Source organism: Chanodichthys erythropterus, chromosome 11 (genome assembly GCF_024489055.1).
Source record: "Chanodichthys erythropterus isolate Z2021 chromosome 11, ASM2448905v1, whole genome shotgun sequence".
In the NCBI taxonomy this organism is placed as follows: Eukaryota; Metazoa; Chordata; class Actinopteri; order Cypriniformes; family Xenocyprididae; genus Chanodichthys; species Chanodichthys erythropterus.
The window spans coordinates 34,555,706-34,627,794 of record NC_090231.1 but is presented as its reverse complement, the minus strand read 5'-3'; the positions used below and the strand labels follow the sequence as shown (position 1 = coordinate 34,627,794).

The 72,089-nt window shown below is 36.2% G+C and overlaps 3 protein-coding genes across 5 annotated transcripts in view; 2 read left to right on the top strand and 1 right to left on the bottom strand.

Annotated features, from left to right (window-relative positions):
• The first annotated feature begins 3,808 nt into the window (after window positions 1-3,808).
• Window positions 3,809-7,121, top strand: isl2b (ISL LIM homeobox 2b). Its single transcript, XM_067400825.1, has 6 exons — window positions 3,809-3,912; window positions 4,213-4,402; window positions 4,559-4,818; window positions 5,646-5,932; window positions 6,282-6,449; window positions 6,601-7,121. The coding sequence occupies exons 1-6, from the start codon at window positions 3,855-3,857 to the stop codon at window positions 6,715-6,717; spliced, it is 1,080 nt and encodes a 359-aa protein (XP_067256926.1). The 5' UTR covers window positions 3,809-3,854; the 3' UTR covers window positions 6,718-7,121.
• Window positions 7,122-45,823: 38,702 nt separating this feature from the next.
• Window positions 45,824-56,354, top strand: pstpip1b (proline-serine-threonine phosphatase interacting protein 1b). The gene is made up of 16 exons (XM_067400824.1): window positions 45,824-45,936; window positions 46,076-46,303; window positions 46,695-46,795; window positions 46,870-46,944; window positions 47,116-47,150; window positions 47,241-47,347; window positions 47,546-47,608; window positions 48,958-49,062; window positions 49,449-49,494; window positions 50,853-50,932; window positions 51,273-51,371; window positions 51,492-51,588; window positions 52,700-52,769; window positions 52,858-52,892; window positions 53,528-53,622; window positions 54,928-56,354. Exons 2-16 carry the CDS (start codon window positions 46,274-46,276, stop codon window positions 55,111-55,113), a joined length of 1,224 nt encoding a protein of 407 aa, XP_067256925.1. The 5' UTR covers window positions 45,824-45,936; window positions 46,076-46,273; the 3' UTR covers window positions 55,114-56,354.
• Window positions 56,355-67,570: 11,216 nt separating this feature from the next.
• Window positions 67,571-72,089, bottom strand: part of tspan3b (tetraspanin 3b) — a 6,379-nt gene continuing 1,860 nt past the window's right edge. For all 3 annotated transcript variants that reach the window (XM_067400820.1, XM_067400821.1, XM_067400822.1), the window contains 3 exons: window positions 71,913-72,065; window positions 71,750-71,833; window positions 67,571-69,518 (listed from right to left, as the gene is read on the bottom strand). In XM_067400820.1, coding sequence (XP_067256921.1) covers window positions 69,426-69,518; window positions 71,750-71,833; window positions 71,913-72,065 — 330 coding nt within the window. In that variant the 3' untranslated portion in view covers window positions 67,571-69,425. The remainder of the gene's footprint in view (window positions 69,519-71,749; window positions 71,834-71,912; window positions 72,066-72,089) is intronic.

Sequence of the window (72,089 nt, the reverse complement as noted above, 5' to 3'; positions counted from 1 at the left end):
TATAAGAGTATTAACCTTAAAGGGATAGTTCACCCAAAAATGAAAATGTCTGTCATCATTTACTCACCCTCGTATTGTTCCAATCATGTATAACTTTCTTTCTTCTGTAGAACATAAAAAATTAGATTTTGAGAAATATCTGACTGGTTTGTCATCAAGTAACTAAAGGGATCAAATAACATTCTAACAAATAACAATTACAATTGTATTAATTGAAAATACCACATTCCCTAAATATGACTAAAAACAAAAAGCAGTTGCATTTAATTTTGCAATTTTTATACCAATTTTGATTAAAAAAAATTGCTTGAGATGTAGGCTACAAATTATTTTTTCGTTGACAAAATAAATTCATAGATGATTAGCAAAAAAGTCATGTGACTGCCTCAAGTCATGTGACAGAATAAATCTTTTTCTGCATAAATTAAACTCTTAACATGGATGGAAACATTTCAGCTTTCAGGTGAGAAGACTGTCTGGTGGAAAGTCAGAGAAAGAAGTGAGAAAGGAATGGGCCTATATTACTGTAAAACATAGCCTAATTAATTTTCAATTAGATCGCCCAATCCCTTAAAACTGCCGCAAACCGCTGCTGTTTACAACAATACTTTATTAGGCCTACGTTTGATAATCAGCTGTTTTCTGATCGGAATCTCCCGATCGACACCACTCACCCTTCAGTTCGAGCGCTGGGTGTCTGTAGGGGTTTCAGAGATCCAAGAGCTTGTAGAAGTGGAGGAAGATTGCATGAAGTTCGTCTCGACGATCAAAGATGTGCAGTAGCTACATGGCCGGTGTTCATGCATGGCAGAAATCATTTGTTTTCTCCCTGACAATTTGTGGGTGGCGGGAGCCAGGTTTTCATTAAGTAGGCTATTAAAGGGTTAGTTCACCCAAAAAAGAAAATTCTGTCATTTATTACTTACCCTCATGTCGTTTCACACCCGTAAGACCTTCATTAATCTTCGGAACACAAATTAGGATATTTTAGTTCAAATCCGATGGCTCCGTGAGGCCTTCATAGGGAGTAATGTCACTTTCTCTGTCTAGATCCATAAAGGTACTAAAAACACATCTAAATCAGTTCATGTGCGTACAGTCGTTTAATGTTAATATTATAAAGCGACGAGAATATTTTTGGTGCGACAAAAAAAAAATAGTAATAAAAAATAACGACTTATTTAGTGATGGGCGATTTCAAAACACTGCTTCATGAAGCATCGGAGCGTTATGAATCAGTGTATCGAATCTGCAGTTCGGAGCGCCAAAGTCACGTGATTTCAGCCGTTTGGCGGGTTTGAACCGCGATCCGGTTCGATACACTGATTCATAACGCTTTGATGCTTCCTGAAGCAGTGTTTTGAAATCGGTCATCACTTAATAAGTCGTTTTTTTTTTTTTGTTTTTTTTTTTGGCGCACCAAAAATATTCTCGTCGGATTATAATATTGAACAACTGTACTCACATGAACCGATTTAGATGTGTTTTTAGTACCTTTATGGATCTTGACAGAGGAAGTGACATTACTCCCTATGGAGGCCTCACGGAGCCATCGGATTTCAACTAAAATATCTTAATTTGTGTTCCGAAGATTAATGAAGGTCTTACGGGTGTGAAACGACATGAGGGTAAGTAATAAATGACAGAATTTTCATTTTTGGGTGAACTAACCCTTTAAGCAGAGATAGGCTGTTAAAATATATTAGAATGCATATTGGAACTTATTTCTAAATCTCTCTGTAAGCTCACTTAGAGAACTGACATTGTCATTAGTTCCATTATAAATAGCCCAAAAATATTATGTGATTCATCCATATTGAAGGAACTGAAATATGCGTCATTGTGACACGTCGCGTTCACAAGCTCCTGTAATCTGAAAAATGTTTTGAAATTTCAACGGTGCTTTAAACATAAAGGTTATGTTTCAATATAAAATATTTCTTCGTCCAATTAGTTTTGTTTGTACTAACCTGTCTGCACTTGAACTCTTTCATGTGCTCGTTGACAGCAATCTGGTGTCGAAATTACAGTTGGAGACAGATCAGTCAATGTCTGCTGTAACTGTTTTTATTTTCTTTTTCGTGCTTTGTATCTCAAGCCTAAATTTCCCCATATTTAAGTTTATTTGCTTGCTAATGTAGACCTTTCCCCTAAATTGTGTACATTTTCAATTTATTGTGGTAATTAAATAAACAATAATTAGCATATAACAACCATTTCGTTTTAATTTAAATTCGAAAGAGTTTATTTATTTATTTATTTTTTAATTAAAAAATGTTGGCAACTTATAGCCTAATCCTGCTAGAAACACGTTTCAAAAAAATAACGCGGTCTTTCTCGGATTTGGTTTTTCGCAAAGTGGGAAAGAAAACTCTTATATTTGTGCATGTTGGACATTTGCAACGAAAGACAGGCTAAACTGAGGGCTAAGATCTCTATTTGTGAAGAAGTACCTATATTCATCCTGGAGAGTATTACAAGCCTCCTCCTCTCTCTGAGAGATGTGGAGACCTTCAGTTGAGACTGCTATATAGCATTAGTTTATTTTCGAAGTTTAATGAAATGGTCCCTTCTCATGACATTGATTTTATGACACTGTTTTTGAATGTTCAGGACTTGTAATAATTTAAAAAAAAAAATTGGGTTTTTCATATAACATGTCTTTTTTTATTATTGATACCAATATAGAAGTTTGTGGCAACAACAATGCATACTTGCAATTTTTGGCTACATTTTATTTTAAGGTGTTCTTGTTACAGTTATACATTTAAGTACTGAGTAATATTAGGCTAATTAACAGCACATACTTTTGGTTTAGGGCTAATTGCATGCAATTATGCACAATTTACTATAGCCTAGTAAGTGTAACAAGGACACAAAGTATACCCTTTTTTAATCCGCCAAGCTAAACTAGAAACGCAGGATTGGATGTTGACATATCTAGTCTCTTGATAGAATCATTGAGTAGGCCTATAGCCTACCTACATACCATCAATATACTCATAATGTTGCTTTTTCTGAATGGTGTGAGAGAATATATGGAAGTTTAGTTTTTAATGATTTGATTTCTGTTTTTTTAATTTAATAATAGTTTGAAAATGCATTTTGTTTATATTTTAATTCCTAACCTTAATTGTTCTGGATAAAAGGTTTTTTAAAGTTAAAAAAAAAAAGTCTGTGTCTGTGTAAAAATCTGAATAATCATATGGTAAAACGGTCTAAAATGCTTAAACCGAGCTTTATCATTTTACATTCTGGATTCACTCGAATCCAAATGAGCCACCGATTCGACAAAACGTCAAATAGTTACGAATGAAATTGTGTTGGATTGATTTCGGGTTTGTTGTTAAACTTTTCAACCAGTAGATGTCACCATGATATAGCCTACTTCGACATTAATGAGCCACTTAGCAAGATTAATCTCGTTCCCTATAGCCTACTGTAGCTATATATCCTGCAGGAACCCTCCCAAAAAACTCAAAATGCCTACCATTGTTTGTTTGGTTTTTGTATTTTTCCATGTCTTACCTTCCTGCAGCCAAGCTCGCAGAATACAAATGAAGATGTTTTCATATTGTTCTGAAACAACACGCACAGTTATCTGATCATGTCTAGGGAGTGAAATGAATCAATAATGGGTGCAGTGTGACTTGTTGCCCCCTAGTGACGCGACTTAGTTCGGATTTACGCCTGACGTCACGTCTTGTGCATCAGACAGCTCTCTCAGCCCCTGTGTTTACCCCCCTCTCCATCTCCTCACTCTGGACTGAAGTTGCGGGGCAGCCGGGAGCGGGCAGTACCTTTTCTCTCTTCTCTCTTTTCTCTCAAGAAATCTTCTCTTTAAGGCAACCTGTATGGTGGATATAATATTCAGCTCTTCTTTTTTGAATGATATGGGGGATCATTCCAAAAGTAAGTATAGCCTATCCGAAAGAAAAACTGTAAAACTTGATTTTAAATTTTAAATTTGGTTAAATGCTGTTGCAGTTAAAAATTGATTATGAAAATAATTCCAGTTTGTTTTTTGGAGCTACTGATTCTGCAGCATCTGCCCTCATAGCTGTCTTGATTTTTGCATTAGCCGAATGTTAGTAGCCTATTTACAAAGTCGAAGATATGATTTCGATGTTTTTTTAATGAGAAAACACTTGATCGACGCTCATTTCACTCCTGTATAACAGCTTAAAACAATGTCTTTTTTTTCATGTGCAGAGAAGTCCGGACTTGCGATGTGTGTAGGCTGCGGCAGTCAAATCCATGACCAGTACATCCTGCGGGTCTCCCCCGACCTGGAGTGGCACGCAGCCTGTTTGAAGTGTGTGGAGTGCAACCAATACCTGGACGAGACATGCACTTGCTTCGTACGGGACGGGAAAACATATTGCAAGAGAGATTATGTAAGGTAGGTTTTGTTTTGTTTAGTTGTTTTGGAAAACTAATTATTTTATAAATAATACGATATTTTCATTAAATTCCTAATAGTGGATTGATGTAATCTGGTTTTGTCATTAGCCTACACATAATAGGCTAAATTATTTTTCTTTCCTTCATCAAACAGATTGTTCGGTATAAAATGCGCAAAATGCACTTTGGGCTTTAGCAGCAGTGATTTGGTCATGAGAGCTCGGGACAGTGTGTATCACATCGAATGTTTCCGCTGCTCCGTGTGTAGCCGGCAGCTTTTGCCTGGGGATGAGTTCTCTGTCCGGGACGAGGAGCTGCTGTGTCGAGCAGATCATGGTTTGGCTCTGGAGCGCGGGTCAGGCGGCAGCCCTCTTAGTCCGGGAAACATCCACAGCAGAGGATTACATATGGCAGGTCTGTAGGCCTATGCAATCATCTGACTACCGCAATATTGGACAATTAAAAACGAACAAGTATTATTTGGAACGGTTCGAGCTTCTTTGAGGTCAGTTTTGGACCTGATGGCCCTCTGCACAAAGCCAAAGGCTAAACTGAAATGTAATTATATAGGCTACTGTGGGAGGAATCGTGTAATGTTGTTACACAATAGCTAATTACAGGCTGATCTACTTGATAACTTTGTTTAGTCAACCACTGATAAGCATGAGCGGCAGGGCCTTTAAACACCGAGCTGTAGCCGAAAGACTCAGCATGGTCTTTAATGCATTATTTGCAAAATAAATAATTTTTAATACAGTATATTATAAGTTAAATTAAACGTAGGCTAATATTCGTATTAATTATTGATATATTTCAGAAAGCCACTTGCAGATTTCAAGTTCTATTGAAAAATGTAATGTTGCTGTATGGTATTCAAAATAGATAGATAGATAGAAAGAAAACTATCTATCTATCTATCTATCTATCTATCTATCTATCTATCTATCTATCTATCTATCTATCTATCTATCTATCTATCTATCTATCTATCTATCTATCTATCTATCTATCTATCTATCTATCTATTCAGCTTTATTAAAACAGCCTAATTATTTTGTTTAACAATATTCAAAATCCAAATAGGCTATAACGTGTGAAATGTAGCTAAATTATCTTTCAACGTTATTCCTATTACTGACATTTAAATTTGCTATAGCCTGTTTTACTTATTCTTAATAATTTAACATTTAAAAATTCGTTTATTTTTATTTGTTTGTTTCATTTTTATTTTTTTTCTTCAGCTGACCCGGTGTCGGTCCGACAAACTCCTCATCGGAACCACATGCACAAACAATCGGAGAAGACCACTCGGGTGAGGACGGTGTTAAACGAGAAGCAGCTACACACTTTACGGACGTGCTACAACGCAAACCCGCGACCAGATGCGCTCATGAAGGAGCAGCTGGTGGAGATGACAGGCCTGAGCCCGCGGGTCATTCGAGTTTGGTTCCAAAACAAGCGCTGCAAGGATAAGAAGAGATCTATACTCATGAAACAGTTACAACAACAGCAACACGGCGATAAGACGGTAAGTGTCTCGCTAAGGCACTTTCAATGTGAGAAATGTACCATGTGCGAAAAAACAGAGTTTGACCAGTGCGGCTCTGAGTGATCCCTGACACTTGATATGATCCGAGATGATTTTAATTGAGTCTGTAATTCGACTGCAGTGTTGGCTGGAAGCAAATCACAGACTCCTCCTACTGTGTGTAGTTTTGGGGAATGTTTTAAACTCTCGAACTGCATGAATAGTTTTCTTTTATTCGTCAAAAAGTTGGGGGGAAATTTATTTAACCCCTTTTTATGATACATTATCTCTCTTTGTAATGCGAATATGGTCTGTAGCTGTGCTCCTAATCGCAGACTTTTTGGTCCAGAATCTGCAGGGTATGACGGGCACTGCGCTGGTTGCAGGCAGCCCAATAAGACACAATCCTTCAGTGCCAGGACACCCGGTGGAAGTGCAGACTTACCAACCACCCTGGAAAGCTCTCAGCGAATTTGCACTTCAGAGTGACTTAGATCAACCTGCATTTCAACAGCTGGTGAGTGAGAATTTTTTTTTATTTGCGTTTTGCTTTTTTTGGTTTTCATACTTTATAGCCTAAAGGCACTATCAGACCGAGATTTTATTAGCTATAATCAACAGTTAGTAGTATTTATTTATTTAGAGTTAACTTTGCCTCTCTCTTTCAGGTGTCTTTCTCGGAATCCGGATCTTTAGGAAATTCATCGGGCAGCGACGTGACCTCTCTTTCTTCACAGTTACCGGACACACCGAACAGCATGGTACCGAGCCCGGTGGAGACGTGAGGGCGACTGCTCGTCTGTTCCCCGGCTAATCAGGAGAACAGCTCATGTCACGGACGCGGAAACTCCATTAGCATCACCGGACAGCGCTATCAGACGTATTGCAACAACCTGCACTTGGAACAGAGGAGCCTTTTTCCCAAAATACGTCACTAAATCCGTTGTGGGCCTGGGAGTGAAATGATGGAAAGTGAAACTCTGCATAGTAGACCTACACTAAAAGAATGGACCATGTTCACTCGAAATGGATATTCGTTATTCGTTATGATGATCGATTCGTTATCTGTGGTTTCTGGACATTTTTTTTTTCTTTTTTTCTTTTTTTAAAAGACTCAATTTCAGAAGTTGGGAATTTTGTTTTTCGTTGTGAAATTTAATGCAGACCATTTGTGTCTTTGAACATTTTGAAATTAAGTTATTGTTATTTATTGTCACATCAATTCGCAAAAAAATAAATAAATCAGCACAGACAATTATTTTATTTATATTTGCAGTTACATGCCTGTAGCTGCTCCAATGAATGTTTAATTTGTACAGAAAAATAGAGAATTAAACAGACATTGCTAATAATAAGAGTAATAATAATAATAATGATATTTTTATGCAATAATTTTAGATTGTAATTATTAGGCGACAAAAAATATACGGATAAAACGCCGTTTCTTAACGTTGCACTGTTACTTTTATAAAACGTAATTTGCTTTAGCAGAAAAATACATAAAACGGCTACACGTATTTGTTCAAATCAACTAATATATAGCAGACATGGCTGTTATGATAAATTGCATAAGCTTTGCCGAATAGTGCATCTTGGAGGTGCCAAACTTATAAAAGTAAATCTTGAATTTTATTCTTTTATATCTTAAAACTACATTGATGGCTAGATTGATGGGCTATGGTTGAGAGCGATGTATAGCCTAATATTATGTTGATTTTTCGTGGTCAGATCGCTAAAATGATTAGTTCTAGTTTTTATTTTATTTATCATATATTTTTTTGGCAAATTCTCGTGTCAATACAAATATTCCGTAGTCTATCAGTTGAGCTTTCATATGCTTGTGCCATCACAATAACAAATAATATATTCACAGACGCGGCGCGTAAATTGCGCAAATTCTCCAAACCACTACGAAAAGTTCGCACAGGAAATTGAACTAAATGAAACTGCTAATTATTAATGCCAATTAAATTATTTTGTTATTCGTTAACAATCCCTATTTTAAAAGCCATTCACGTGAATTAGGCTAAAAGCTGAACCCTTTTAGCTTAGTGGAAACACGGTGATTTTATTGATTCACTAATTGTGAGTGCTTACCAGTTTTCAAATATGTCCGCAAAAACAAGACTTTTTCCTAAAATAAGAGCTATGATAAGTGTTATCACGAAAGAAATAGCCTACAACCAATTAAAATGTCCTAAAAAGACGGACTTGAACAGTTAGCTACTTGCGTAATAGCCTAGGCTACCTGACAGATGTGGGTTTGTTTTTAGCTACTTCTGTACAGTCCAGCCCTTTCTTATTAAATTAAATGTTGCACACAATCTAAAAGATGGCAAAACAAAAAGCTACTGAATAATAATATGTTTTTTATAGCTTCAGGTGCTATTGATACGCAAATGATAATGCAGATAGACAAGATAGACAAATATACACAAACCCATGCACACAAAGCTCCCTAGCACTTCTTTTGCTTGTTCTGGTGAGCTAATCAATCAGCCAGAGACAGAAAGGAAGCAATAAGGCATTCAAAGATGATCCTGTGTAATATTTTAAGACACTCTGAATGTGGTTCTCAGCTCTCAGAAGGTTTTCCGACCCATTTGAAAATACATTTAGTGCTGACCATTTGATCATCCGAGCCAGAAATGAGAAATGGTATATCGGGTTTCACTAATTTCACAGATTCGGTTTACCCACTGAAATAGTTTTCTGACGTTTCTTTTAATAACTGTGTGTGTGTGTGTTTATGTGTGTGTGTTCACACGGACCTTACAGCAACATTTTTAACCTATTTCTTGCAATAGAACTATAAATCAAGCAACCCCACCCATCTGAAGACATACTAAAATCATGAATTCCCATTAGAAGAATAAACACACACAAAGACACCACTAGCAGGCCAATATGGACATGCATACACACACACACACACATACACACACACACATATCCCATTAAAGGCATGGAAGGAGGTCAAAGCCACCCACTCTACAATAACAGACTATAAAACAGAGTTCACGGTGGCTACAGAATTCAAGCAGACTCTGCCATTCAGTCTTAAAGAAATACAAGCATCTGGCATCTGAGGGAAAGAGACGTCTAGAATTCTATGAAGTGGCTCTGCAGAATGATATAATGCCATTGCATAAGATGCAGAAATAGCTACAGTCACCACAAGTTTGGAAGCTTCCTTCGTATAGGCCGGATCAGATCAGACAATGGGATTTTGGTCACACAGGTACGGGTGCAGAGCTTGGGCTAAATTAAAGTAGATGGTGGGGGTGAAGCGCTGTGACCATTGCTCCATAAATAACTAGGATTTATTAGATCTTAAAAACACTTTTAACAATACCGACCCTAATGCATTCTATGTTTGATAATGCACTCAGGGCTTTAAGAGTGGGATAAACAGACCTATAACTCATGTTTTATCATTCCAGCATGAGGAGAACACAGAATGTGTTCTACAGCAGTGTTCAAAGGGTCAGCGCAATATTGCTTTCAAATTAATGGCTACCATGCAGCAAACAAACTGGAGTCAGTCTCTTCAAATTTGCCAGAAATTGTTCAACGTTTTATGTAAATGTTTGTGCTAGATATTTGCTTTGTGAAGTCATATGACAGTATAACTGTGTGTGTAAATATGTACCCTCCAAAAACAAATGTTTTAGCTAAACAACACCAAAATAACGGAACAGTTTGCACCAACTTTTTCGAGATGTGACAACTTCTAATGAAATTATGTTCAACCAAAAAACATTGAGTTACAGGAACTTAAACATTTGTAGCATAGACACAAGTTGATTACTCCAAAAATAAGAAGAAAGAAATGAAACTGTTCCAGCTAATTTCAACATACTTTAATGGTGGCCCAAGAACCAATTAATCTTATAATTTCAGTTCAAATTAACAGCTAGCATAAAACAAATGCCTAATGTATGTCATTTAACATGAGCGGTTTAACCATGAGCGGTAAAACACAAAAAAATTAAACATATAACATAAATTTCTTTTAAATGTCAGGTCTTTCCCATTACTGAACCGCATTAAATGACATTTAATTTCAACAATTATTATCCTTATCCAGTCAAGCAAAGCATGTTGGGAACTAGAAATTCATTGCCCAATTTCAGTTATCAATACTACAACTTATTACAATTAAGCAGAAATTTCAGTTCAAATTACACACAATATTAAGTTGATGATCAACATTATTACATCAACAGAACTCATCAAAATAATGTTTGCAACTAAAAAGGTTTAATTAAATCAATAAATTAGACTATTTATTTATTTATTTATTTATTTATTGCAACCATACATTTATTTAGGTTTTGGTAACAGGTCCTCTGAATTTCTTTTTATAGTGATGTACAGCAGTGAAATCTGCCAAAGATTTTTTTAGCTGACATACAAACCTAAACATAAAAGGAAATTAAATGTCATTTAAATTTGGATGAACAATATTCCTTTGACCAATCACTCCTTAAGAGGCACAGTTTATCAAACAGTTTTTTAATGAACAGCAATATATTATTCTACAGCTGTCACTGGGTGTAGCCTGAGTGACTGAGCATTTCATGTGAGTGTTAAAAGAGCAGCCTATGTGGGTAAATCATCTGAATCTGATGACGCTCCTGGCTGTGTTTAATTCGTATATTTATTCATTTTTTTGGGGAATGAATCAAGGGTTCTGTTCTGTGCCAAAGTGCTCTCAAAGGATAATGTGAGGTGGAATAAATCATAAATACTGCATGGAAATCAGGAAATTAATGTCTTTTCAGAATATTAAAAACTAACATTGATGATGTACAAGGTAATGATTCTCCTTAGGGTATTTTGAGGACTTCATAATTATAGAGCTAAAATACATTAGATCAAAGAGGGGGTTACTCTGTGGAATAGAAAAGACGACATTCTGAAGAACCGCTTGTCGATATAATGAAAATCAGAAGGTTTCAAAACAACACTTAAAAAACAGACATTTTGTGAGTCATCCAGGTTTGAAACTGAGAGGTTTGTAAATGTTTACAAGATTTTTAGGATACAGGATGTTCCTTGCTACAGATCACATGTGGTACATCATCATTGTCCCATGGTCTGGACATTATACCACACACACACACACACACACACACACACACACACACACACACACACACACACACACACACACACACACACACACACACACACACACACACACACACACACACACACACACACACACACACACACACACACACACAGAGAGAGACTGAATGAATGGGTTGTGTCAGAGGCTGGCCTTGGGGTCAGTGTTGCTTTCTTGTGCCAAAACTGTTTATGTTATCCTAGGGGAGAAGAAAGAGGCCGAACATGTTCCCTGCCAAACATTTATCCTGTCTCAAGCCTGCACCCAACACATACCAGGAGCCACTGACTGAAGCTGCCCTTAACATCAAACATCAGAGATGGGCACTCGTAAAATCCTCTGTGCTGAATTTCTCCCAAAAGAAAACAGAATACTAGCAGTGCAATGAGTCAATGCTTTGAAATGAAAATGGCACAATAAATAAGAGACTCTGCATCTTTGTTCAAGAATAATTTGTTAAAAGCACCCTCTCTTCTACAGTTGCTGACAGGTAAACTTTCCATGTGGCTGACGTGATGACGGACATGTTTTAGATGCTCAGATTAATTTGCAAAAGTGAAAGAATAGTATTTAACTACACTTAAGTTATGACAACTTTGAGTGAATTTACATTCAACCAAAAAAGCTACATTATGTTAGAGAAACTTAATAATTTGTAGAATAAACACAATTTTTTAAGCTGATTACTCAAAAACCATAGTTGTAGCCCTGGAACCAATTAATCTTATCTCAGTTCAAATCCACAGCATTCATAGCCAACGCTATCTCACGACCAATTCGTACTTATTCTACGAGGTGGCTATTTCGTATAAATTTATACGACCTCACTCGTGCGAATTCGTACGATTTGTCTAAACCCCAGTGACGGTTAGGTTTAGGGGCGGGGTTTGGGGTAGGTCATTCGTATGAATTCATACGAATTTGTCAACTCGTAAAATACATACGATTTAGCAAAAAACGTATGAATTAGTACGAGTGAGGTCGTATGAATTCATACGATTTAGCCACCTCGTAAAATACGTACGAATTGCCGTGAGATCGGGTTGTCATAGCACATGCTAACACAATTTTTTAACATGTATATTTAATGAACAAGTAAGATATTACTGGCATTAGCGCAGTCATTGCTTATAGAGTAAATGTAGTGTTACCTTCATATGTCTACTCTTCTACACTGTGTTAACCACAAAAACTTACAGAAACTCTTTTAAAATGTCATGACAGCATTAAACACTAACAGGTCTTTCCCTTCACTAAAAACAAATAAATGAACACTTAAAGGGATAGTTCACCCAAAAAATGAAAATTATCCCATGATACCTTCAAGCCATCCTAGGTGTATATGACTATATTAAATATATGACTAGATATATTTAAAAATATCCTTAGTCCTGCAAGGTTTATAATGGTTGTGAATAGGGGCCTGCGTTTTGAAGACAAAAATAATGCATCCATCCATAAAAAAGTAATCCATATGGCTCCAGGGGGTTAATAAAAGCCTTCTGAAGTGAAGTGATGCATTTTATTAAGAAAAATATCCATATTTAAAACTTTATAAATTCAAATAACTAGCTTCCGGCGGACGACCGTACCGGAATGTGCGCAAGTCGATTTGCGGAGGAAGAGTATCCTTTGATCTGACGCACAACGTAATGATGAATGCGGAGAGCAAAACAAATCACCGGTCAAGGATTATAAGTCTAAAATTTTAATTTTTAAAGATAAATGTCAGAGGATTTCGACAAAAGAGAAGGGGAGCTTGAGTTGAGTAATGTTGTAAATATGGATATTTTCACTTCAGGAGGCCTTTATTAGCCCCCTGGAGTTGTTTTGATTACTTTTTTTTAATCAATGGATTATTTTTTACTTCAAAACACGGGCCCCCATTCGCAACCATTATAAACCTTGGAGGACTAGGATATTTTTAAATATATCTCCGATTGTGTTCATCTGATAGAAGATAGTCATATACACCTAGGATGGCTTGAGGGTAAAATCATGGGATAATTTTTGGGTGAACTATCCCTTTAATTTCAACATTTATTCTCCTTAATATCCAGTCCTTTGCAATTTCATTAAGTTACTACAACGTAATAAAAAAAAAAAAAAAGCCAATTAACCCAGAAATTTGAGTTTAAATTACAGACGATACTAAGTTGATGTAATGATCAACGTTATTATGTCAACAAAACTCTACTAAATAATGTTTGCAACTTAAAAGGTTTAATTAAAACAACAAATTAGGATTTTTAACTTGCAAACCTGAATTACTTTTTAGAATCATTTCTTTATAATATAATTGAGTGATTTCAGTAAAACGAATAAGGAACAGCATACATTCCTCATTAGATTGTTCAGACCTGAGAGAGCTTGAACAGATTAATCTTTCAGCTCTCTAAGTTTAATTACAATTCCCCATTAGAATTAATTATGCAAATCAGCTGGAATGCACTGAATAAATGTTTAAATTAGTGAGAAAAGACAGGAAAGAGCATGAATGCCATAAAACGTCCTGAGAAGACTGGCTCTATCAGAAATGGTCATAATCTTAATCTGGGTCTAAACCAGAGAGCCATGAAAGGTTATTTAACAGACCGTCTCTTTGCTGCAGACTGTGGAAGTGTATTAGATAAGAGACCTTCTTGTTCTCAGATGAAAGCTAAACTCACTTCCCAGAGCACAGAAAATTAGCTCTAATAAACTCATTAAGCAATTAGTCTCCGTCATTAAAACCCTAAAACCGCCAATGTAGTTTGAGTCAGACACTCAGCATACATAAACACAGATGTGTTTATTCAGTGTTTAGAGGAGCCAGTCAAGATCATGGCCAATATGCATGACTTTAATACAAGCCTTTGATTTTAGTTGAGCAAGCTTCCACTGCTAATACCCACTTCCTCTTCTAAATGCCATAGGTATGTGTTACCTAGCCGAGTGCAGTGCCCTGAGGAAAGGACCTAAGTGTTGATACTGTGAGCGAACGGGATGCTGGGAGAGCTTGCTGGTCACACTTCACGCTTTGCTGGACTTACTGAGACTGGTATTAGATAACGTGTCACTGCCAAGTACCTGTCGGTACCGCATGGCTAACGGAGGACAGAGTGCTCTTTATGTAAAGATTAAGACGTCGGGTTTTGCCTCCTGAAACAGAAACATAAAGATTTTACTTTTAGCAAGGACCTCAGCCGAATAAAAGGAATCACTACTGTTCAAATGTTTGGGGATATAGTATGATTTTTTTTTTAGAAGAAATTCAAACTTTTATTCAGCATGGATGCATTAAAATGATCAAAAGTGACAAAAAAGATATCATGTCACAAAAGATTTCTATGCTGTTCTTTTGAAATTTCTATTCATTAAAGCCTCATGGTCAACAAAACTGCATCATGGTTTCCACAAAAATAACCAACTGTTTTCAACATTGATAATAAAAAAATGTTTCTTGAGCACCAAATCAGCATATTAAAATGATTTCTGAAGGATCATGTGACACTGAAGACAGGTGTAATGGCTTCTGAAATTCAGATTTGCCATCACATTAATAAACTGCATTTTAAAATATATTAAATTAGGAAAAATTTTAAATTGTAATAATATTTCAAGTATTACTGTATTTTTGTTCAAATAAATACAGTCTAAGTGAACATAAGAGACTTATCAGCCCCAAGGTTTTGGGAGACTTTTGCTACTTGCGTCAATGCAAACTTTGCAATGCAAAAAAATACATGATATAAATGTTATCAGAAGAGGAAATCCTCGTGACACTATTGGCAGATAAACCAACCAAATCAAGACAGTTCTATAAGGTTTGAAAAGAGATTTAGGATACAAAGAAGGTCTGCACTCTAAAAAGACTTTAATTGAAGTACACAGGAGATAAGTAAACAAACGTTTCGGCTCTTCGCCTTCGACAGTGTAACAATTTCATTCATTCTCAATAATAATATAGAAAATGCACTCTAAATCCACAGGTGTTTACAATCATGATTAAAACAATCAGATAATTAGTCCAAACTTCAAGTTCAAGTCCATAATAGATCACAATTAAGAAATGACAAGAGTAAATCACATATCTGACAAGATAAACAATGATTTCCAAGGCATCAGAATAGATCTTTCAAAAAATAAATCATTTTGATGAAGAGTGCATTTTCTATATTATTATTGAGAGTGAATGAAATTGTTACAGGGCCGAAACGTTTGTTTACTTATCTCCTGTGCACTTCAATTAAAGTCTTTTTAGAGTGCAGACCCTCTTTGTATCCTTAATTTGAAATATAGGTCATTGCACCTTATTAGCTGGGAGAGCGCGGTGAACGCTTTAATTTGAAAAGAGATTTAGCAAATAAAAGCTTCAACAACTAGTTGAGTTTATGTCTCACTGATGGAGGACAACCAGTGACATGCAGCTGGACTACATGACATCACCAATACAACATACAGCAGCTGTAGTCAATACACTCAGAAAGCACTCAGCACACTTGTGTAGTAGATCACAAACTTGGAGGGAGGAAACAATTTACATAAAAGCATTATTTGAAGTGTTCACACACTTTTCATTACAGAGAAGGCAACTTGTGTACAATGAAACTTTCGAAATTTCTTCTGATCATTGTCACTTTATAAATTTACACTACATTTGAAAGTTTAGACTTCTCAGGGCAAGAGGTGACCTCCAAAACCTTTACAGAGGAATCCATGGGAATTGTCACCACAATAGAGGAGTCGACATTTGATAGCTTCCTTTTCAGCATAAGCCAACTGCACTAGTGCATCATGGGAGCAACGGTTAATTTGTCTTTGAATGACAGGTCAAGAGAGCTCATTCTCTCTCCGCCCACGTCGTAACAAATCATGGCTAATTGGGTTATTAGTAAGTCTCAGGCTCTCCCAGAGTCCTACAACAACTGGATAGAAGTGCATCTATAGAACATTCATTCACACCAACTGATAAAAAGGAGGGAGAATTAGACATAATCTAAAAAAAAAAAAAATAAAGAGAAAAGAGAAAATATAAGATGCTTATCTTAACCTTCATTATCATGCTATAGCTAATTCACATTTTTGCTATGATAGGTAACCATTTGTTTATTAGATAGGCCTATATAAGATTTGGTAAAAAAATAAAATAAAAAAAAAAATATATATATATATATATATATATTTTTTTTTTTTTATATTTATATATATATTAATTATTATATTATATTAGATATTTCACATTTTTATTATTATATTTTCATTTATTATTGTCATACACTGGTTTGTAGCACAATCATTTTTACAGTTTAGCTACTGCACACTATTATTTTTCTAGTTATTCACCTATAGACCATGTTGCCCCGCCACTTTTCAGCGCTGCCCTCGTTGTCCTTGTCTTCCCGTTTGTATTTCCACAGCAATCTTACGTATTTATGAATGAACTGCTCGTTCCTGGTCTACTGTATTACAATGCTCACGATAACTTTCATTAACTCTACAAGTAAATCCACTTAACCAGCTCATTTTCCTTGGACAGCGATTCCATAGAAATGTACAGCGATTCTGCAAAAACGGAAGTTCAAAGACAATATTTTAAAGATGGCGGCGCGATTGTTTCTCTTACGCATAAAAGTCTTTAGCGGCTAATGAATTGGAAGTCTCACACTTTTACAGGAAATAGCTTACTTCTGTAGAATAAGGTTGATACTCTGGCAATGCAACTACATACACAACATACTGCATCACTTCACAGCATTATATGTCGAACTCAGACAAAACATATGGTAGTTTACCATAGACCACGGTATAAAAGCTGCACTAAAAATTGCATTGCATCCCTAAATAGACTAATTTATATGACAACATCTCAGATCCGTCAAGCACATTTAGAGTTTCTAGTAACATGGTTGCCATTATTTTACTTTAAAACCATCAGAGATTTTTTCAGCATTGACAACAAAACTCTAGCTTCGCTTTGGCACAAAACAGCTTTAAAAAAATGATGTCTGGCATTCCCCACAGGTCTGAGGGTACGGATTTTGACAACATGACTATAGTGTAGACAGCTCTGAGTGGCAGAATGGCAGTACAGCCTGATGATTGTAATGTGGCCAAACCCATCAAACCACAGCCTGTACCTCAACACTGTTTCTGACCTGACATGTTGGAGCTTTTGAGTAGCAATTTGGGAAAGTGACAGGCCTCTGCTTCTCCTATTACAGGTCAACTATGTGCAGTTGACTTGGTGCAGCTCCAAGACACATGTGTGTACACACACACACACACACACATATGCACAAAAACACACATACACTTACACGCTGGTGCATTCCTTAAGGCTTGCTGTCCAAAGTTCACATCCGATAGTGTTAGGCTCACTCAAGCGGACTCTACCTTGGACTCTCTCCGCAGTGGGTGTAGTTCTGATGGCTGGCAGCCACTTAACAACGGCCATATTGTTCATCTTCCAGTAATTCTGCCTTATCTTGTAGTGGTGGGATTCAGTTTCACAGTGGCTTCTCACTGAGAAGCTGCGCCTGTGTGTGTGTGTGAAAGAGAGAGGCAGAGAGATGGAGAGGAAGCTAGTGTACATATGTATGTGTTAATGGATGAGATTAATAAGTGTGAAAAGTGGAGTGCTGATCGGAAGCCATTCGCAAACAAGGTGCAACAGCAGCCAATGAGGAAATAAAGCCTCTTTATTTATGCACACGTACAGGGAGGAAGCCTGCTTTGCCTAATAAATACCAGCATATAAGAGACAACATAGTCATTTATAAAGACACCATAATGAATGCAACTCTGAATGCATTCAAATAAAAATGTGAGTATATGAAATATGAAAAATATTTATCATTTACTTTTTTAAATAAAAAAATTAGTTTAATTTTTGTAATGGCTTTAATGAAAATATCATGTGGTGTAACCAAGTAAAAAGTAGTAACATATTCTCTGTGACGTATACAGGACTTCTCCAATCATTTAGTGCAATTAAACCACCACCCCTGCAAGCTCACCGTCACGGTCATGTTTAGTTTCGTTATCATGTCTTGTCTTGTTTCATATCAATCTGACTATCTAGTATCTAGACAGTCAGCTTGCTGACGATTCTGGAATTTTGGTCAAATAGGCTATTTTCGGTGTCTATAAAACATACAATATAGCTACTTCAGATGATTATTTACATATGTAAATATGCACTACTTTAAAGGGTTAGTTCACCCAAAAATGTAAATGATGTAATTTATTACTCACCCTTATGTAGTTCCACACCTGTAAGACCTTTGTTCATCTTCGGAACACAAATTAAGATATTTTTGACGAAATTCAAGAGGTGTATGACTCGTCCATAGACAGCAATATAATCACCACTTTCAAGGTCAAGAAAGGTACTAAAGACATTGTTAAAACTGTTGATGTGACTGCAGTGGTTCAACCTTAATTTTATTAAGCGACGAGAATACTTTTTGCGGGCAAAAACAAAACAAAAATAATGACTTTATTTAACAGTCTCTTCTCTTCTGTGTCATTCTCTTATGCTCTTATGCTACGTTTGAGTCGTGCTGCTCACATGTGCAGCTTTGACCAACACTGAGCTGAACTTATATTGCTGTCTATGGACGAGCCATACACCTCTTGGACCTCATCAAAAAAATCTTAATTTGTATTCCGAAGATGAACGAAGGTGTGGAACAACATGAGGGTGAGTAATTAATGACAGAATTTTCATTTTTGGGTGAACTAACCCTTTATTGACAAGACAAGGTGATGTAGCTGTTCTGGAAAAAACATAATAAAGCACCCGTCAGCAGCAATTGTTCTCCCCTCCGCCTTGTTTAAAGTTTATGGCATGACCTACTCAGGAACTTGGGTATCAAAATTATCCCTGAGCTTCCCAGTGGTGAATACAACTTGAGAAGGCATTTGTGTCCAATTTTTAACTATAGGAAACTCATATTTATGGTAATTCCGATAGCATGTGAAGGCAGCATTAGTCCCTTGTCATGGTTTTCCCTGTCACTGTTTTGCCAGAGTTCTAGTTAGTTAACATGGCTTCCAGTCATCTTTTCAACCTCAACTCTATATCATCATTTCTACATCGATACTACTTTCTACTTTGTCAGTTTTTCCAAAAATTGACTTTAAAACGGCTTCAGGAATTTTTTCCCTAAGAAATGTCATTGGATTAAGTGGCAAACTAATTAGTCTGATTTTCTTCATAAAAAAATCCATCTAAAAATCCATAAAAAATTCAGATCTCCCTCAAGATCTTTTTTAGTAAACCACTAGCTTCAATATGTTGTTTTCAAATCCATCTTGCAGCCTTTGTATATTTAGTCTGTATCTCTTTGCGAGTTTGTGTCATTTCTGTATAATGTGCATTAAGAAGGCTCTCAGCATGAATGACAGAGAGTATCTGTGCCTGTCACTTCAGGAAGGTGTATCTGTGTTTGTTCAAAGTTTGTTGAGTAAACACTCTCTTTCCTGTCTGCAGATCTTTCTTGCTCAGTGCTGCTTCCCGCTGGTGTGTACACATAAATACATGAGTATGTAGGGGGGAAAAAATACAAATATTTGTAATTGGAGTGGAGTACAAATATTTCACACGCTACTCATACCGTTAGACAAAAATCTCTTTCTTCTAACACAGAGCGTTTCTCAATGATTATGCATCTTAAATGAATCTGTGATCTCAAATAAGCTCAGAGAATACAACATTTGTGTGAGCATCGTTATGCGAAGAGGAAAAGAGTGAGCCTGTATTTGAGTATGTATAACTGTCCGGTTTAAGGTAGATATAGAATTTATTGGCACCAAACCTCAGGTAAACTTTAGCAGTGTGCTTGTCTGTGTGGATAAGGGACTACCTGTAGACGGGGTGCCCCCCTTGACTGAAAGTTAAGCTGACCTGCATTGTTCTGGGAGGGAAGAACAGGAGTTCCAGTCAAAAGCAGCCAAGCGGAGAAGGGGATCACATTGCCCCAACAGAGAGAAGAGATTTACTCCTGGCATCTCTCTTTCACTCCATCACTGGCTTTCTCTGTCTCTCCATACCATCTCTCATTCTACTATTTCTTCTTTTCCAAGTCTTCGCTACCCTCTTTTTTCAGGGTTAAATGAAACCAAGGAATTAAAAACATTGTCTAGTGACAATGAGAAAAGTCATGCATTGAGAATTCAATTTAGAAAAATCTGCAATCAATATTTCAGCAAATATGGATGTGTGTATTTTAGAATTCATATTACACATCAGCAACACAACATTTATCATAAAAGATTAAACCGATCATTACCAGGAAGTTTCAATATTATTTTAGAATCATTGAGATATTGAATTAGTTTTTTATTTGTATTTTCTGTTTTTATTTGAATATTAGTTAAAGGGATTTAAAGGGATAGTTCACCCAAAAATGAAAATTTGATGTTTATCTGCTTACCCCCAGGGCATCCAAGTTCTAGGTGACTTTGTTTCTTCAGTAGATCACAAATATATACTTCAATGAAAGCGAGACATCACTGCCGCTGTCAGAGCGCAATCAGACCAAACAAATCGAGTGATGAACGTAGTTGGACATAGTGGTGTATTAGAGGTAAAAAATTATATAAATACTGTTCGGTTTCTTGCACAAACTGATTGTTTCGTGTCTTAGGACATCAATGTGTCGTCACGAGCCGCAGGGTTTAATTTACACTTGTCTATGCAAGTTTTATTTACTCTTATAGCAGAAGTTCCCATCCACTAGCATTTTACGACTGACAGACAGCAACGGTTGGAGTTAAAAATCATCATTTGTGTTCTACTGAAGAAACAAAGACACCTACATCTTGGATGCGTTGGGGGTAAGCAGATCACATTTTCATTTTTGGGTGAACTATCCCTTTAATAGATTTATGCCCCTTTTTACAAGATATAATTTAAGTCTCAGGTGTCCCCAGAAAGTGTCTGTGAAGTATCAGCTCAAAATACCTCAGAGATTATTTATTATACAATGTTTACCTATTTTTGAGTGCTAGCAAAAACATGCTGTTTTCATGCATGTGTCTTTAAATGCAAATGAGGTGCTGCTCTCTCCGCCCCCTAACCAGAATGGCGCTTCGTTTATTCACAGCTCCTGCATGCATCGAATACTTTGCCAAATACTAACAAGACATCTGCTTGGTTTTCTATATCACAATGCATGCTCAGGGACATTGCAGTTCTTTTTCATCATGAAAGTTTATCTGTTTTAAAGCTATATCAGTTTAAACTTCTAATTTATTATTTTCTAAGTGCACACATCTGAAGCACAGGCACAGAAAGCTGCCTGTCAGACGTCTTGTGAGTATTAAACTCTTTCACGTTTTATTGTGCTTAAACTGTCAAATACACACAAGGTTGTCAAAAACACACAAACACAGTCGGTTATGTCTGTGAACATAAACAGCAGAGACAGAAATCGCATGTGTAAATTAGATCTGTGGCGCATTCCTTTCAAAAATAAAACTAATCCATGTCCAACAACAAAAACACCTCAATTGCTCAAATCAGACATTCTTGTCACTACAGCTGCTCCAGCGCCGAGAAAATGGTGGACTGTGCACAACTAGCTCAGGGGTGGTCTATGCTAATATGGAAAGGTCTGTAAACAGTCATGGTTGGGGCCTGTACAAAGTGACGTCACTTTGAACAGAATCTGCATGCTTGTTCTAAGACACTGCTGATGATTTATGGGAATTTAAAAAAAGGTGTGGGTGGATTTTATCATTATAGGGTGGGTGTGTACACACATAGCCAGTACACATTTATGTTCAAACATCTGTATATTGGGATTTATCTGACTTCTGTGATGTGAGACAGCTAGCAGGCGGTCAGTTTAGCCAGTCTGTCTGCTTCCTGACCTGGGCCCCAGTTAGTCAAGGTTCATCTCTAAGACTATGTGCCATATTACTAGAGAGAAGAGCAGCACCACCCCAAGAGGGATGAATACAATCTCTTTTCAACAGGTCAGGTCTGCCCCAAACCTTTTCCAATTGTCTATGAACCCTATATTATTCTGTGGACACTATTTAGACAGTCAGCCATTGAGCGATGATAGTCCGCTAAGTATCTCATCACTCCAGTGAACAGGGAGGAGTCCAGAGCAAATTACAGTGTCTGACATCATACTTGCAAGTTCATACACCTCTTTAATTTTAGTGATCTCCGACTGGCAAAGTCAAACATCATTAGTGCCAATGTGAATAATAATCTTAGAGAATTACAATTAGACTAAGCAAGCAATTTGCTTTGATGTCAGGTGCTCTGGCTCCCAACAAACGTGTGGCTGATGTCTCTATTTTCACGTTCCATGTAATAGAATGTCCAATAACTAGGGCACTTTAAACAGGATTCTCAGTGGGTGCATCACTGAGTGGGGAGAACCAGTTTGAAGTCCTAATCGGAATGGAACAGTGGTGTTTTGCTCCCACCTATACAGCCGGAACTGAACAATGTACAGAGTTCACTAAGCTAGTCGCATCCAAAGTAGTATCTAAAGCCCTTGCATTCTTACTATCAAAGTTTGGATGCATGTCTCTGATTCTGAAATCTTCTCCGTCAGCCTGACTATCTCTCTGCATTTATCACATGTGTAAATCTCACCACAGACAGAGAAGGCTATGCTGTGGCAGGCACTGCAAGTGACAATAACAGGTGAAGATGACATGACTTACTGAGTTTTCATTCATTTTTATTTCTGTTTTATTTTTAGGTTAGTCTAGGTAATCAAGTTAAACTAAATAAAAGTGAGAAATATTGCTTTGGCAACTAGCTGAAATATAAAAGGTAAAAAAAAAAAAAAGCTTTTTTTATTTTTAAAAAATTTCAAGTAACTTTTGTGTACTTTATTTAAGTTTTTTTAAAGTACTTTTTTAGTATAATAACCCTGGGATGCATTCCCAAGAGTGTCCAATAAACAATCAGGATTATTCTATCTCAAAGAAAGAAAGAAAGAAAGAAAGAAAGAAAGAAAGAAAGAAAGAAAGAAAGAAAGAAAGAAAGAAAGAAAGAAAGAAAGAAAGAAAGAAAGAAAGAAAGAAAGGAGGCAAGGAGGAAGGCTTGTTGACAGGCAGCCTGATTGAGGTTCAACACACTCCGGTCATGAGCCAGTTAAACAAAATATTTCATGTGAAATCCCTGATGGTCCAACTGTGAAGCACAAAAGAAGCATGTAGCAGCACTGACATATGAGCAGATGAATGGTGGTGCCGAAATATTAGAAGCTATTGAGTCAATAGGGAGATTCTTATATCTCAAATATGTCTTTTGTTTGGTGAAGGACTCCCTGTCTGTCTGTGTGTCTGTCTGTGTGTGCATCTGCCAAGATGTCTTAGAGGTGGAATATATTGTTTTAGTCTGAGACCACAGAGTCATAGCTGCATGAATGAGTTGTGATGGAGTGTGTGTGTGTGTACCCATCTCTCCTTCTCTTACTGTAATTTGAAACAACATTGAAAGGAAGAGGGCACAACATATTGCAGACAACTAATCAATAGCATACCACAGTGTACTACAATAAAAATCAAATGATTTTGGTTTATGTTATTAAGAGAGATAATTGTTACAATTGTTACAATCACAAGAAACTTATAGAGATAAAGTGAGTGGTACTAGTCTGGTCATGCGAGTTCAGCATGTTCGCCCACTCCATGTGAAATAAAACAGCTCTTATTAGGCTACTGATATGTCTGGACTCTGGTTTAGTGAACATGATTTTAAACACATTTTCAAAAGCACTATTCATCTCTTTATGTATGAAACATTTGATGAGGAAAAAATGACTGAGAGCACCTTTACGGTGATTGGCTGTAAATATTTACTTTAATTTCTAAACTGAATTTTCTCCAGTCTGTTCTGGCAGCTTACCTTCTTGCGATGTTGATTCTGTGAAAGCAAATTCCTGTAACAAACACTACAAAAACACTCTGAACTTGTGAAACAGTGCGTTCTCAGCCACTTGAGAGAATAAACACAAGACTCACAGTACCGCTGCCACCTAGTGGATTCCAGCTTTACGTCACTTCTTGGCAAGAGTCTCTTTGACTCCAGTTCCCAAACACATCTTATAACAGAACAGTAGTGAAGTTACTCAACTAAGGACAAGATACTGTTACACATATGAGCAAGTTTTTAACTTGTAGGTTGTCACCTGAAGTGGATAAACAATAGTTTGGTTTTTAAGTTGTGAGGCAAATCACAAATCATTTCTCAGTGATTATATTGAACCGGATCTGTAATGATAATCTGTACTGATCAACTTTAGCTTGACGACTAATTTTGCTAAATAAAATAAAATAAAAAAGTTTCTCCCTTTAAATTATGTGTACACTGATTGATCAAAAGAGACATTAAAGGTGCTCTAAGTGATGTCACGCGTTTTTAGGCCAAAACATTTTTTGTCACATACAGCAAACATCTCCTCACTATCCGCTAGCTGCCTGTCCCCTGAACGCACTGTAAAAAAACGCGGTCTCTGTAGTCGCCACAAGCTCCGAAAAAGGCAATAAAAACAAACCGGTGCAGCCTGGACCATTTAACATAATAAACATGCTTCATCCAATAACTGACAAGAATGATTTTAAATGCGCGTTCATGACTGTTTCAGGAAGCACGGAGGGGAGGGGGAGGGGGAGGAGGAGGGAAGATCTAGCTAGCCTCTGTTTTGTTTGACAACACTTTGAACGTCAACAGGAAGTTACTCCACCCAGGATCACTTAGAGCACCTTTAACATCATTCACAATGTTACAAAAGATTTCTTTTTCTACATTACTACACTATATTGTATTTTACTGTATTAATTTACTGTATTTTTTATCAAATCTTTGGAGAGCTCTTTCAAAAACAGTAAAACAGTCTTACTAACCCCAAAGTTTTGATCGGTAGTGTATGTGTGTATGCATGCATGTGTCCTATATGATACTCTTCACCTTTGACCCTCTCCAAGTGAATGACAGCTTGCAGTGCCTCAATATCCCCCTTTTCTCTTCTCCTATTACATACGCGTCCTTCTGCCCGGGCTCTCTCCGATCCTTCCTCTTACTCCCCCATTTTAGTTTATTCCCGTGCTCCTAAATCACTTTTCTTATCTTCACTCATTCTTACCCCTTATGTTCTGTCCCTTGTTCTCTTTCCTCCTCCCCTCTTTTTCCAGTCTCTCTCATTTCATCAGTACAAATCTATCAAAACATTAATGTTTTGTCTCACTTATTCAGTGACTGATATCATGTATGCTGTCTGTTGATCACATCCGATCTGATCAGTAGACAGTTTCTGCTTTTTTACCTCTTATTACCGCACACTATGCTCCTTTCTGTCTGATAGTGAGACTCCAGCCTTCTCGGTGACTGCATTTGCCAGAGTCAGAGCAGTGATTGATCTGTGTGTCTGCCTGTGTGTGAGAAAGAAGGACAGAGAGAAAAGAGAGGAGATAGACGACTTGTCCTCCACCCTCAGTGTCAGAATAAGGGGGAGATAAGAGATAAGAGAGGAGGACGGGTCAGGAGAGGTCAGGTGGGTTATAGGAAAGGTCAAGCTGTGTTGGTCTGTTTATTTTACCCTGTCTCTGATTTCCTGCCTGCTCAGGATTCAGCCCATTCACATCTGTCCTCTAAACAACCTGGAAACGGTCTTTGATGTATCTGCCAAAAACATCAAGGCTCATCACATAAAGACTGATCTATCTAAATTCAGCATGATGGAGATCATAATAACAGTTTAAATCTTTTTATCTACACAGCACACATACTCACTAGAACTTAAAAAACTGTTTACTGTTTGTGCTATTTTATTTTTTATTAAGATTTGTTATTTGTATTACATTCGGATGCTATCTATCTATCTATCTATCTGTATGTCTGTTTCGCCCATCCACCCATACATCAGAATGGTGGCTCAGTATTGGCTGATGCTGTTCACATGAGCAGCACGACGCCAGCCAATAGTGAACCGGCGTTCGGACATAGAACCTGGAAGCGCTGAACATAAACAGCATACAAGAATCACACAGAAGAGAAGATATTGTTGAATAAAGTCATTTTTTTGTTTTGTTTTTGCGGACAAAAGGTATTCGCACCGCTTCATAAAATTAAGGTTGAACCACTGCAATCACGTCGACTTTTTTAACGATGTCTTTAGTACCTTTCTGGACCTTGAATGTGATGAATAAATTGCTGTCTATTGACGAGTCATATACCTCTTGGATTTCATCAAAAATATCTTAATTTGTGTTCCGAAGATGAACACACACGAGGTCTTACAGGTTTGGAACGACATGAGGGTGAGTAATTAATGACAGAATTTTCATTTTTTGGTAAACTAACCCTTTAAGAGTTGCTATTTTTATATCTATCTATCTATCTATCTATCTATCTATCTATCTATCTATCTATCTATCTATCTATCTATCTATCTATCTATCTATCTATCTATCTATCTATCTATCTATCTGTCCGTCCGTCCGTCCGTCCGTCCATCCATCCATCCATCGATTTTAATAGGTGTGAAATATCTATTACATAACTATTAACTATTATTATAACTATTAACAATAACTAGTATATTACATAAAATATATTATTTAAAATATTTAAAGGTGCCCTAGAACCAGTTTTTACAAGATGTAATATAAGTCTAAGATGTCCCCTGAATTTGTCTGTGAAGTTTCAGCTCAAAATACCCCATAGATTTTTTTTTTATTAATTTTTTTAACGGCCTATTTTGGGGCATCATTAACTATGCAGCGATTCAGGCTTGGGCCCCTTTAAATCGCACGCTCCCTTAATTCTGAATGAGTTTGATAGTGCTGCGTGGCTAAAGCTAACATAACATACTGTTGGAGAGATTTATAAAGAATGAAGTTGTGTTTATTAATTATACAGACTGCAAGTGTTTAAAAATTAAAATAGTGAACAATACAGTAAGTGAATACAGTAAGAAACGATGGTAACTTTAACCACATTTAACAGTACATTAGCAACATGCTAACGAAACATTTAGAAAGACAATTTACAAATATCCCTAAAAATATCATGTAATCATGAATCTTGTCAGTTATTATTGCTCCATCTGCCATTTTTCACTATTGTACTTGCTTGCTTACCTAGTCTGATGATTCAGCTGTGCACAGATCCAAACATTAATACTGGCTGCCCTTGTGTAATGCCTTGAACATGAGCTGGCATATGCAAATATTGGGGGCGTACATAATGATCCCAACTGTTACGTAACAGGCGGTGTTATGTTGAGATTCGCCTGTTCTTCGGAGGTCTTTAAAACAACTGAGATTTATATAAGAAGGAGGAAGCAATGGAGTTTGAGACTCACTGTATGTCATTTCCATGTACTGAACTCTTGTTATTCAACTATGCCAAGGTAAATTCAATTTTTGATTCTAGGGCACCTTTAAATTAAATAAACTGTAACTGTTTGGTACTGCTTGTCAGATCCACCTATCCATCTATTTAGATATAGCAAAATATATCACTATTTTGTTTAATATTTGGTCTTAAGGATTGTGGTTCATGAAGGAGAAGAGGAAGGGCAAGCCAAAGAGAGTGAGACAGGAAGAGAATAGTTATAATCCAAACAGCGGCGCAGATCCAGAGAAATCAAACAAAAACATATACATCAGAGGAAACACACCCTAATACTCCCAAACAGATCAACCACACACACTCACACACAGACAGAAACTCATATACACACCGCCGTGCTCGCAGTGCCAAACAGCTGGGCTTCCTCTAGTCTCACTCACATATCAACATTTCTCACACTGTCACAGTGATGTGGGAGCAGATAGCATCTGTGTGTGTGTATGTGCATGTGTTGAGTGTTTATAGAGCTTTGGCGCCAACACGGTGAACTGCTGCCCACGTATAATAGGTTAGACCCTCTCAATCACCCAAGCTGACAACGGTGGGCTAAATTAGAATTATAATACTGCAAAACACTCTTTAAATCACAATTTTAATGAAGTACAGACAAGAAAACCCTTTCACAGCGAAGAGGAAAAATATGTGCAGTGCTGTGAGGAAACACTACATTGTATTCATGGGTAAAGTGTCATTAGTTAAATGTGCCCTTTAGAAGAGTGCTCATCTCTCTCTCTCTCTGTCAGTTCAGGTATGGAGCTGCTGACACTGATAAATGGCTCTCCGCTAACAGGAGGCAGACAGACGCCAGGCGACACCACTGACCTGAGATCAGTCATTCAGCATCCTCAACAGATGAACACAGCTGAACCTGCTTCACGGAAACATGACCTTACAGAAAGCGAGAGTTTAGAAAATTAATAACCTGGTTTGCACAGGCATCTCATGTAATAATTCTCATCTGTATGTGCTCTCCTTTCAGACTGGGCAGGCCTGGGGTGAAAAGGGGTGATAGTCATTGAAATGATCCAATTTCCCTTTCAAAGCACTCCGATCGAAGGACTTCCTGCATCATGATAGAAAGATTATATGTTAATAATATGGATTGAAATATTTAAGAATCAATGTTTCCATTATATAGTTCACTAACACTGCTCCTGTGTCATCATATGCTGGTTAAAGCCTTAGTTTTGATGGGATGCTGCTAACCAATTAGCAGAAAAGCTCTGGAAAGGTGTGAGACAGATGGATCGATTGCAAGCTTTCTGCTTCAATCACATAGAGTGGCTATGAATCAGACTCATGTGTGATTTTGTGCATGTACACACTCACAACAACGTTGGCATTTAAAATCTACATAAGACAAATTTTCACTTACACTCTGACAGTAATAGCACAATTCAATCCATAACATTAGTTATTTCTTTAAGTTCAAATGGTCTTCTGCATTATCTAAAGAGATTATTCAGACATCAAAAAAGAACATAGTAATGGTGAAATAATCTTGAATAGAAATAATTTATTTGATTCATATAAAGACAAAAACTCCATGTCTTATATTGTGAATTACAAGAGAAATCAAGAAAATCAAGTAGGAAGAAAGAGTTTCCCCATCTTGAGGCGAGACACCCCAGGTGAACAGGGTACAAAAAATAACATATCACCATACTTCCCCAGCTGAGTGATTACATTAAAAATTGCAAACATTTTTTGTATTACAAGTTTTCTAAAATGTTATGTTTACATATGCAAATGAGCCATTATCTAATTAAATATGCGCTAATTTGCATACATTTCGAGAACAAAAGTCAGGTTCAAAATTCTCATTTAATTTTTTGGACATATTAAATTCAAAGGTTTTTACAGAATTAATTTTGGATATCTCTTTTTATCACTTCACAAATCAGAATATACTATCAACAGCCAAAAAAACTTTTAGGAATAAAATGTTGTAAGATCCTGCAAATTATATATCAACAAACTCCTCTGTAAAAACCTTCAGAATATTGATAGGAACAAAACTGTAAAGTTTTTTGTAAGTTCTGCTGAAAAGGAGATTTCTGACTCAGAGCAGAAGAAAAAACTCATTTTGAGAAAATGGCCTTTAAAGATAGTAATTGAAATCTATAGACGCAAATAGATAAAGTGCTATAAAACATACACTTAAAAGTGTATTTTGGATGTTTTCTTTCCATCAGTCTGAAAAAACACTTTATAAAAAGCCAAAAAGCGCAAAATCTCAAAATTGACAGGTGCCTGAAAAAACAGTGTTTTTGCCTGTAGTGTCTCCCCTTAAAAGTAGACAGCCAATTGTTTAAGATTATAGGCAGCAAAAAACAGAACCTTCTCCAATGGCACAAATCATTCACAAATGAGTTGTTTTCTTGAGTTGTTAGGAACTTGGGTTCTTCACTCTTGGACATGTAGCATAGTTTATTTTCATATTGTTTATAGTCGATCCTGTTTTGTAGATTCATTATGACCTGTAAAGATGAGACCACTTCAGCACATGCTATTGCTCTCCAGAGTGGCTTTGTGTGTATGAGAGTGGGTTTAAGGGTTATGTTCAGTGATCAGAGATATGTAGGGTGGGGGCAAGGCTTTTGAACTGACTCTTGACCCCACAGCCTCTTGGGTGTTCTCTTTGTGTGTTCAGAGCGTAGCCATTTAACAAAAATGAACCTGCCCTAATGCTTCTAGTCCAACTTTCATTTATTTTAAAGGGTTAGTTCACCCAAAAATGGAAATTCTGTCAACTCACCCTCATGTCGTTCCAAACCTGTAAGACCTTCGTTCATCTTCAGAACACAAATTAAGATATTTTTGATAAAATCCAAGAGGTATATGACTCGTCCATAGACAGCAATATAATCATTTTCATGAAGCGATGAGAATACTTTTTGTGTGCAAAAACAAAACAAAAATAATGGGCCCTATAATACACCCGGCGCAATGCGACGCAAGGCGCAGCACAAGTGTGTTTGCTAGTTTGCGTCCGGCGCCGTTCGCGTTTTCCCGTTCAGCGCCACATCCTTAAATTAGTAAATGCATTTGCGCCAGTTAGTGCGCCCATGGGCGTCCTGGTCTAAAAAAGAGGTGTGTTCAGCCGCATTGCCGGCGCATTGCTATTTTAAGGAGCTGAAAATAGACTGCGCCATAGACCAACTCAAACCTGGTTTAAAGTCTAAAGTCAGTGGCGCAATATTTTTTTGTTAGAGCGCGTTGGTAGAAACTGCGCCGCTGGGCGCGTCCACAGTGCGTGTTGACTTTGCTTATTACACACAGGGATACGCATCACACAAACATGCCAAATATTAAAAACAAAAGGATTGCAGTGTAAAAGAATATTATTGTGTAGGCTACATAAATATAAAAATGTAATGATGAATAGTCATTGTGTGTATTAGAATTAGGCTACCTATTTTCAATTCAGCCTATTACTACTTATAATGATGAACGAAACTGGCTAATTAATTGAACAATCATGCCAATACACACACATATATATTAACTCACTCATCGCACGGAGCTATTTGAAAGCCTGCATTTGCAAGCCCGCTTTAACTTCGCGCACAAGCAGATCGGTTTCTTCGCTTGAAAAGCGTAGCTTTTCCGCCAACAAATTCCGCCATGTAAATAGCAATCCGCCATGGCGCGAGCGCATCTCGCTCTTAAAGGGAATGGGAGATGACACTCTGATTGGTTTCTTGAACGTTACGCCCATTACTCATTAAGAGAATAGGGACAACCCATTTCAAAAATGCCGCCTGGCGCACGGACCGCTTTTCCGTCGTTAAAATAGCAAAAGTGGATTTGGACACGCCGTGAGTGCACCTGTGCTGTGCGCTTTACACTTGACTTTATTTAACAATATCTTCTTTTCACTCTGTTTATGTCAAGCGCTTCCAGGTTCTACGTCTCAATGCAGGCTCATTATTGGCCGGCTCTTGTGTCAGCATCACACGCATGCGTCGTGCTGCTCACGTGAACAGCATCGGCCAATACAGAGCCGACATTCGGGCATAAACACGGAAGCCTTCACTGTGCTTACTGCATCACCTGTGTAAGGATAACAGGGAAGAGAAGTTGTTATTTTTGTTTTTGCACACAAAATGTTTTCTTGTCGCTTCATAAAATTAAGGTTGAACCACTGCAGTCAAGTCAACTGTTTTAACAATGTCTTTAGTACTTTTCTGGACCTTGAAATTGTTGATTATATTGCTGTCTATGGATGAGTCATACACCTCTCAGATTTCATCAAAAATATCTTAATTTGTGTTCTGAAGAAGACTTCACTTTACTTTACTTGATCCAATTAAAAGTCTGAAGGTTCATGCCTCGCCATCTGCAAAATGAACACTTCTTCAGTCTTCAGCAACTCTGCACTGTCTGCTTCATCAGTTTAATTCTCAGAACTATGTGAATCATAGTATGTATCTTCAAAGCTACTTCCACCTCTGACGGAGTTATTGCTCAACAAATACACTCAGATGAATACTCCTGAGAGAAGACACATGGAAGTTTATTCATAAGAAACGGCATGTCATGCCTTTATTCACGGAAGGGAAGTGAATAGTGTTTATAGATATGAAACTCAGATCTTAGTTGCATTACATTTGGAGAAGGAGTTCACAGAAGAGCAAAGATTCTTTTGTTTTATTTTCACAACTATTATCAGATCGTTAATTCTGGGTTCTGTTTCCCTTTTTTTGCTTCAACCAATTTCATAATTTATTTTCCAAATAAATGACTGTTTTAAATGTCTTAAAGACCCAACAAAATATATGGCATGTGAAATATCACTAGCTTAAATCATACTACAAATACTGAAATATCTCATATATATTATATACTAAAATATACAGTATATTATAATATTCACTAGTTAAAAAGTTTAGGGTTGGTAAAAAATGTTTTATGTTTTTTGAAAGAAGCCTCTCATGTTAACCAATGCTGCATTTGTTTGACCAAAAATACAGTAAAAACAGAAATATTATGATATATATTTTAATATATTTTAAAATGCAATTTATTCCTGTGATGGCAAAGCTGAATTTTCAGCATCATTACTCCAGTCTTCATTGTCACATGATCCTTCATCATTCTAATATGCTGATTTGGTGCTCAAGAAACGTATCTTATTACACTGTAAACCCAGATTTTGATTCAACTCAAAGAGATTGAGTACATATTACTTAAATGTGTCTAATTTATTGACATTACTTGTTAATTCTGATTAAGCTGAACTTTTTCTTGTCCTTTCTTATTGTAATTGAGTTTTTAAGTCCAATCAGTAGTGTCTACTCAAACAAACTGAGTTTCTATTACTTAAACATGTGTCATTTCTTTACATTAATTATGAATTCTGAGTAAACTGTACTTTTTAATGGCCTATCTTATTGTAATTATGTGTTTGAGCAAAAACAACTTAATATCATCAAGTTTTGCCTGTCCAACGGTAAGTTTAGAGGGTCTAAAACAAAATACGAAATTGCAAATTTTTTTCCAGATGGAGTCACTGGTAAGTTCGTGATTTCTGCACTCTTAGCCCGGATTTTATATTTACTTAAAAATATAATTACAATATACTTAAAATATTTAAGTTTGGTTCCATTACTTATAAAATATAAGTATATTCAACTAATTTGTGGGTGTATTTTAATGTGTTAATAAATGTTAAGTTAAATGCACTTAAATTATGAAGTTTTTCTCCTGACGACGCCTCCTACACACTGGTTTGCGGCAGGTAATGACACCATTTTGTCGTGGTGTGTGTGAATCCAAGGAGCTGTTGATGAGCAGTTGGAACATTTGTTTTGGCTGTTCTACAGACATTTTTTTCCAAACATTTACCTTTTTATAGTTTTTTACTAAAGGAGAAAATCAAAATTTTTAAGTTACCATCATCAAGGTCAGTGTTTGTTTTAGATGGGCTCTTGACCCTTGACTTTTTAATATTAAATTTTGTTTGGGCAGTTTTAACTGTATTAAAACCAACCAGACAAGCAAAGTTAAAAGATGATCAGGTGGTGTTGATTATGTTTTCACATAATCGTTATTTGATCTGAATCACTGAACACATTTAGAGCCCAATCTCTGAGTTAGATTTACATTATTGATTACAGCAGCACTGTGATTCTACAGCACAAGATCAACTTTTTCAATACATTTTTTTTTGTTTTTTAAGTTGTCCTTATCACAGAAAAAAAAATTAGGCACACACAGACATCAAGATTCAGCCTGTGAATCTCAACGATGGTGACAAGCAACATATTCTGATCAACAGATCAACTCTGAACATTAGAAAACAAGCTACTAAAAAGTCACAGAAAAAAATAAAATAGTGAGAATAAAGAAAATTACTAAGACAATTCAGCTCATAATTTATTCATGCAGCAATGCATGATGGGAGGCATGGATGAATTTTGATTGAAGTTAACTTGCTTAGTACATTGAACTTAAATATACTAGGTGTAATAACTACAAAGTAATTAATATTACAAAACATTTTAAGTTAAATGAACTCGAATTATTAAGTTAACATTACTTAATTTTTTTAGGGCAACCAGTTTCCTCAAATTTTTTAAGTTATTCAACTAATGCTTCATTACTTAAAAATTTTTAGGCAACGAGTTACCTCGGTTTTTTTTAAGTAGATTCTACTTATCCGGGTTTACAGTGTATTAGCAATGTTGAAAATGTTTTTTTTTTTATCAATTTAATGCATCCTTGCTGAATAAAAGTATTGATTTCCTTCTCCTTGTATCACACCACTCAGGGACATAATAAATACAATATTCAGTATTTATTCATTGCCAAAAGGTATGTTCATTAAGTAGTTTCCACTTTGTCCACAGCTGTCGTTTTTCTTTAAAGATTTGCTTGTATAGTGTGATACCTAATCAGAATAATACCATAAACTACAACCATAAAAATATGGTCATTTAAACTGAAAACAGATTTGTTAATAGATCCCCAATTTGGAAAGCACAAACCCAAAGTGTGGCATGAGTCATAGTCGTTATTGCAATAGTCCTATAAATCTCAAACATGGATAGAGCTTTTTCACCAGTCACCCAGTCGGGGAGGTCAGACTTAGTGCCTGAATCACAATGACAGGAGTTCAGATACACAGTGACTTACTTACATTCATACACTGACTGTTGTTCATCAAACGCTACGTTTGTTATTGTTACAGGAGGTGACTAGGAGCCAGCTGACCCCTGACTGCGTCATAACAACCGAGACAGACCACAAGCATGACATGACTCATGAAATGAAAGCATGTTAAGTCTGAGGTCTGGACATCAGAATCTGCAAGCCTATAGGAGAAAAAATAGTAAAACAATTTTTTATTATTATTATACATTGAAAGAGATCAATTATCAGAAAATTAAAATGTAATCTATGAATCCAAAACTGAATCATTTTTCAACTTTTTTGAGTTTTAATTACTTGAATAACGTCATGCCTTTGGTCATGTTAAATCCTGCCATCTCTCAAAAATGTTAGATTGACAACCCTGATTGAATAGAGATAACAGTTAGAACTGGTTAAAAAAGAGAGGAGTGGGATAATGGTTTTCAATTTAGCAGTTAGGCTGTCAGTATGTAAGATATAATTAGACAAGATATGTTTGGGGTCGGTAAGATTTTCTCATTTTTTTGAAAAACGTCAAGGCTATTTGATTAAAAAATACAGTAAGAACTTAAATATTGTGAAATGTTATTAAAATTTTCTGTTTTAATATACTTTTCTATGACAAAGCTGAATTTTCAACAGCCATTACTCCAGTCTTCAGTGTCACATGATCAGAAATCATTTCTAATGTGTTAATGTGGAAAACAGGTTGATCTTTATTTGAAATAGAAATCACTTTTGATCATTGATCGTTTAATGCATCCTAGCTGATTTTATAATAAAATAAATAAATAAATAAAAACTGACCCCTTACTTACTGACACTTTTGACCATTAGTAACTAATGATATATATTTCTCTTGATAGAAATAGGGTGCATAATTTTTTGGTCAAGATCTTGTATTGACCATGCAAGAGTCAAGCACTCTGTAAAGTCTACTCCAGCACATCCCAAAGACTTTCAATGAACATAAGGTCTGGACTCAGAGGTGTTGAAACTCATGTGTGAAAATGACTCTTCATTCTTTCTCCAAACAATTCTTTCACAATTTGAGCCTGATGAATCTTGGCTTTGTCATCCTGGAATATGGCCATGATACATCTTCCTACATTCCCCGGTTGCTTAAAAAATGAAAATCTACACATTCCATTAGGGTTAGAAGAACTGTTGCCAAACATATAACATGTTAGGAACATAATCACTGCAATAATGATTCATAGACTCTTAAGCATTTGCCTATTCAAATCCAAACAGTGACATTTTTTTTTTTTTTTTTTTTTTTTTTTCCTGGCTGGGCGGTTGATTGGGACACTTTTTCCACCGAGATAACTTGGAAAAAGTGTTGCAATCAACCTGAATCACCAATCACCCTATATGAATTACTAATTCTTTTAGATAAACTAGTAACTAGTAGAAAAAACCTACTAGAACCAGTGTCTTGTTTTAAACCTCCATTTGCCATCAAAACATTGAAACAAACATCAGTTCTATATTTGTGTGAAGGTGCATATCAAAAAAATTGATTTGTTAAAAAGTACAAACCGAAACAGAAAGAGAAAGTGAATGGAAAACAGAGCAAAAGAGTAAAAAGAAGTAAGAGAACTGTGTCTCTCTGAGAGACGCCAGATTATCTGCTTCACTGCTTGAGTGAAACACATTAGCAAGCTGGATTATTCAGCTCAGTGCTTCAGAGAACAAGTGCTGAAATGAAAGCATGTGTGTGTGTGTGTGTGTGCGGCGGCCCTGTCCTGTTTTCTCTGACATACCTCTTAGTTTAAACCTCTTCATCTGCTATGATTTAAAGACACCAGAGGTATCTTCAAAAATGTTGTAGGACATACAGTAATGCTCCTTAGTTAACCCTCTGTATTTCACTTCCCATCACCAGGATCAGCTTGACATGGAGACTGTTTGACTACAAACTAGGAGTGATTATCTCAGTGAGGAGTAAATGATGACAAGGTGGTTTTAGGAGGTGAAATCTGAATACCTGTGGCAAGGAGGAAGAGAGAGAGGCTGTAGACCACAGGATGACATTTCATTAAGTGCCCCAGTCAACAGCATATTACCGCCTCTGAAGAATCATCGAGTCTGCCAGGGTTATGTGACCTGTCACACAAACTTACATCATGACATGTTACAATCCCTTACACAAAGAGAAGAGAGATGAGAAAGAAGAAAAGAGGACACATTTACGCACACAGAGTTGATTTTCACAGAATCTTCATGCAGAAAAGCATGAACCACAATGATCCAACTACCCAATCAATTCCTGATGGACAAAATCAGGTCCTCACCTATAAATATATATATATATTTTTTTTTTTTTTTTTTGAGAAGCCGTTTAACTTTGATATACATTATAATTGTATCGCAACTTCCATGTCATGGCGACTTCCATGCTTTCATATAAATGATCAAAACAACAAAACAATGAAAATGAACTTTGCAATGATTGTAAGGCTGAAAAACCTAATGATATTAAAAAATGAGGAGCAACGGTGGGAAAGGACCAGTGAGCTCACATACGCAGCATCCCCAGTGGAGTCATTGATCCAGAGAGCCTTACATCACATGATGGGAAACTCGAGCCAGAGAGGATCACTGGACTTGACAACAGCCTGCTCTTTTAAGTGAACACAGATACACTGTAAAAAATGACCGTGATTTTAACAGTAAAAGACTGTAAAAATGCTGCGGTGAAATACTGTCAGTTGGTTACAGAAAGTTTCCGTACTATATACGTTGAATAACTGTAATAGATCTAACGGAACATTTAATGTAATTTTACGGTAAAATACCATTAAATTCACAGTTTTTGGAAGTGAAAAATAACAATTCCATGTAAAAATTTACAGTGAAAAAACGTAAATTGACATTCCCACAATTCCCTGCATGACACTTCACATTTGATATATTTTTGTTGAAATAACTCTGTTTCTTCTTAGTTTTTCTCATTTTTTTCTAATCAGTTATGTACATTAGGGTTTTATGTTACATCTAATGTTGTTAAATTAATGTTTATTGCATTTTTAAAATTTCATGCATGTTACCATGATGGTGTTTAGTGCGTGTGTGAATGACACTGTGTGCACCTTCTATATGTTAGTGTTGTTCTTCTCAGCTTGTGGAAAAGCTGCTTGTGATGAACTTTGATTCATCATGTGACTCTCATCACCACTGTGTTTGGTGTCAGTGTATTATAAAGGTACAAAACAGATATTAGTACTTCATTAGGTTGGAAAATTAACATTATATCAGTTAATGAAATACGTTATTTTACCGTAAATTTAACAGATTTTTTTTTACGTTGCTACTGTATTTTTTTACAGTAAAGTTCTGGCAACCACAGCTGCCGTTTTTTTACCATAAATTTTACTGGGATTTTTTTTTACAGTGTAAGATTTATCTGAGACATACACATACACATATTCATGGCATACAAGAAATATATGCACAAATGTGAATGATAAACAGCTACCACCATTTTTGAGCAAAGACAGGCCTCATTTATGGCCTAAATTTATAAGGTGCAGAAGATTTTTTCGCTTACATTCAATTAAAAAGAGACTAAGATAAGCAGATATAAACATGTAGGCATGCACAGACAAAATACATGCACTTGTTGAGAGGTGAGGCAATCTTATGCCTTCTAACGGAGCGATCAATGATCACACAGCCCTCAGGATATCACTCAAACTGATCCATCTATCATCAACTGAATTATTCATACATGACCAACAGTGAGTGTGTGTATTTGTGAGGGTGGATCCTTAGGACAGTTTGGGAGGATTTGCAGTTTATTCTATTTGTTTATCTTTAGCACAACTGTCCAACCAACCAACTATTATATCACAAAACCTGTAATAATAATTCTGAAAGTGACCCTTCTCAATAAAACACACAATAACCACACATATACAGTAAACGCACAAATCAAAACAGTTCACAGAGATCCCAGCTGGCAATCGCGGTACAATCGAGTACAAGGATAATCCTGATCAATATCTATACTTCCTGAGGGATCAGTTTTCATAAGGATATCAATATAGAACATGATTTTCAGCACTAAGATTATGTGTTTATACAATTAAATGTGCCACACACCACTTTGACTTAATAATAATTAAAAAAAAAAAAATTATTTGTAAGAAATAGTGAAGAATCTTTCCTCATTTTTGCATTTTTATATACATTTTCAAAATCCTTCTATTTATTTTCGCTCATATAGGCCTATATTTAATAACACATAATACATGTTCAAGTTACATAATGGCTACCATTTTAATCGAAATTACATGAACATTTGTAATAACTGATAAGTCATATATTAGAAGACAACATAAAGTGTTCTTGAGAGCTCAAGTGTGTGACTTTCTTTAATAATTGATAAATAAAATGATCCCTTACTTCAACTGAAATGTCAATGTACTTTAAATTTTTCAAATCAATAATCCTAAACCAATGCTGAGCCACTGTTGTTTCACATCTACTGTACTAATACACACACTCACACACACACACACATATATTACTGACAGTCCGGAACAAACTCATCAGTCTCATTCACACGTTGAGAGCTATTCTGGTCGACTTCCTGATGTGACTGAGGCATAAGATATCTCAAGCCCCTTGTCTCTAGGAGGGCACAAGCACACTGGCAGCAAAGGTCACAGCACACCGCTGCTTATCTCAATCACTTAGCAACACACGTCAAGTCTTGTGAACATGTCTCACCACATCCAGGGCTTATTTTAAGTATCATGAATATATGAATATGCATTGTTTATATTGTTTATATGCAGGCAGTTTATATTAAGGACTGGATCTGGATTAGTGCAAAGCCCCACATCCTTCTTTTCATATTTAGAAACAACAGTGAGTATCTGACTTACTAACTGTTCACTTTCCATCTTTATCATGTAGCCTCTCAAGTAAACATTGCTTCCTCATAAGTGGAGCCAGAGAATAAAGTATTTGCTATGTAAGAGATGATACACAGATCACACAAAAATGTGTGGAAGTTGTCTTTTACCCAAACATTACATTTCTTTCATTAATTACTCACCCTCATGACGTTCCTAACACGTAACACCTTTGTTCATCTTCGGAACACAAATTAAGATATTTTTGATGAAATCCGAGAGCTATTTAATTACCACTTTCAAGGCCCATAAAGACATTGTTAAAATAGTCCATGTGACTACAGTAGTTCAACCTTAAATGTTATGAAGCGACGAGAATACTTTTTTGTGCACAAAAACAAAAATAACGACTTTATTATAATCTATACAAGCGCTGTGTTCACTACATCAACAGTGTAAGAGAATGACAGGGGAGAGAAGAAATTGTTGAATAAAGTTGCTATTTTTGTTTTGTTTTTGCGCACACAAAAAGTATTCTCGTCACTTCATAACATTAAGGTTGAAGCACTGTAGTCACATGGACTATTTTAATGATGTCTTTACTACCTTTCTGGACGTCAAAAGGTGCAATGACGTTGCTGCGTATATGTTGTTCAGAAACTAGATTTCATCAAAAATATCTTAATTTGTGTTCCTTACGGGTTTGGATGACATGAGGGCGAGTAATTAATGACAGAAATTTAATTTTTTGGGTGAACTAACCCTTTAGCTGACAACATTTTTCTCTATTGTTACTTCACTAAAACTATGTGATAGTTATCTCTTACTGCAATAACACTGTGGCAAGCAGGGCAGGGCTGAGAGCCGTGGGAACTGAGCAGGGCGCAATTGTTGTGAAGATACTTATCTTAAATACAGATACTTATCTTATTTCACTAATGAGGCCTCAAAGAGATAGTTGACACCAAAATAAAAATTATGTCATGATTTCAAACGTATGACTTTTTTCAAAATATCTTCTTTTATTGTTATTCTTTTTAAATGCATGGTTTTATGAAAAATAATATACAACATGATTTACAATCTTTGAAATCTTGGAACTATAACGATTATTCCCAAATTTGACACAAACAGTGTTTGGGAGGGGACTAAATATGCTCAGCTAAATCTGTATCCACTGAATCACCTGTTCGACCACTAAGACTGCTACTGTGGTGTGTGTATGTGTGTGTGTGTGTGTGTGTGTGTGTGTGTGTGTGTGTTATAGCCCCTCACAAACTCTCACTGAGGTGGTCTCTACAGCTTGCGTAACATGATCCTTTCAACAGAAAATGCACAGGATGAGAGGGGGAGAGAGAGACTGGACAAAAGCTCCTAACAGCAGTGCTGTCCAGTAGGTAAAAGAGGAGTTATCCCGAATGGCTGTGTTCGATTGGTGTGTAATGCATTCTGGGGGCTGGTGGTGGGAGCAGGACGGATGGCGCCACGCTGCTGCCCCACTGATACACTACACCACCAAACACAGCCCAAGGGAAGCAAGCGCGTCAACACACACACACACACACACACACACACACACACATAGAGCACCTGCAGGCCAGCTGGAAACCCAAAAGCATCTGCGAAGGTGTTGATGTTAATCATTGCAAGAAAATGTGTATGATTGTGACAGGATAGGGAACAAGATGGGTGTGTGTTTGCTGCTATTTGTGTGTGTACTAGTGCTTTGGGATAGCGGGTATCAGTTCATTCATCCCAGGGCTGGCACCAAACCTGTATGTAGTATTTGTGAACCCCTCCTTCTCTGAAGGTCATCCCTGATGTCTTGGGAGGGAGGAAAGTCAGATCGATTATGATAAAAATACACCTGCGAAGGACACAGACACACCTAGATATAGATACTACTATTTCTTATCATCTGTAAGGACACTACTATCTAGGAATAAAGCCTCAAATTACATTATGTAAATGATGGCTGGGTATGGTGAGGATTAGGAGTTCCTATTTCTGGAGTATCCTATTTCTTTTAATATCAAGGCCCTGTTAAAGAGAAGGAAGTGAACTTAATACATTTTTACAATAACCAACACTGGAAAATTTTGTATTGCTACCCCTAGAAAGACAACTGGAATGAGTTACTAGTGCTCATAAATATATTGTAATATTTTAATATTAACAATATTGTATTTGTATATATGTATTTTTCTAATATAATATATCATTTTATATATTTTATATACATTTCTGATTTCAAATATTTTTAGTTGTGATTTGTATTGTGCAACTTTTACTCTGTAAAAAAGACAACTTAGTATGTAAAATCAGTTATAACAGGTATAATATTTAACATGTTAATATTAACAAGTTTTTATATTTAAAGGTGCCATCGAACGTTTTTTTACAAGATGTAATATAAGTCTAAGGTGTCCCCTGAATGTGTCTGTGAAGTTTCAACTCAAAATACCCCATAGATTTTTTTTTATTCATTTTTTAACTGCCTATTTTTGGGCATAATTAGAAATGCGCCGATTCATGTTGCGGCCCCTTTAAATGCTCACGCTCCCCGCCCCCGGAGCTCGTGCTTGCCTTTAACTGCATAAACAAAGTTTACACAGCTAATATAACCCTCAAATGGATCTTCACAAAGTGTTCATCATGCATACATTGGATTATGCGAGTATTGTATTTATTTGGATGTTTACATTTGATTCTGAATGAGTTTGAGGCTATATGCTCCGTGGCTAACGGCTAATGCTACACTGTTGGAGAGATTTATAAAGAATGAAGTTGTGTTTATGAATTATACAGACTGCAAGTGTTTAAAAAAATGAAAATAGCGACGGCTCTTGTCTCCGTGAATACAGTAAGAAACGATGGTAACTTTAACCACATTTAACAGTATATTAGCAACATGCTAACGAAACATTTAGAAAGACAATTTACAAATATCACTAAAAATATCATGTTATCATGAATCATGTCAGTTATTATTGCTCTATCTGACATTTTTCGCTATTGTTTTTGCATGCTTACCTAGTCTGATAATTCAGCTGTGCACATCCAGACGTTCTGCCTTTGTCTAATGCTTTGAACATGAGCTGGCATATGCAAATATTGGGGGCGTACATATTAATGATCCCAACTGTTATGTAACAGTCGGTGTTATGTTGAGATTCGCCTGTTCTTCGGAGGTCTTTTAAACAAATGAGATTTATATTAGAAGGAGGAAACATTTAATATCATAAAACCATTTAATATCACATTCTTTCATTTTCAGTATAACTGTATGTGAAACCAGACACAAAAAGTCCATGGTACAAAAAAGGTACATTTAGTCTGTCACCTTAACTAGAGAGGGGACATTCAACACACACACACACACACACACACACACACTACGTCAGTCTGTCTGCAGCCTAACCACAATCCTCTTGCCTGCTGTGGTGACCGCAAGCAGTCAACAATGCCACACTCAGCATCATACTGCATAACAGAACAATCAATACACGCACACACACAAACCACCACCACACTGTTCATCACATCAATCGATAATTATGTACACCACCACATAGCTCAACAGCAGTTATGCATACCTTTTATAAACATCTATAAATACATATACATAACTATATAAATATTCACAAGTGCATGCTGCCTGTACACACAATCTCTCCCACACACAAGGGCAAACACAAAGGATATTGTGCATGCCCATATCAAGCTACCAGTGAGCTGGCTGACGGCCTTAGAAAAATGGTATCTAACAATATTTTACCCTAATCTAACAATGCTTTTTAAAAATGCTCTTTTTGGTGTAACCTAACAAAGTAAGGTTGTTATTTTAAATCATATTTAGATGTTGCCACATAAAGCAAATTTTTCTGATTACCAGACTAAACATTTTTACTGTATGGTAGGCCTACTATTGATAATTGTGAAATGTTGAACTGGTTTCATTCACTGTGTAGTTAAATAATGTGTGATTCTTTTCTTTATTCCCTCCTTGTACTAAAATCTACCTTCCCCCCATTCCTAAATCTAAAATTGTCCAGCTGGTTTAACTCATTAGCAGTGCTGCAGAGAATAAAACTACAAATCTTTCAGCCAGTGAACAGGTTGCATATTACATTTTTTTTTTTTTTTTTAAATACAATCGCTAATCTCAATACTTGGGTCACTTTTTCCAAAACTCTTCAGTCTCCTCACTGTTTGCACAAGAGCAGTATGTGGACTAGACTGTTGATCATTTTGCTATGGCACAAAATGCATCAATACTGTTTCAAATTATATAAATTAGGTGTAAAGTATTTGAGTAAATGTAATTAGTTACTGTATCTTTTTGGGTACTACATAGTTTTGCTGAGTATCAAAGATATTAGCAACTTTTACTCTCTACTTGACTACATTTTTGAGTAAGTATATGTACTCTTTACTCCAATACATTTGTGATGAGTAATGCAATTACACATTACATTTTGCATGGTACCTAACTTTTTCTGCAGCAGTTTGTTTCTTCTATAGAGAAATAATCCCCATCTAAGGGCACTGAAGGTACTATATCTTGTGCGTTTTGCCTTTACTCACCCAAACTTGTCAACAAGGCTACTTTACATGAATGTGAGTGCATTAGCAGGCGGTTGCTGAATCGCAGGTGTTTGATTTATGAGATGAGGAAATGACTGCAGCCAGTGATGAGGCTGAAACAAGCACATCCAGTGCAAGTAAACTTTGACTGGTTAATTTTACTTAAAATTATTTTATTTATCCGCTATATTGAAGAGAACTTTTTGTAAAAAAAAAAAAAAAAAAAAAAGTTTACTTTTTGTGCACCTGAGCTTAACTGAGACTTGAGAGTTTGTAGACATTTAAGAGGTTGTTGTGTCAAACTTGATTTATTGCAATTTTGTGGTGTTCAGTTTTATTTCGAAAATAAACATGATTTCTCATCTTATAAATCAATTGTTTCTTATTTTCTTATGTATATTATATATACATAAGTTAATAAGTTAAAGGTGCAATATGTAAGATTTTCTGTCCGCTAGAGGCCTATTCAAAACAAAGGCGTAGCTTGATGACGCCAAGTTTGAGCGCAAAATCTTGGGACATGTGGTCTTCACTTCACAGCAAATGGAAATAATCGAGATAGGACTCAGGCAGAAATCATGTTCATGAATACGATTATTAACTAACTATAATATGAAGCAGAGCAGGACCGAGTGTTGTGGGAGCTGAACGAGGCCGCTGGAGCGATTGATCAACACACGCCTCACGAGCAGCGGAACTTTTATTATGACACAGTCGCTGGCGCCGCTTCCGTTTTTCCGGTCATGAGTATGAGGTAACGCAGCTCTGTTTATCATATTAGATACATCTGAGTGTGTTGAAAATTATGTTATAACGTTACTCTCTGCGTTCGCTCGGAGCTGCTGTGAGAGAGATTGTTGCACACTGCAGTAAGCTAGATTGGTATCATATTAAATGCTTGATGGCTTGTTTTGATAAATGGCATGCATTTAATTATAAAATGTATTGTATGATGGAGAAAATGCTGTATTACTGTTACTAAAAATAAAGCTGGACCTGATTATTCTATGTTAGCTACTTCACAAAATGGTGTTGAGCTATATAACAATAATTAGTTTTCTGTCTATAAATATATCAAAACAGTTGTTCCATTGTCTATTAAAACATGTAACATATTAAAGCATCTTTGGTGTTTCCATGGTTTCTACAAAATAAAACCGGAAACCGAGGGTATGACGCAATTGACAGGCGACTCCTCACACGTCCTTGGACAATAGCAATTTTCTCACAATTTACAAACAGTTGGAAACATTTGGGATCTTGTAAGTAAGTGAATAAAATATATAACACTGCGGCCTAGTGGTTTTTGGATATTTTACTGCAAAATTCTTACATATTGCACCTTTAACTGCTTATTATTAGATCTATAGTAGATTTGTTGATTTATTTACATGTTCACCCTCTATTCGAGTCTATTTGATTAAACCTGTAAGATGCATTAATCATCATTATCTAGTTGCACGCGAACACATAGGGCATGCATTTAGGACATCCTCTTTGCAAAGAAGCTGTTTAGATTTTCACACTGTATATTGATACCAAATTGTGATGCTTGCTCACCTAGACACTTGATCGGTTTCTCGTTGAGCCACAGAGTCAGGTCATAGTGTGATGATAAACAGCGGAAAACTGAAATACCCCACACTATTACATTCTTTCAGTTTGGGAGGGTTATGTCTCCCTCTTTTGGCTTAAGTGTGTTATAGCAATCATCGGCCAGAAGCGATAATGGAAAAAGAGAAGAGCGCACAGATATGTTTGTTTACATTGGCATACAGTGGCGAATATTTTACTGCCGCTTTAAATCGAATTAAGCTGTTTTGATTTGTTCCTTGTAGTCCTAAATATAAGTGAGAAATATCTACATGAATCCCTCAACAATGGTGCAGTGTTGAAAAAAAAAAAGGTAAACATCTAATGTTTGAACTAACTTAATCTTATCAGTTCGTTTGACGCTTGTTTAGCAAATTGCGTCGTACTCTCTGTAGAAATTGCGTGCTGAGACGTTTAACAGTGACATCAAAATTATTCTTCCTCTTTCAAAGACAACAAGACGTCAAGAGATCAAAGTTGACCAGCCGAAAGCGCCACACAGTTTCTTCCTCATTTCAAACTTTTCATTTGACTGTTGCCTCAGTAGAGTGCGTTTCTTCAACTTCGACAACAACTTTAATGTAATCTGTCTCAGCGGGGTTTGTAGGTAGGTGTTAAGGAGAGACACTTTTGAGGACTAAACATTTAAGATGGCTTTACAGTTCTGCGAAGCTTTTTGGGTAAGTTCTCGTTTATAAGCCTCTCACACTTGAGTAAGATTTCTCACGATGTAGGCTATCGGAAATATAATTTCCTATATTTCTATTTAAAAAATAATGGATTTTTTTGTGCGTTTTCTGAATTTAACTAGGAAAACTTAAATGTCTACTCTAATAAAACTTGCATTTGATTTTAAAGGGTGGATTTCCTTTTAATAACGTCACGTTAAGTTCAATCTTAGTCCTATTCAGGAACATGTTCATATTTAACTGTTTACTTGTTTTTAACAGTTACCCACTACATGTCATTAGTGCTTATACATATCTAAATGACAACTACTACAGTATACCCATGTGGGTGTCTGATGTAGCCTATAGCTTAATGTGTGTTGCATGTATGGTGTCTTTTCAGGGAACAGACTTTATGGACCAGTCGGGTTATGAGGCCATATTGCAGAGGTTATATGATGGCAGGCACATGTGCAAAGATGTAGAAGACCTTATGAAATTGAGGTTGGAAAATTAGGTACTTATGTCTCTGTGTGTCTCTGTGAATGTCTGTGTGTGACTTTTGCTCTCCTTCACAGAGCGCTAGCGGAGGAGAAGTATGGACGAGATCTGGTGGCAATTGCTCGGAAGGCAGAAGGTCAAACCGAGATTGGGTAAGTTGGTTTATGAGTACCGTGCAAACAAATTCAAATGACATGTTGATTTAGTGAATGCCTCATACACAACTATAACTTATATTCAAGTAAAACTTTCTTAGCACAAATGTATTCAAAGGTATGTGAAATAAGTGTCCATGCACTCATTACACTGTTTTTCATACTCAGAACATTGAAGGCATCGTTTGACAAGTTAAAAACAGGTATGCGAGGTGCTGCATTTCGTTTTTGCCTTTGTACCTAGAAAAATACTTGAATGCTAGAGTCCTTACTTGAGTTGCATCGTTTTTTAGAGATTGAGAAGGCAGGAAACCTGCACATCCAACTATCTGAAAAGATAAAGGAGGAAGTTCAGAAAATAGAGGTGTTTCGTGAACACCAGAGGGAACAGAGAAAAAAGGTAGACAATATGCACACAACCCAGTGCTTTAGAGAAGCTGACATGGTCGTGGATGTGGTTTTTCACATGGTCAGTGTGCAAAAGGCACTAAACTTAGACCCCATTTGTTGTATTTTGAAAGGAGTAAACACCAATGAATTAATTAATAATGCAACTGATAGAAGATAGAAACTAATATCTATTTTCTGTCCTAATTAGCTTGAAGAGATTATAGAAAAACTTCAGAAGCCTAAGATGGTGTTGCACAAGAAGACCATGGAGGTAAGTGCAGTAAATGAGATTAAAACAAGTATCTATTTTCCAACCCTCTTGTTTCTCCTTTTAGAAATGGCTTTCATTAGTTGTTCAGGGCGTAAATGACACATCAGTCTCAGGGTCCACCCAAAATTCAGTATAAGCCAAAAGAGGAAGAGAGTTAGAAACTGAAAGAAGAAACAGAAACCCCTAACCATGCAGTAACTGTATTTTGCAGAATGTATTTGACATGATTAGACAGCACACATACAGTGGTGTGAAAAAGTGCTTGCCCCCTTCCTGATTTTTTTATTTATTTTTTTGCATATTTGTCACACTTTAATGTTTCAGATCATCAAACAAATTTAAATATAAATCAAACTTAACATAAGTAAACACAACATGCAGATTTTAAATGAAGGTTTTTATTATGAAGGGAAAACAAAATCCAAACCCACCTGGCCCTGTGTGAAAAAGTGCTTGCCCCCTAAACCTAATAACTGGTTGGGCCACCCTTAGCAGCAACAACTGCAATCAAGTGTATATAACTTGCAATGAGTCTGTTACAGCACTGTGGAGGAATTTTGGCCCACTCATCTTTGCAGAATTGTTGTAATTCAGCCACATTGGAGGGTTTTCGAGCATGAACCGCCTTTTAAAGGTCAATAGGGTTGAGGTCAGGACGTTGACTAGGCCACTCCAAAGTCTTCCTATAGTTTTTCTTCAACCATTCAGAGGTGGACTTTCTGGTGTGTTTTGTATCATTGTCCTGCTGCAGGAGTTCACTTCCACTTGAGGTCACGAAGAGATGGCCGGACATTGTCCTTCAGGATTTTTTGGTAGACAGCAGAATTCATGGTTCCATTTATCACAGCAAATTAAAATAAAATCCTTCATTTAAAAATTGCATGTTGTGTTTACTTTGATTCATATTTAAATTTGTTTGATGATCTGAAACATTAAAATGTGACAAACATTCAAAGAAATAACAAAATCGGGAAGGGGGCAAGCACTTCTTCACACCACTGTAAAATAAATGCAGTGTTTTTTCATTGGCATAGGGTTTGAAGACTAACTCAAACATTTATTTTGACCACCGAGAAATGTGCAGAGAGAAAAAGTGAAAGAGAATAGATACAGACGGTGACAGAGGAATGAGAGAAAATAAGAATAGGTTGGTTGGTTTGTAGGTATGCATGTTGTCTGTGGATATAAAAAGACTTGAACTTCCTGTGCTATACAACCACAGAAACACCACAGATAGTGAGATACGTTTTTAGACACCTTCATAAAGAGCTGTATATCCCCTCTACCTGTTCCCGTTATCTTGTACTTTTACTCACTTGCACTTATTCTCTTTACTGTATGTCCTGCAGTCAAAGAGGTTATATGAGCAGAGGTGTAAGGAGGCTGATGAAGCTGAGCAAGCAGTGGGGAAGAAGACAAATGTGAACACATCCACCCACCGGCAATCAGAAAAGGTGTGACGGCCTAAACAGAAAGAAAAACAAAACATTTAACATTTTCTATAACTTTAAATATTTTAAATATCAAATAATTTAAATATTTTACAAACACTTCCTAAAGTAGAACTGTTCATAGAACTGGCCAAAATGAGGATTAAAGCATTGTAAACTTGTTTCAGTCTGACTGGGCATCATTCCACCTCAGTGTTGAAAGAAACTCTAATGCCATCAGACAGTGCAACACTTTCATTTCTTTGGAATAGAGTCTTTGCGTGAACAGTTTTGTCATTTATGTAGCAGTTATGTTACAGATGGTGGTTGTGTAAAATATGTTACACTGTTGTCCAAATAAGTCAGGTCCAAATACTGAATATATCAGTCTGTGCTGTACTATGTTGTAGGTGATGAACAGGGCCCGGTTATGCAGGCAAGCAGCCAATCTGGCAGGTTCGTGCTAACAAACTTCTCTGTTGTTATGATCCTGTTGGCAGAAGGAAGATAAATGCAATGTAATGTTTGTGTATGTTTGTTAATGAAAGTGTTGAGTGTTGAAGTACTTAAAAAAAAAAAAGTTCAAAAGTTTGGGGTCAGCAAGATTTTTTTAAATGTTTGTGTTCAACAAGGTTGCCTTTATTATTATTAAAAAATACAGTAATATTATGAATAAAATATTACAATTTCATTATTTTAAAATGAAATTCTTGTAATGGCAAGGCTGAATTTTCAGCTTTTTTTATTAGTCTTCAATGTCACATGATCCGTCAGAAATCATTCTGATGTTGATTTGATGCTCAAGAAACATTTCTTATTATTGAAAATAGTGCTTAAAGGATTATTTCACTTTCAAATGAAAGTTACCCCAAGCTTTACTCACCCTCAAGCAATCCTAGGCGAATATGACTTCTCATCTCATCAACAGAATCTGAGAAATATTAATAAATATCCTGACGCATCCGAGCTTTATAATGGCAGTGAGCGGAACCAACAAGTATGAGCTGAAGAAAGGGGGTTAATAAAGGTCTTTTGAAGCTTTACTTCCGTATTGAAGATACGAAGAAAGTGTAAAACTCTTGAAGTTAAGTGCTTACACTACACCCTATGCCGTCCTGCTTAACTGACCTGACGCCAGTTTACACTTTCTTCATATTATGACATTGAATATGGAAGGTGTCTGGCGAAAGTTCGATATTTTTCTTCATAACTTGTTAAATATGGATATTGTTTTACACAAACGCATCACTTCACTTCAGAAGGCCTTTGTTAATTCCCTGGAGCCGTGTGGAGTACTTGTTAATGATGGATGGATATGGATGGAGACACTTTCTTCACCTCATACTTGGTAGACCCATTCACTGCCATTATAAAGCTAGGATGCATCAGGATATTTATTAATATTTCTCTGATTGTGTTCATCAGAAAGAAGAAAGTCATATACACCTAGGATGGCTTGAGGGTGAGTAAAGCTTGGGGTCATTTTCATTTTAAAGTGAAATAATCCTTGAAACCATGACACATTTTTCAGGATTCTTTAATGAATAGAAAGTACAAGAACAGGACTTATTTGAAATGGAAAAGATATTAGAAATATCTTTACTCTCACTTTTGATCAAATTAATGCATCCTTGCTGAATAAAAGTATTTCATTCATTTATTAACTAAGTTTTAGTTTCAACGGTGGTGTGGATATGAGAGCTTTTGCAGTATATCTGGAAATGTCCAAGCTTTGTAAGTGAGGCAGAAGGCTATTTGTGACATGTTAATGATAATGGAGAGCTGACTTAATTTTATTTTCTTTGCTGGTTCAGAAAAGCAATACAGATGGAATGTTGATCAACTAGAGAAAACTTGCCAGGACTGGGAGAGCACATACAGGAGTGCGTGTGAGGTAAAGAACATGTACATAAATGTGCATAGACAGTTAAAAAAATAATGTAAACACAGCGGATGGAGTGTATACAGAAATAGCTTTGTGATTTCTTTAGGGTGATGACTAAATGAGATATAACACAATCTCATATGCATGTGATAAACAGTCATACTGTAGCACTCTGCCATATTTTACTGATGTAGTCCAAAGATTTAGATGAGTCAACAAAATGTCATTGCCAAAAATAGTTCGAAAAAAGGAAATAGTTCTTAATTTTCCAAGCGTGTTTTAAAAGGAAGTTACATCAAACATTTTACAAAAGGAACAACATGTTTTGTATTTATGTGTCGCCTTGTAGGTGTTTCAGCAGCAGGAGTCTGAACGCATTAATATCTTACGCTGTGTTTTATGGGATCATTGCAACCTGCTTTCTGTGCAGTGCGTCCGAGATGATGATGTAAATGTCCTCCTTTATTAAATAGATAAATATAATTTTAAGTATATCTAATGATTATAATTAAAAGCCTTGTCAAGTGCTGTTTACATTTACAATTGTATCAACTATTTTCTTTTGTAGTGCTATGAGGAAGTACGGAAGATTCTAGAGCAGTGCGACATCATTACTGACAACAACTGTTTCATTAATATGAAAAAGACTGGCTGTCGCCCCCCAGGTAAATTCATCACATTCATCATGATTTACTTCAGAAATATAACAGCAGTCTTTTTAAAGAGCTGACATAGGATGATGTGATGCTGTTACAGAGTGGCTGCGGGTCCTTAAAAAGTCTTAAAGTTTTTCTAATAAAAGGCCTTAAAAGTATTCAATTGTCTTAAATTCTGATTTAAATGGTCATGATACCACAAAAATTTCTCCAGTCTATTATTGGACAGACCAAAGAAGTTTTTTTTTTTCCCTACGGTAGTTACTACGTCATCAGAGAGAATTGAGGTACAGACTGAACACAACGTCAAAACATCCATGGCCAGATGATATGCAAACTACATTTCTCGAGTAAAGTTTTGATGGATGAGGATTGCAATAAGATAAATACGATTGCGGTGACTTACAGGAATCGTACAATAAGCACACGTTAGTCCTTTATATCGATGCCTAAACAAACCATGTGTGCGCTCTTGATGCACTGATCTCACATTGTTTTTTATGGAGTCTTACACATTTCAGTTCATTCATGTTGTTTCCACACATTCAGAATAATGTTTTGATTTGTCATGTGTATGTTGCTGTGCTGTAGTAATTCTGATTGGATCCATGACACTGTAGTAGGTATATGCAGTCAGGTTTAGGGTTTTTGGCATCTCCATGTGGTTTGCTATCGCAACTGTATTTGTCTAAAATGTAAACAAGCTCTTTGCTTTTGCACTGTACATTGTGACTTTTGAAATGTTTTTTTCTGTAATGTTTTTTTTTTATGGTGTGCATAAATTTATAAATTATGGACTCCTTATATCAGTTGGTTATTTAGTGTCCTTTTGAAGTCTCCAAGTGTCCTTTTTGTTGGAAAGACACCTAATTTAGCCTTGAAACAACCTTGCAGAACATACAGTTTTGTGAGAATCATCCTTTAATCTCATGCTTTACTTTGCTGGATATAGCAAATGATGACAAAATGAACGTGTTAAACAAGACAACTGGTGTATGCTTGAATTCACAAGTCTCAAATTAATCACAATTATGACAGCCCAAACATATATATATATATATATATATATATATATATATATATATGACATACATGACAGTCACTCCATCTCTCTCTTCAGCTCCCATTGAGTTTCAGTGTTACTCTGACATGGACACTAATGGAGGAGTCGGGAGGGTTGAAATGAACAGGTGAATGTCTGAATAATTAAGAATGAATTAAGACATTTTTGTTCTTTGAAACTTCATTGTGAAACTTTCATATCTGAATTCCCTACAGATTATCTGTCATGCTTCCAGGGATGTCTTTTAGTGGTCAGTATTCCTTCTTTGAAGTCTTAAACTTACAGTTAATGCTTAAAGGGTTAGTTCACCCAAAAATGAAAATTATGTCATTAATGACTCACCCTCATGTTGTTCCAAACCCGTAAGACCTCCGTTCATCTTCAGAACACAGTTTAAGATATTTTAGATTTAGTCCGAGAGCTTTCTGTCCCTCCATCGAAAATGTATGTATGGTATACTGTCCATGTCCAGAAAGGTAATAAAAACATCATCAAAGTAGTCCATGCTGAATAAAGTCGTAGTTTTTGTTATTTTTGAACCAAAATGTATTTTCGATGCTTCAAAATGTTGCGGATGTCCTAATCGCCAAAAACAACCACGGCGACGTAAAAGTGCATTACCAACGCCGACAGAATGTATTTTCATCGCTTCAACAAATTCTAACTGACCCACTGATGTCACATGGACTACTTTGATTATGTTTTTATTACCTCTCAGGACATAATTTTCATTTTTGGGTGAACTAACCCTTTAAAGACAAGACAGCATTCAAAAGAGCATTAAACAAAAATAATATATTCATAATGAATTTTAGTGAAGTCAAGTATTTTAATGTGGGGTGTTTGGAATTATCTGCACTGAGCATCACTGTCCTTACATCACAGGGTGCCCTGAAGCCAGCAGTAACTCGGGTGGAACATACACAAAGGGAGGAGTAACGGAGGAAAAGTACATGGTGTTATATGATTTTAAAGCTCAGGTAAATAAATACAGTATCAATTTATTTATTTTTAGCTATCAGAGGTACAAACCTGTTCATGTACTTGTTGTTACTAGTACAACTTAGTAGACGGTTCGTGGTTGTGCACCATTGAGAATTTAATTGAGAATGCTTTTTAAAGTTCCTGTTCGATTTTATAATTTGAATTCATGTAGCAAACAGGAACAAGAATTGATATCCCAATTTGATTCTGAGGAAGTAGAAGTAAAATGAAGTGTAATTCAGAGAAAATGAAAAAACCTTGATTAGTATAATTTTAACCGACACAGTTTGTCTGACATCCTTGTTGAAAAGTTTAAAAAGTAAAAAAATTTATACACTACCGTTCAAAAGTTTGGGGTCAGTAAGATTTTTTAATGTTTTAAAAGAAGTATCTTCTGCTCACCAAGCCTGCATTTATTTCATTGAAAATACAAACAAAACAGTTATATTGTGAAATATTATTCCAATTTAAAACAGCTGTTTTCTATGTCAGTATACTGTAAAGTGTAATTTATTCCTGTGATAAAAGCTGAATTTTCAGCATCTTTACTCCAGTCTTCAGTGTCACATGATCCTTCAGAAATCAATCTAATATGATTTGATGCTCAAGAAACATTTATGATTATTATCAATGTCGAAAACAGTTATTTACATTTTTATTTCATGATGCTATGATGAATAGAAAGTTCAAAAGAACAGCATTTGTCTGAAATCTAAATCTTTTGTAACATTAAACACTACCGTTCAAAAGTTTGGGGTCAGTAAGAATTTTTATTTTATTTTTGGGGGATAGAAATAAAATTAATCAATACTTTTATTCATCAAGGATGAGTTAAACTGATCAAAAGTTACAGTAAAGACAATTATAATGTTAGAAAATATTCTTTTTTAAATAAATGCTGTTCTTTTGAACTTTATATTCATCAAAGAATTTTGAAAAAAAATGGTACAAAACTGTTTTCAACATTGATAATAATAATGAATGTTTCTTGAGCATCAAATCATCCTATTAGATTGATTTCTGAAGGATCATGTGACACTGAAGACTGAAGTAATGATGCTGAAAATTCAGCTTTGATCACAGGAATAAATTACACTAAAACAGCTGTTTTAATAATAATGTTTTTGTTTGTATTTTTAATCAAATAAATGCAGGCTTGGTGAGCAGAAGATACATCTTATAAAACATTAAAAAATCTTACTGACCCCAAACATTTGAACAGTAGTATAGGTTTATAAACAAAGTTTACAGGCCATACAGACTGATAAACACAGTTGTGTTCCATTCCCTGCCCTTTCTAGGAAGCTGATGAGCTGTCTGTCAGTAAAGGACAAGTTGTCACAATAACTGAGCAAGGTGAGGATGGGTGGTGGAGAGCATGGAGGGATGGAATATCTGGGCTGGTCCCTGGAACGTACTTGACCAAAGTCTCACCACACAGTACACGTCTTGCTGCTGCTCATCCAGAAAGTAATCCCATCAAATAGAATTTAGTAGTCATTACACTAAGTCTAATTAAGTTTCTCTGTCAATTAGTTCAGCCTACAAGTTGATGTAGAATTAATACATTAACATGTACTAGCAGCATGAAAGATTAGCTTTCTTGACAGGCATCTTTAGGTTTTTTTTTTTTTTTTACGATAAAAAAAAGAATATTTTGAATAATGGAAAAGTTATTCCACAGCTGTTTGTATAATGATTCTGTGAGGTTTAATCTAGTTTTTGATGGTTTGTAGTCAGAAAAAAAGAAGTATTGTTTTAGAATTATGAATTCTAATGTTTTATTCCTTTGTTTGTTTAATATATGTATACTGTACTATATGTATACATTTTGTATTATCAATTTTGCTGTGTTATTGCTATAATTTATCATGGCCTATTTGTCTAGTATACTAATCCATTTAAAAATACATATGTGCCCTGTGTGGCATGCTAAAATGTAAAGAAAAGTGATTTGCATTCAAGTCCACTCGAAAAAAGGACACACAAAACCCATATGCCTTAGCAAAGCATAAAGACATTCAACGGAAGACATAATCTGTTATAAAATCAGAAGTATCCTGAGATGAGAGTTGTGCAGATGTTGGTTTGAGCCAATTGGGTCGCCTTTGTTGGTAGTTTTTATATTACCCAACTGCTGGAGAAAAAAATACAGAATAAAAATAGCAGCACTTTTAATATAAGAGTAAACCAAAACTACAGAAGTCTAAACAATTGTGAGTTGGCGACCACTAGTGGAGAAAATCCCAAAATAGTTGGTACTGTACATATAAATACTCAAAAATTTGATAACTGCCCAAACCCTTCCATCATAGCAACAAATAAATAATGAAGCTTTCTTTCTTTCTTTCTTTCTTTCTTTGGAGTGGTTGAGAGAATGGATTGATGTTAGGACTAAATTCTGTAAATATAAAATAAATTAAAACACCCCATTGAATCATGTATTTAATTATGTATTTATTTAAATAGGGTTAGGGTTATTTGTGCAGGTTTGGTCCTATACATAATGAGCTGACATAAACACGCAAAAATTTTACACATGATGAAAAACTCAAGGGTGCAATAGACATGCAAACATGGACTTAGTACATTTGACAGTAAAATTCTGACCAAGACTTCATTAACACAAAACAAGTGCTTAACCCTTCAATTTTTATACGTTCAAGCTGACATAAGTTTTGGATGTGGCAGCGTATGAATACCAGTCTTAATACTATAAGTGCTTTAACACAGGGCAACAACACATTTACTTCTTAAAGTCATCATTTACTCACCCTTATGTTGTTCCAAACATGTAGGAGATTCTTTCTTCTGCTGAAAACAAATTAAGGTATTTTGACAGTTGACAGTAGCCATTGGTATTTTTTTCCTACTGTGGAAGTCAATGGCTACCGTCAACTGTCTGGTTAACAACATTCTTCAAAATATCTTAATTTGTGTTCAACAAAAAAAAGAATCTCCTACAGGTTTGGAACAACATAAGGGTGAGTAAACAATGACAGAATTTTCATTTTGGGTGAACTGTCCCTTTAATACATACATTGTTAGACAAACTTTGCATATATATCAAAATACAGGCATGCAAATCCTTTTTGTTTCATTCCAGATTTCCTTAAACTAACTTGATTCTTTTTAAAACCATGTATTCATTTTGCAGTGAATGTAATGGAATTATGATCCCTGCCTTTTGATTGTAGTTTTTTTTGTTTGTTTGTTTGTTTCATATTTTAGGAGAAGAATTTTTTTTTTTTTTTAGGAAATGTACAGTAAGTTTAATATTAGTTATTTGATCAACTATTTGAACAAATGTATTGGGGAACCTGATCATAACTTTGCATTCTAAATACACAGACATTAATATGGAGTTGGTCCCAGGGGTTAAATTGGGATTTGTTATGTGGGGGGGCTCTGTGGTTTCAGGTGCATGTATGCAAAGACTACAAAATTATCAATTGACAAACTATAACAAGTTGAGAGAGCCCTTTGCTATGAACACAAATGCAGATCAAAATCATTCTATAGATGCTGGTAGTGTGCAAAGCTACATCTGATGACAATAACATCTTTCTGTAGGCCTTTCTGTGCCTTCTCCTTTGTGTCAGTATCAAATATAAGAGTGATGCTACCATTAAAGAAGAAATACAGAGTTTGACATATCAGCAGTGACATATTTAAATCTGCATATTTATGTTATTTACCTTGGGGGGTATTTTATGAACCTTTTATAAAGGGTATTTCCCCCCAATCTAATTAAATTTGTTTAATCTTTTATTTCAAATTCTTACATTTGATAAATTAGACACTATAGGGCTGTTGCCAAATTAAATAATGTACACTGAAAAGGTACAACTTAATTCAATAATGTTATGAGATTCTTTAAATATTTTTGAATATACAAATAAGAAATGTTGGTGGGAAATTTATACTTTTTAATATACTTTTTAGATGGCGGCAAGTGGCCGTCTTAATGAGTGAGCCACTGATTCATTTTTTCAAACGATTCATTCAAAAGGCTGAATCATTCAAGAATGAAGCAGTTGTTTACATAGACATCATATAGGTTGTTTATGATTGGGCCATTGAATCTTCACTCAAACGATTCGTTCAAAACACTGAATCATTCGAGACGGCTGAGCGTAGCTGGAGATGCGCTGGTTCTGCTTTGTTTGGAACTATTTTCGCTGCTACAATAAAACAAATAAACAGGCAATATTGCACCTAAAACGTAACTAATTAATATTAACTACTTGTTTATTGAACTGTTGTATAAAAGTGTAACTTTTGAACAAGTGGTGATATCCAGGAATTCAGCACTTTCGGTCGTGTGATGCTTAACTCTATCATATGTCATAAATAGCTAGCTAAAAACCCCACATACTGAATTTTTATTGCAACATGATAACTGAGTTTCTTTGTGTGAGCAGAGCTCGTTTTGAATTCTCCTCAAGAGGTTACGTGCGCCTCAATAGCGCAATAGGCTATCACCGCCAATATACATTACATATATCCACTATAATCGCCACTATAAATTAATCATTCTCGCGTTTTGGTTGTTATTGACATTTTAATCAAGGTACATATCTGGTCAGGCAAGTAAAATTCTCTTTCACATCAAAAAATCTACTTGTACTGCAGTCCCGGACAAGCGTATGTCGAGCCCTGGGCTGCGTTCAGCCCCGACAAAAACGTTGCAAAACGTTTTTTTAAACGGAAACGGAGGTGCGTTGAACACCCTGTTCTGATGACGCAAGAGTTGCAACTATGGCAGCTGAGAAGGCCATTCTTTGTGTTCTTTTTGAAGAATTTTTGGAGCCTGATTAAATCGGTATTTACGTGTTTAATACTACAAAATACACTCGATGTTACAGTCACTGCTCTTGCCGTTCAGGATAAAAGAGAACATCCCAATAGAGTGAAGGGATTTGTGGAACATCTAATTATTATGATACAACACTTGCCTTGCATGTCAGCATGAAAAAGACATTTCAGGTGAAGGATAATCCACTTCTTACCTCCGAGACTGTTGATCTATATTATTTTTATTGTGAGTATCATTATTGCTGATCACTGTTGTTGTGCTTTGATATTGTAATATTTACCATTATATAATCATAGAAGTATAGAAAAATGTATTAAAGTGTCACTTCACAATACCAAAATATATAAGTATAGCATTTTTATTCTACATTAATACCCATTGTGCGAGCTATCTCTTTAATACCGCGTGGTTTATATAGCTACAGGTTGCCGCTGATTGGGCTGACATTTCTGACACACCCACCAAACAAGAGAAAACGTATCTCAAACCCGTTGCACACCGTTTCCAGGAAAAATGTCGTTCAACCCGGAAAACGTAGCAAAACGTTGTGCACCGGTTTGAGCTTGAACGTGCCCCTGGTAAGCCTATGTGCCGGGGCTCAGCCCCGGATGGCCCCGGCCCAATTTAACCCCTGGTTGGTCCCCACTTTGCAGCTATAACAGCTTCCACTCTTCTGGGAAGGCTTTCCACAAGATTTTGGAGTGTTTCTGTGGGAATTTTTGCCCATTCACAGAGTAGAGCATTTGTGAGGTCAGGCACTGATGTTAGACAAGGAGGCCTGGTTCGCAGTCTCCATTCCAGTTCATCCCAAAGGTCTTTGATGGGGTTGAGGTAAGGGCTCTGTGCAAGCCAGTCAAGTTCTTCCACATCATACTCATCCAACCATGTCTTTATGAACCTTGCTTTGTGCACTGGGGCACAGTAATGCTGGAAAAGAAAAGGGTCTTCCCCAAACTGTTCCCAGAAAATTGGAAGCATGTCTAAAATGTATGCTGAAGCATTCAGATTTCCCTTTACTGGAATTAAGAGGTCTAGCCTAAGTCCTGAAAAACAGCCCCATACCATTATCCCTCCTCCACCAAACTTGAGCGTTGGCAGAATGCAAACATTCTCCTGTGGCATCTTCCAAACCCAGACTTGCCCATCAGACTGCTAAACGGAGAATGAGAACACATTTCCACTTCTCCAGAGTCCAGTTGCGGAATGCTTTACGCTACTCCATCCCATTGAACTTTGTGATGCAAGGCTTGCATGCAACTGCTCGGCCATGGAAACCCATTCCATGAATCTCCTACCACTCAATGGTGACGGTTGGATTTTTTCCACAAATATTAATAAATGCAGACTGCATGGTTAGGTGCTTGATTTTATAGACCTGTGGTAATGGATCTGATTGAAACACCTGCATACTTTTGTCATTATATGGTATATAAATATGAATTATTTGTTATTGTCAACCATGTATTTTCTGCCATGAAAGAGTCAGAAGATGAGATAATTTTCCATTTGTCCTTGTACTTATCATGTGTTTTGCATAAGGTTTGCATTCAGGGTGTGTGTGTTTGTGTTTTGTTTGTTTTTTTTTCATTATAAGATAATGTTTGCATGTGACCTACGTGTATAAGCTTAAGCACCCTCAAAGTTGCTTGGGCGTTAAGTGAAATGTATATATACATGTAAATGTATATCTTATTTCTGTTACATTTGATGTGGTGCGTTGTACTAAGTTGGTTTCAGCTCAGCTTTCAGCTATAACCACTGTGTCCCTAAATAAGACGTTAAAGGGTTAGTTCACCCAAAAATGAAAATTCTGTCATTAATTATTCACCATCATAAAATTGAGGTTAAACCACTGGAGTCACATGGATTACTTCTATGATGTCTTTACTGCCTTTCTGAGGCTTGAAAGTGGTAGTTGTGAAGGCTGTCAAGGGAGGGACAGAAAGCTCTCAGATTTCATGAAAAAGATCCTCATTTGTGTCGAAAAGTCTTACGGGTTTGGAACGACATGGGTGAGTGATTAATGATAGAATTTTCATTTTTGGGTGAACTAGACCTTTAACCTCAGGTTGCTCCAGGGCCCAGTTGTTCAAAAGAATGATCAGATCTCGGCAATCAGATTGGATCAAATCTTGCAAATGGGTTGTTCAAAAGAAGAAAAAAAAAGATTCTAAAATCAGATTAGATCACAAAATCCAATCTTGGTTATGATCTAGATTTAATCATCAGTTTGTATTATTGAAATCTTTTTATTAAGACTGGGATATCTTTTGTCCAAAAAAACAGGATTATAATGATCCCAGCAGAAGGGTGGATTTCAGGAACAAAAATGTAACAAAACTTTAAAACTGGTCAAAAATACAACATTTGCATCATGTAATATGTACACACATTTATATATTTTTATTTTGCTCTTGATTAGTTTAACTGTTAAAAGTAATAAAGTAGAAGTAGACATTAGGCTACCTTTCAGTACAGTAAAAAAAAAAAAAAAAAAAATCACTGTATATAAACTGAACTGAACATTGGTCTGGGGAGTTTGCTATGTATTTCCTACTGCAAAAGAGGCGTGATCAACGAGCATTATTCACGTAATTAGTCCTTCAACCAATCAGATCAACGATCCGGGTGACGTACTTTGCAGAGCGATACGAAAACTCAAGACAGGTTTAGTTTGTATTGGTTTGTAGCATTGATCAGTGGTTTTCAGAAGCAGCAATAGAGACAGAGCGCATTTATTATATTCTGAAAACTATGCCCACCGGGGGGAAAACAATCCAACCGTCTCCTTTGACTTTGTATAGCGTGAGGCTGCCTTCTTGTCTTTTCTGACTTATTACAAAAAACAGAACAATGCCTAAAAGCTGTGTGACAAGGTGTACAGCTAACAAGCTAAAAAACCCAGAAATAAGTTTTTATAAGCTGTCGACCCCAAAAAACGAATGTTTAAAGGTGCTAAATAGGATGTTTTGTTTTATACATTTTTGCAATATTACTTGAAACTGTCTTTACTAACTGATAAAAGACTATTTATTAGGTGCACTGAAAGGAATAATATTAATATACATCATCTGTGCACGAGGTAGGGCCTTAAAAACATCAGCCAATCGATGATCGCGTAAACGATTGGCCCTCTGGCCTGTCAATCACTGCCGTGACGTTCCTTATGAGAGACGAGCACGGCTGCGCGCTCCAGTAACTTTCCACACTCCACAGGCGCCGCATGCAATGTTTTTGTCAGGAGACAGGAGTAACAACTGCAGATTATGAGTTACCTGCGGTGAGTCCGACATAATGAATCCAAAAAACACGACACAGCGAATGCCGGTGGTAAACACTCGTGTTCCAATACTCGTGCACGAGTTTTGGGAGGCGTTCCCTTGAAATGAGCTGTGAAGGAGGGGGGCTGTTCTTACGCATGCACTCATTTCAAAAACTCACTAACAGTCTTTGGTTTCTCAGTCGACGAAAAGATCCTATTTAGCACCTTTAAGAACACAAAAGTGGATACAGGCAGTGAGACAGAGCGCACCAGGTCATATTACTATAAGAAATGGAGGGGAACATAATCAGCGACAACATATACTAAACAAAAACAAACCATTCATTATTTTTAACCATGTCAAAGAATTATTTCACCTGTCGCCAATTACCTTCCCCTCCAATGTAGTTCTTATAGTAATATGATCCGTTGTGCTCTGTTTCACTGCCTGTATCCACTTTTGTGTCCTTAAAGGGTTAGTTCACCCAAACATGAAAATTCTGTCATTTATTACTTACACTCATGTCGTTTCACACCCATAAGACCTTTGTTAATCTTTGGAACCAAAGATATTTTAGTTGAAATATGATGGCTCTGTGAGGCCTCCATAAGGAGCAATGACACTTCCTCTCTCAAGATCCATAAAGTGACTAAAGACTAAAAACTAAAAATTTAAATCAGTTCATGTGCGTACAGTGGTTCAATATTAATATTATAAAGCGACGAGAATACTTTTGGTGCGGCAAAAAAAACAAAATAACGACTTATTTAGTGATGACCGATTTCAAAACACTGTTTCAGGAAGATTCGGAGCATAAATGAATCAGTGTATCGAATCATGAATCGGATCGTGGGTCAAACTGCTGAAATCACGTGACTTTGGGGCTCCGAACTGCAGATTCGACACACAGATTCACTGTGCTCCGATGCTTCCTGAAACAGTGTTTTGAAATCGGCCATCATTAAATAAGTCGTTATTTTGTTTTTTTTGCAGCACCAAAAATATTCTCGTCGCTTTATAATATTAATATTGAACCACTGTACTCACATGAACTGATTTAAATATGTTTTTAGTACCTTTATGGATCTTGACAGAGAAAGTGACATTGCTTCCTATGCAGGCCTCACTGAGCCATCGGATTTCAACTAAAATATCTTAATTTGTGTTCCGAAGATGAACGAAGGTCTTACGGGTGTGAAACGACATGAGGGTAAGTAATAAATGACAGAATTTTCATTTTTGGGTGAACTAACCCTTTAAACATTTGTTTATGTTTGTCAATGGAGACGGTTGGATTGTTTTCCCCCGGTCGGCGTGGTTTTTAGATTATGACGCGTGTCGCTCTGTCTCAATGGCATTGAGCGATTTTTGCAGGTTTTGGATTGACGGTCGTTCTTGCCCAGTCTACTACATTGGCAGAATCATTGAATGAATGCAAAGTTTTGCTATAACTATATATAAAATATATAATAAAATACATAATTTTTCTCCGATGTCTTTTTTTTTTTTCATCACCAGGACCCTTTAGTGCCTCCGTAGGGCTCTGATTGTTTAAAGGAATTTGATAATGGAAGGTGATTTTTGTTTTTTTGTTTTCTTTTAAAAACACTTAAAGTGACCCACTCTGACTTTTTTTTTTTTTTTTTTTTTTCTAGCAGCCTACAGTGTGAAATGTAACCTCAGCACTGGTAGTCAAGATTTGGTAATCTGGAAAAGTGTGTATCTGGATCAGAGTGATCCAGTCCTATTTTGTTTTGAAAAACCAGCACAAAGTGGATTTCCTGATCCTGGATAGCAAAACATGCGATTTCCAAAAACTGGGTACAGATGGCTTATAGTGTATTTTTTATTAAAAGTGTAATTTTAATGACAACTCGATTTATTTATTAATTTATTTACATGATTTTAACAATCACATGCCATTGTGTGCATATCCTATCCGTTAAAATATTCCTTTGTTTATATTTCAGTAGAACTAATAAATTCTGTGACCTATTAATTAAATTGCTGTATAAAGGCATCTGACCATCATAAAGACCTTTCTGAGCTCACGTTGTGCGATTAGTCATTTGTCAGTCTAGCCCTTGTATCAACCTTACATTTTTGTCCATTTCAGTTTTGTTTTTTGTTATAAGTGTACCTTTGTTAATGCCAACTACATGAATTTTGGCTCAGGTGTTTATTTTTATTGGAATTTTAATATTTTACCCTCATTTCCTTCAAAAAATCAATTTTACCCTCCATACAAAAAATACTCACACTCAGCAGCGCTTGGACAAAAATGTCCACATTGAAACCCATTAAAACTGCTATTTTTTAACCCAGGGCCATTTGACTATAAAATATACAATATTTCCAAATAGGCATTCATTCTATCTGCAAGGCTTCAAATTTGACATTTTTACCATTTTTTACTAGATTGTCCCATATTTTAAAATTTGGCATATAAAAGAAATACTCACTTTATTTGTGTTTTCTACTTATGCATATTATAGAGTCAATTGGAAATATAATGCAGCTATAATTGTGTGGGTATGTTGGTAAGGATGTCAGAGTGTAGTTTGCATGTGTTTACTGAAAATTTAATGTGTGTAATTAGTTTGAAAGAAATTATATCGTACTGGCAATCAAAAATCCCACTCCATGTATGAGTCACACCCATGGCAGGGTCATAGGGTCATGTGTAGGGCCATGTGAAAAAAGTCAAAGAAGGTTAATGAGCTTTGAGGTTTTTCTTTTTCACCCAAACACGCATCTTAACCCTTGATTACACTTTTTCACTTGTTATTGTTTTTGTACAGAGATAAAAGGTATGCTTGAATTTGAATTAGAAGTTCAGAAGCCCCTAAACACATTGTTTTAGTTTTCACCACAAGAAAATGCTGATTTTTTAGTCTGGTAGATTTTATACAAAGTTTGAGATCACACAGGTGTCCTCACAGCCAAACCTATAAATATGTGGTGCTTGAGGTGTTGATCATTTTATTGTTTGAAGAGACGTTACTCAGCAGAGGAAGCTCTGAAGCTAGGGTTGCCCACTGACACTGAGCACACAGGTGCATTAGAAGCCGAGGATGTAAAGAAACCGATTTGTAAAGCATTAAAATTCTGAAAATGAATGAAGGTTTGGTATCTATGGATAGAACAGATGCTGGTTAAAAAATTGACATCAGTGAAAGTGGAAAAAAATATGAATATATAATATTTCTATGACATTTTGGCATGGACATTTTTGTCCATTATGGACCTAAGTGTTAGTTTTTGTAAAAAATCTGACACTACATAAAAAATATAAATGCCTCAAAATTAATGTTTTTGTTCTTCATTGACCCACCCAAGAATCTAATAAGCAAAGAAAAAAAAATCAAAAAAAAATCTGTGTAACTTTTTTTTTTTTGCATGCACAAGGGCTAGTCAGTCTTTGTTCTGTGTTTGTGACATTTGACCAAGTGAATATTTGCATACATTGCTGACTAACAAATGGGAAATTAGCATTTATATATATTTACTGAGTCTGCCTTATGTCTGCATTTACTCACTGGCTTTCCACAGAAGAGATGAAATTTTTCTGGGTAGCTTTTTTCCTCTCAGCTCATTGTGAGCTGACTTTGATCAGGAAACACTTTTTTAATAGTAATGCTGTGTCTTGGAGCGATGCTCAGATGTTTTGTCGTGAGAAATATGTCGACCTTTCCACTATAGACAGCCAAGAGGAATTAAACAGGTTCAATAACGATACATATGGTCAGAGGAGCACAGAGAGCTGGGTTGGTCTGAGCAAGCCCTCTGCTAACGGCAAATGGGTCTGGAGTGATGGAAGTGAAGAAACTTTTCAAAAGTGGAAAAGTGGTCAACCAAGTAGCCAAGACACTGAGTTTTGTGCCAAGATTGAAACTGGTGAATTGAAGGACTTCACATGTTATCAAAAGTTGCCTTTTTTCTGTTACAAGTGGGTGCCTGAACTGATTCTGGTAAGGGAGAACAAGACCTGGGAGGAAGCGTTCGAATACTGCAAGACTAAACACACTGGCTTAGCCTGTCTGCCAACCAGTTTACACCTCTTACAAGCCCAAAACAAGACTGCAGTCACTCAAACCCCCAGTGTGTGGACAGGTTTGCGCTTCCTGTCGGGTTCCTGGTTCTGGGTGAGTGGGGAATCTCTGGGAAATTTGGTCCAGCTGCCAGCATGCCCTGCCAATGCTCTTTACTGTGGATCTCGAAACCTGCAAGCTAAAAGTTGGGAGAACAGAAACTGTACAGAGAAACTTAACTTTTTATGTTACTAAATAGAAAGGTAAGAACCAAAGCTTACGTTTGTGTTTCAATAAATATATTGCTCATATTAACGAATACACATTTTTCATTGTCTATGTTTAATATAAAACAAATGTTGTAAATAAAATTAACATGTATATTTGAAGACACACATTCATGCATTTGGCACATTTAAAGTTAATATATATTCATATACTTGTAATGGTTTACCGGTATGACTATAGGCTACGGTTATCATATCGTGCACATTTGCTTATCTACGGTTAAAAAAAAATCAGACGGAGAATCTCACCTGCATAAGCAACTTCTTTCCACTTGACTGCTTAGACTTTCAACTTGCTCCACACACGCACAGTGGAGAAAATGTCAGAGACAGAGGCTGTTATCTCTAATCTCTATCCACCGTTGAAAAATAAGTTAAAATTTGCAGTATGAGAATACTCTGGATATATATAGAAAAAATGGAATTTACAGTAGGCAGTATGAATAAATTGAAAGTAGAGCTGTACAATAAATCAAATCGCAACATGGTCTGTGAATATTAAAGCGCAAAAAGACTGCTATATAAATATAGAATCCGCTTGTTCTGCGTGTCTCTGTGTAAATGAGCAGGATGTTTCATCTATAAAGTATGCGTTTTCAGCGCCTATAGGATGTGTCATGAACACATGAACATCTCAAGAGCTGCTATGAGAGAATGCTAAATGAGCATTTCATAATTTTATTTGAGGAAAACCATTGCCAAATACACTCTGAAACTCAAAGGTTTTCACTACAACCCGTCAAAATAAAGGTTTCAAGTTTTGTTATAATAAAGCATTTATTCAACCAAAAAACCATTCAAAAAGTAATTTTAACTGATGATGATAATAATAATAATAGATTGTTTAATATCAATTCATGATATTTTCTGAGATGGTTATCATACTGTGAAAATACCATACCATACAAATATAATGCAGTAGAATATACTGAAATAATGTAGTATTTTCTGTTTGTTTTTTTCTTCAGAGGCGATGAGAAGAGCACCAGATAAAAATGAGGACATTATAAATTATGAAATAAAGTAGCCCTTTATTTTAATTAAAAACTGAATTAGCACAACATAATGTCTACAATTTATGTAGAATTAATGCTTATGCTCCTGTATTTGTATTTGCATTCTGTATGTCTCATATATGCTATATGTTGTTTAAATTGGGGGAAAAAACACCATCACTTTGAAACATATTTTGTTTTCAAACTATACATTTAGTGAGTTTGTATTTGTCATATTTGCTGTACTTTTAGAAGCTATGCTTTTCAGTCTATACTAGTTGTTTTGAAAAATATACTCAACAATAAACAATGCACTGAAATTATTATTATTATTATTTTTTTTTTGAGTCATGCGCAAAAGATTTCCAGACCGCCTGAGTTTTTGTCAATTGGCTTTTAGAGGAACCGTGTGCAATAGATGAAAATCACATTTTAGACAGCATTCTTAAATATTTTTTTCAAATAGTTTTATTTTAATTTCAATAAGCAATATAATGTATAAAAAAACAATCACTAAATAGATCATTTTAAGTTCAGTGATTTATTTAATTGACCCAGATCCACATACATTACAGTACTTTGAAATACACATTGTTATACTGCATTATGCTGGGAAAATGAAAAGCATGTATTTGTCAAATAGTGTAAAAATGTGTCATGTGCATGAGTATCTTCATGCCAGTGAACATTGTGAGCACTGAATTAATGTCAATGAACATTTATGAGTTTTTGACCCTATGGGTGCGTTCACACTTGTCATGTTTGGTTCGATTAAAATGAACCCTGGTGCGGTTGCTCGGTTAGTGCGGTTCATTTGAACATAATGTGAACGCTGCCATCCAAACCCTGGTGCGCACCAAACAAGCGGACCGAGACCGCTGAAAAGATGAACTCTGGTGCGGTTCGAATGATAAATGAACGCAACACGGACCAAAGACATGTAACCGAACCAAAACAGGAAGACGAGTTCCTAAAAAGGACAGAATCTTCACGCATGTCAGTTTTTCTTGTCATAGTTGCGAGTTTGCCCATCACGGGCATCAGACGCGCGTCTCCACGCAGCAGATCATTTGTATGTGTGACGGATGGATTCCCGCCGCTGTTTTGACTACTTTACACATTTTATAAGCTCTTCACGAGTTCCCAGCTGGCCAAAATACCATCACATGCAGTCTACACACCGCTACGCACACGCAACGAGCACATTTACCTCAGCAAACAGCACTGTTTTGGATGTTCGGTAAGTTCCGTCTCAAAATAGGCAATACGTCATATAATCCGGCCAATCACGTTGTGAATGTATCCCTATGCCTGAAGGTTCGGTATCTTTTGGTTCGGTGATAAAATTGACAGTGTGAACGCTAATCAGACCAGGACTAAATTTTTTTTTCTTCTTCTTTGGTCCGGACCAAATGAACCAAACCAACGAACCGAACTACAAGTGTGAACGCACCCTATGTCACTCTTACAAAGGACAAGGATGCTTGAAAGGTTATCTTCACACACTACAACCAGTCATGTACGTTTTGTATACATAATCATTATTATTTTTTTAGAGATAATATACTCTAAGTTACATCATTGTTCACTATTCAGTGATGTAAACTCAGGTTTTAGCCAAGCAAATAATTATTTCCTGTTCCCAGGCATTGCACAAAAGTTTCAAAATTTTTAATTTTTTTGTGAATTTTCAAAAGCTCAATTCTATATTACAAATGCAATAACTTTTTGTTAGACTTTACACTTTTTATGTTTTACTGCCAAATACTTGACTGCAAGTGTAATTTGCACTTTATGTTATGCGACCTTGTTTTTAATTGCAAGTTTAATGCTGCTGCTTGATGCTTTAGTTTGTATCATGATATTTCTCTAAAGCTAAATGTGAACACTGAATGAGAGGAAAGAAGAGTTGCCTGAAAATAATTCAAATGAACACAACTATATAACAATCTTTCTTCTTCATTATAACTACAAGGGATTACTTCTACAACACATACTGTAAATAATGTAGGAAAAAAACTGAACTATGTCAACCAGTGACTTCAGTCTAGAGCTTCTTTGGCCTAACAAACATTGTAATAAAACATAATATCACATTACCATGACACATGGAATCAATAGTGTAAAATGTTTACAATATAATAACTGAATGATGACTTTCTTCTCATCAGACTCTAGTGCAGTAAATAAAGGAACAATCTTCTTAATTTTAGGAACATTATCTTCACAATCAAACCAGTGTGAGGCTATTTAAGCTGTCAAAGCTTTCCCCCCCTTTTTTCTTTTTTGTCAAACAAAGGTATTGATTTAATACTAGTGTAGAAAAGTGGTAGCCTGATTTAGTTTAAATGTGTACAGTACACTGGCTGGGAGGACCAGCCATTCCCATGATGCCATGCAGTACTCAGGCATCTATACCCGTGCTGACAAGCAGTTCATAGGCAGGGTCATGACCTCTGCGACAAAGGACCACACATGCACACAGCAGCCCAAGCATCTGCAGAGAACAGGAAACTGTGGTCAAGACATAAATTTAAATTGAGGGCGATAACAAAAGATTATGAGAACGTAATATTATAGAGCAATGATGAGAATACTTTTTGTGCACCAAAAATAACAAAATAGCGACTTTATTCCACAATATCTAGTGATGGGCGATTTCAAAACACTGCTTCATGAAGCTTCGAATTAGTGGTTCAGAGCGCCAAAATCCTAGTCTGGGTAAACCCAGCCTGATCTGCCGGCGATTTGATTTCGCTCGGCAACTCAGTCTGGAAACCCGTGCATTCATTTCTGCTGCACTGTTACACTTTTGCGGGAACCAATCACAGACTGGCTTATCCACCTTGCTCGCTATCGGCGGGTATAACACGATGACGATACAGAAGCGAATGCAAGCAGCTTTCAAACTCTATCTGAGCTACCCGCCTCTCCAAAATAACGATGCACAATCACAGTGACACCGATTGTGTTAAGCATTTACCTTATCTGAGAGAAATGTAGCAGAATGTTGATCCGACAGCTTCTTCATAGAAAGATTACAAACAACGATTGATGACACACAATGATTCTCTGCTGTTATTTTGGTGGTTTGTTTCACGATGTGAATACAGGACTCTTTTACTTCAATGCCCCTTGATGGCAGACAATATTTTTATTAATCGCTCTATATGTTTCATCTCCCTGCTTCTTGAATCTCGCGCCGCCTGAGCTGACTGGAATTGTTTTTGGTTGTCATGACAGTGACGTAGTTTAGGGCGGCTATATTTCACTTTCATTTACACTGAACAGTATCAGAGTTGCCTTTTAACCTCTCGACGATGCTGAATGACTTCTTTAGTTAGCAAACAAATTGCTCGAGTGGGTGTAAATACCACACACTTTCATGTTTTTTTTGCACAACCTGCAAAAATTGCTCGATGCCATTGCTGCTTCTGCAAACCGCGGATCATGCTACAAACCAATACAAACTAAACCTGCATCTCAATCAGCTCCCTAGTTCCCTAGGTCATGAATCAGTATATCATGAAAGTGAATGTGGCTGATTCCCTGATCAGTGCCCTGACTACTGAACTAGGGAGCTGATTGAGACATGGTAAACCTGTCTTGAGTTTTCGTATCGCTCTGCAAAGTACGTCACCCGGATCGTTGATCTGATTAATTGAAGGACTATCCAATTGCGTGAATAATGCTCGTTGATCACGACTCTTTTGTGGTGTAGGAAATACATAGCAAACTGCCCAGACCAATGTTCAATTTTAAATTGAGCTTGGTCTGGTGATAGCCAGACTACCAAAATCCCATGATTTCACTAAACGAGGCTTTGTTATGTCATAAGTGTTTTGAAACTTCAATAGTTCACGTGACTTTCGCAGTTTGACACGCGCTCCAAACCACTGAAGCTTCGAAGCTTCATGAAGCAGTGTTTTGAAATCACCAATCACTAGATGTTGTTGAATAAACTCGCTATTTTGTTTTTTTTGGTGCACAAAGAGTATTCTCATCGCTTTATAATATTAAGGTTGAACCACTGTAGTCACATGAACTGAATTAAATATGTTTTTAGTAGCTTTCTGGGCATTGAAAAAGGGAGTGTTATAGCTGGTGATGCAGGCCTCCCTGAGCCATCAGATTTTATCAAAAATATCTTAATTTGTGTTCTGAAGATGAACGAAAGTCTTACGGGTGTGGAACGACATGAGGCAGAGTAATTAATGACAGAATTTCAATTTCCATAGCGACTTTATTCCGCAATATTTAGTGATGGGCGATTTCAAAACACTGCTTCATGAAACTTCAATGCTTTGTGAATCTTTTGTTTTGATTCAGTGGTTTGAACGCATCAAACTGCCAAGTTTCAAAACACTTATGATGTAACGAAGCCTCGTCAAAGGCCTCGTTTAGTGAAATCATGTGATTTTGGCACTCTGATCCACTGATTCGAAACAAATGATTCGCAATGCTTCGAAGCTTCATGAAGCATCATTTTGAAATCAGAAATACATTAATTTGTGTTGAAAATGACCTCAGAGGAAGTCTTGTTGCTAATGCTAGGCCGATTGTTTTGTACATAGTATTTATGTCTTGGCTTAATATAATACTCAGGTAAGATTATAAAATAATTTGAAATCAATCTTTCATGTCCATGTAATAATTAGGTTACTTTGAAGAGGTTTCCATTATTTAACACTCCTTGTACTATGCTAAAGTGTGTGACAATTACATTACCTGTATGGCAGCGAATGTTAATGCAGCCAGTATGACGTACAGCATAATGTCCTTAAGTTTCTTTACTACAAGAACTTCACAGCCCTGTAACAAGAGGTTCAGTTATACTAAATAAGTCATTTCATAGTTTTGGACTTTAGGAGAATGTGTGTGAGGGTGTTACCTCTGGGTAAAGGTCTCCTGGTCGCATTAACGTCCCAGTGCAATTACTGATGGTGGGTTTGCAGCAGCTCACTGGAACGCTATTGTTTTTGGACTCAATAAACCAGTGAGTGTTCATCCAATCAGAGTAGTTATGAATGCCACAACAGTGGAGCTATAAGTGAAAGATTGTAAGAAG

Excerpts from the sequence above, each read along its gene's own strand:
- pstpip1b (XM_067400824.1), top strand. The coding sequence starts at position 46,274 with ATGGCTTTACAGTTCTGCGAAGCTTTTTGG. Across the intron at positions 46,304-46,694 it reads AGTTCTGCGAAGCTTTTTGG|GGAACAGACTTTATGGACCA; the intron begins GTAAGTTCTCGT and ends GTGTCTTTTCAG. Across the intron at positions 46,796-46,869 it reads GAAGACCTTATGAAATTGAG|AGCGCTAGCGGAGGAGAAGT; the intron begins GTTGGAAAATTA and ends TCTCCTTCACAG.
- isl2b (XM_067400825.1), top strand. The coding sequence starts at position 3,855 with ATGGTGGATATAATATTCAGCTCTTCTTTTTTGAATGATATGGGGGAT. Across the intron at positions 4,403-4,558 it reads TGCAAGAGAGATTATGTAAG|ATTGTTCGGTATAAAATGCG; the intron begins GTAGGTTTTGTT and ends TTCATCAAACAG. Across the intron at positions 5,933-6,281 it reads AGCAACACGGCGATAAGACG|AATCTGCAGGGTATGACGGG; the intron begins GTAAGTGTCTCG and ends TTTTTGGTCCAG.